Genomic DNA, 72089 nt, shown 5'->3' with positions numbered 1-72089 from the left:
AATCAAGTAAATGGAATGTGAATGGATGTGGGAAGAGAGGTAAGTCTAAATATAAGAATATAAACAGAGGTAACATTTAACTTCTCAAACTTTGTGCAAAACCATGTCTATGTCTTGGGTTCACCATTCATCCAACAGCTGCCATTTTCTCCCCAAAAAATAAACTATATGCCGAAGAAAAAAGATATACAAAACCAAAGACTAAATACTCATTATCAGTGCCTATACATTGGATGGTGTCATAGAAACATAGAAAATAGGTGCAGGAGTAGGCCATTCGCCCCCTCGAGTCAGCACCACCATTCAATACGATCATGGTTGATCATCCTAAATCAGTTCCCCATTGCTGCTTTCTCCCCATATCCTTTGATTCTGTACTTTGATTCTCTTCATTCATATTTTGTAGTGTTCACACCTATCTTTAAACAAAATACCCTTGTGGCCATGAGGGGATATCCCTGCTCTTGTTTGAGGGGGGTTTCCACTAGACTCTGCCCCTCAATGTTCAGCAGCGGAAGGACCTTAGACAGTGCTACCATCATTCTTTTCCCCAAAATAAGCATTATTCAGAATAATAAAAATATATACACAAAACAAGAATAGTGCAAAAACTCTTCTGATATTCTCAGTGTTTATACATTTATTAGTGTTCTATGGTATTGTTCACAAATTATCCTTATTCCACGCACCCTTGCCACTCATGTGGCTCCTTTCCCTTGTTTGAGGGGTGTCTCCACCATGTGCTGCCTGCCATCTTATTTAAAGAAGATAAACACAAAATGCTGGAGTAACTCAGTGGACAGGCTCTCGAGAGAGAGAGAAGGAATGGGTGACGTTTTGGATCGAGACCCTACTTCAGAGCTGCCATTTTATTTAACTTGTTCCACTTCTTCCTTAAAGTTTGACTGTTGCTGCTGCAGCCCCTTCCCCTGGTGTGTGTTCATAAGTGTTAAGAGCAGAATTTGGCCATTCGGCCCATCATGCCTCGTGGGTCGACGGTCAATGGCCCAAATAGCCTAATTCTGCTCCAATCACATGGTGTGGCTGACAGACCAAAGGTAATGTATCCAAGTGTGCTGACAACATGAAACTAAGTGGAAGAGGTGGTACAGAGGCTTCAAAAGGATACAGACAAGTTGAGTTAGTGGGTAGTAGCATAGCAGATAAGCTGTTGTGCAAAACAAAAACATCAGTAGGAAAAAAAAATAGAAGTGCTGTGTATTGTTTAAAGGAAACAGACACTGGTGTTCAAAGGGATCATAAGACATAGGAGCAGATTTGGGCCATTGAGTCTGCTCTTATCAATGATTTGGCTGACCAAGGTGACTGCTCACTGAAAACTAACATGCAGGTGAGGCAGGCAGCTAGGAAGCCTAGTTAAATGTTGGCCTTTATTGCGAGAGTTGTATTATAAGAGTAAAGTTATTTTACTCCAACTATCTAAGGCTGTGGTGAGATCCCACCCTAGTTATTTTTTCTTCACCCCGTTCCCGAAGGGCAGAAGCTACAGAAACTTGAAGGCTTGTACCACCAGACTCAGAAACAGCTTCTTCCCCTTTGTTATCAGACTTCTCAATGGTCCTAGCATAAGCTAGGGTTCAGTCCAAATTTTTCAATCCAGATCATCAAAAGACATTGGACTTTTTCTGTAGAACTCTTAAGGGTACAATGCTGAGAATCTATATTCTGCACTTTCTTTCTTGTCATTCAAACTTTTGCACCACTGTTTGGCTTGATTGTATTCATGTATAGTATTATCTGATTTGATTGGACAGCACACAAACACAAGTTTATTGCTGTTCCTCGGTACACTCAATAATAATAACAATAATAGCACCAAATAAAAACTAAATGGTGATCTTTTCATCCAGAAAAATTATGGACGTTATTGGGAAAGTGCAATGAAGATTCACCAGACCGAATCCTGGCATGGCGGGTTTATTGTAAGAGAGGAGATGGAGTGAGCTAAACTTCTAATCTTCAGTATTTAGAAGGAGAGGTGACCTCATTGAAACATACAACATTTTTTAAGGGTTATTAGGATGAATATGGGGAAATGATTTTCCTGAGAAGTTTAGAAATAGGGGTGACTCTCAGAATGAAGGGTAGGCCATTTAACCTGACTGAAATAATGGATATCTCCACAGCTTTTAAGCAATGTTCAATAGGGGCGGCCACAGCATTTTCTGTAGTTGAGTTGTGAATAGAAATTAGGCGGCAGGCAGTGGTGCACCGCATTTAATATGATCATGGCTTATCCTGCAGTGACCCCTTACCTGGACTTCCCTACCCTGGAGCATCACCGGGTTTAATCTAAATTTCTATAGTGCTGTCCTAAATTGTGGAGAGAGTTTAGTATACAAATCTCTCCTGAGAAGTGAAAAAAGTTCCTATGAAGGATTTCCCATTTAAGACTGAAATAAGGACAACTTTTAAGCAATGTTTATCTCACAGCATTTTCTGAGGAGTTGTGAATAGGGGCGGCACAGTGGTGCAGCAGTAGAGTTGCTGCCTTACAATGCTGGAGACCGGGTTTAATCTACGGGTGCTGTCTGTGTGGAGTTTGTATACATTCTCCCTATGACCATGTGGGTTTTCTTCAGGTGACCCACATTCCAAAGAGATGCAGGTTTGTAGGTTAATTGACCTCTGTAAATTGTCCCTGGTGTATAGAATAGAACGTGCAGATAATTGTGTTTGGCACGGAATTACTGGGCCAAAGGGCCTGTTTCCACACTGTATCTCTGAACTAAACTAAGCTAAGGTGAACATTATGTGATCATGCTGATGCATGGAAAATAACTGATGACGCAGCTGAAAATGTGTGGGCCAACGCAATGGAATAAAAAATGTTTAAACATGCAGAGAATTAAATAAAAAAATGTCTCAACACTGGAACATAAAGGCAACCTATACGTGTCCCATGAATCTCTCCTTGGTATCAAAACAGAAAATGCTGGAAGAACTCAGCTGGTCAGGCAGCTATTGTGGAAAGAGAAGCAGTTAATGTTTTAGGTGTGGGTCTCTTCCAGAATGGTCAATAAGTTGGGTTCTGCCCAAGCATCTCAGACCTGAAATGTTGACTCTGCCAGACCTGCCGGTGTTTCCAGCACCATAGATAGACTCAAAATGCTGGAGTAACTCACTGGGTCAGGCAGCATCTCTGGAGAGAAGGAATGGGTGGCATTATGGGTCAAGACCCAGCTTTAGACTGGGAGTCCTTCTCTCTTGATATGCTGCCTGTCCCGCTGAGTTACTCCACCATTTTTGTATCTATCTGTCGGAAGGAACTGCAGATGCTGATTTCCACTGAAGATAGACACAAAACGCTGGAGAGTCAGCGGGACAGGCAGCATCTCGGGATAGAAGGAATGGGCGATGATTCGGGTCGATACCCGATTCGGGTCGATACTGTCCTTCCTACACGTCCCGCGCTGAGTTACTCCAGTATTTTGTGTCTATCTGCAGTTCCTTCCAACACACGGGTGTTTCAAGCACTTTCCATTTTGTTAACGCTGAGAAGGGTCCATGAGGCACATGCCCAACTCACGCTGCTGACTAAGATACCTTTCTAAGGTCGTCCTGCATTTGACTCACATCCCTCTGAACCTTTTCCATCTATGTACCTGTCCAAATATCTTTCAAATGTTGCTATTGCCTCAACCACTTGTTCAACATACGTAGCACTCTCTGTGAGACAAAGTTGCTCAGGTTCTTATTACATCTTTCTCCCACTCACCCTCAACCAATGCCCTCTAGCTCTTGATTTCCCAACCCTGAGAAAAAAACTCTGTGCATTCACCTTATTTATTCCCCTCATGAGGTATTCAGATCCAGGCTTTTGGAATGTATTCTAGTAACTTGATTATTCTGCTACTGTACCAAGAATAGTAAACTTCATCAGCCAGTCTAGGACCACTTCATCCCCTGGTAATACAAGAACTTTGTATGTGAAAATTCCTTTGACTGTTCTTTTATTGCTCATTAAGTACATTTCCCAGTAACCTTGTAGCATCTCATAGTGTTTGCTGTGCAAAGGTTAACTTGCATTGGTCCAATCTGCAATTTAAATGATACCGTTGGCTGAAACAAAAGATCTCTGTTTCTTCCAAACAGGGCAGGAGGAAACAGACATCCAAGAAAAGTAATTGAAACTGAGACAGTAAAGTGTTTTAAAAAATAAAAAGTTGGATAAGTATCTAGCTGGAAATAGGAATGTTGGCAAAAGGATGTGTGTAGACTGAAAAGATCACAATAGTCTCTGTGTTAAAGAGGGGAGCCACTTGCACAGCAGGAGAGAGAAAAATAATCATTAGGTGAATTGTTCTCATCCTCTTCCAAACTTAGCATGGATGGCAGCATGAAAGGCTCACAAAGAATTGAAATATAGTCATGAATTTGTATAGTAACTTTACCTGACCTTATGACCTCACATTTTAAAATTGAAGCGTGGGATATTCGTGAGCATTAGCTGTGTTCTACAAATGGATAATGGAATAACTTTACCAGATGAATGTGTGTTGTGCTGATTCTATGGTCAAGTACATTGCCACAGTTAGTGCTACAGTTCCTTGCAACTGAACAAATTAATAATTTGTCCAGTTCTGTGCGTATTGGGCAGGGGTGGCTTTCCAGATCAGGGAATAATAATTGTCTTTCTGCTGACTGGTTAGCATGCAACATAAGCTTTTCACTGTACCTCAGTACACCTGACAATAAACTAAACAAATCTACAATGGCAGCAACATAACTTTTAATGTTAAACGTAAAAAATGTATTATGAGCACTTTTATGTAGGATGGAAAACAGACAATGTTTAATGTGTGTGCAGAACTTGTCACTGTACTAGTCAGAGATTGAAAGATGACTGCGTGCAAGTGTGAAGTGACTGAGACGTGGGGGAACGGCGAATGTTTAATTGTGGGAATGGGGCAAAGGTGGCTGAAGATTCTGTGAAAAGGTCAATGTCAGATTGTAATAATAAAGGAAATTGCAGTGGTTCAGCTGGTAGAGCCACTTCCTCACAGTGCCAGAAAGCCATCTTAACCTCAGTTGCTATCTTTGTATAGTTTGCACGTTCTCTCTGAGACCGTGTGGATTTCCTCTTGGTGCTCCGGTTTCCTCCCACATCCCAAAGTCATGAGCGTTTGTCCCTAATGTGTTAGGGAGTGGATGAGAAAGTGGGATAATGTAGAACTACTATGAATGGGAGATCGATGGTCGGTGTGGACTCGATGAGTTGAAGGTCATGTTTCAATGCTATATTTCTGAACTAAACTAAGATATAGAGGGGCAAGGCCACAAATACAAAACTTAAAATTTGAGAGGGATTGAATACTATTCAGTCCAAGGCAAAGCACTGCACTTACTTCACTCATCTGCCAATCACCTCCCTCAAGTGTGTCCACTTATCTTACTTGCCTGGGCTTTTCCTGCCCCACCTCTCTTTCTCAGCTTTCTCTGTCCTACACCTATCTGTCTGAACAATAGTCCCATCCCAAAGCATCATCTGTCCATTTCCTTCCACAGATGCTGCCAGACTTGCTGATTTCCTCCAGCATGTCGTGTTTTGCTAAATCACTGTAGTTTATGCTGAAAATTGTATCTAAATGGCATCAAGTTGGGAAAAGGGGAAGTACAACGGGATCTGGGGGTCCTTGTACATCAGTCTATGAAATTAAGCATGTAAATACAGCAGGCAATGAAGAAAGTGAATGGCATGTTGGCCTTTAAAACAAGAGGAATCGAATATAGGAGCAAAGAGGTCCTTCTGCAGTTGTAGAGATCCCTAGTGAGACCACACCTGTGTGCAGTATTGTGTGCAGTTTTGGTCCCCTAATTTGTGGAAGGTCATTCTTGCTATTGAGGGAGTGCAGCAGCGTAGGTTTACAAGGTTAATTCCCGGCATGGCAGGACTGTCATATGCTGAGAGAATGGAGCAGCTGGGCTTGTACAATCTGGGGTTTAGAAGGATGAGAGGGGATCTCATTGAAACATATAAGATTGTTAAGAGTTTGGACATGTTTGAGGCCGGAAACATGATCCCGATGTTGGGGGAGTCCAGAACCAGCGGCCACAGTTTAAGAATAAGGAGTAAGCCATTTAGAACGGAGACGAGAAAACACTTTTTCTCACAGAGAGTGGTGAGTCTGTGGAATTCTCTGCCTCAGAGGGTGGTGGAGGCAGGTTCTCTGGATGCTTTCAAGAGAGAGCTAAATAGCGCTCTTAAAAATAGCGGAGTCAGGGGATATGGGGAGAAGGCAGGAACGGGGTACTGATTGGGGAAGGTCAGCCATGATCACATTGAATGGCGAAGGGTCAAATGGCCTACTCCTGCACCTATTGCCTATTGTACCTTTTGTGTTCCTGATGTTCGGTTGTAAGGTCTTTGATATCATCCATAATTTATTGTCAAACAAGCAATGTGACAGAACCTTGTCTTTTACAAGTTATAGGCAATGCTGGAGAAGGAGAACTCTGAGTTGCAACATGCACACAGGTGTTGATCCTGAGCTTTCAGAACATACCACAAGAACCAACATAAAATGTGGCATGGTGGCGCAGTGGTAGAGTTGCTGCCTTGCAGCACCAGAGACCCAAGTTCGATCCTAACTATGGGTAAATGTATGGTGACCACACATTTCACTGTACCAACTGGTACATGTGACAAATAAATGTATCTTGATCTTGTCTGTACAGAGTTTGTATGTTCTTCCTGTAACCTGTGCTCATTTTCTTCAGGAAACTCCGGTTTCCTCACACACCAATTATTTGTAAATAATTTGTAGTGTGTGCTAGTGTGCAGGGATTACTGGTCGATGCGTACTCGATGGGCTGAAGGGCCTGTTTCTACGCAGTATCTCTAAACTAAACCAAACAACTAAAAAAAATATAAGAAACTTTGGTCTTCGAGAGCTCCAGACAACTAGAGGTATTGGAGCAGGGTAGAAGAAGAATACTTTACAGCTCACAGGCTGGTTTAAATTAATGAAGTATAGTTATTCCTACTGTAGACAGCAATCTCAAGTGGAACATATTGATATATCAAAAATGGTGCACTGTAAATGAATGCACAGATCTTCACACATTATGATTCTGATACAAACTAGTCATTCAAAATGAATTTTGAATCAATAGCTTAATGCTATTGAATTTCTGTGTCAAACATGAGTAACTCATGAAAGGGCAATGAAGAACTGCCATTTCCATAGCTCTTGTTATGAACTTAGGATGTCTACAGCCCATAAAATCATTATTGCAAGGTAGATCTATCTGTAGTTACTTTCTGTATAGTAAGGCCCTGCAAACAGCAAGATGATAATGGCATGAAAACTGAAAGATTAAAGATGGTATGTCCAATGGTGCAAACTTCTCCAGTGTGTACAGAAGGATTCGGCAGACTTTGTGATTCAACTTTCTGGAAGAAGCTGTGACCCATAAACTTCTTACTCAGAGATGACTAGGTTACCAGCTGAGTCACACATGACATTATACAGTCTATTCTCTGCACCAAAAGCTCCAAAGAATGAATCGTAAGTACAGATATCCTCCAAGCATGACTCAGACACCCTTTATGGGGCCAAACTTCGTTCAGCAGGAGATACCTTACTTGAAGCCTATTGCTTGAATTCAATGTGGAATTATTCACAGACCATTTCAAAACAAGTGGAAGATTGGGTGTAAAGTTTCTACGTCTGCACATTTAGTGAGCTTTTATTTTAACATTACGAGGGCACTTAAGAAAATCAATAGGCCACTTTCTCCATTGTGTTTGGCAGGCAAAATATTGCAAAGGGTGGAGTGTGTTCTTTCCCAAGCCACTCTCTTTCAATGCTGTCATTCGTGAGTTCAGAGAAGCCAAGCCTTGGGAATTGAAAGATGATAAACCACATGCATCATATTTAACCTTCCCATTGTAGCATTAGCTGTATAGTGGTGGATAAAGATCAGTCCCTGCTGTCTCCAGTGTCTGCCTGGTAGATTATTCAAAACGGTTTCCATTTTCAGGTTGAAGATATTTAGATTATTTTCGCTTGGTGCACTTTAAAGTAATAACTTGGAGTATTCTTTATCATTACTAATATTTTATGAACCTTGAGGTATGTTGCCCACCATTTTCTGACTGAAGGCTCCATTTGTAGCTCATCCATTTTATGGTTGGAATCATTTTAATACATTTTTCTGTATCCTTTTTCAGACACTGATATTGAAGAAATTCAAAAGGGATTTGTTCACCTGGTGCATTGTCTCTTGGTCTCTGCTCAATGTCATCATATTAAATTCTTGTCTTCACCACTTAAAACATAATTATTAACCCATTTATTTTAGACAGGTTAACAGCTGTATTAAAGTAATGAAGGAAGTTTAATGCAAATATTTAACCAATGTGCTAATAATAATACGCTGAGAAAATTAAACCCTTGTGTGCACACTAACTCATGCATTGTAAACCTGTAATATAACTTTTGTGGATACAAGGTCGGATTTTCCAAAGATGACCCTGATGCATTGCCTCAGCTGTTGAGTGCCTATATCATTGAATCCTGAAAATGTTTCTCAGAATTTTCCATCAGATCTTCATTTTGCACAAATGATCATAAACTACAGATAGAATATAGTAGGATTTCCCCATTACTTTTCTGTTAAGATCTACAGACTGCATTATTAAATTAGGATACATCTCCAAAGCTAGAGACACTTTTAAAAATAAGCAGAGGAGGTTCCAATAATGTCTCTGGTGCTAGTCCACTGTTTTATCTGACACCGAGGCAGTCAAGCAGGTGTATCTTCCCTCTTAGGTTAAAGATATAAGGCTTTAGTTGGAGGATCTGATGGAGATGCCCCATCTGTTTCCCCAACCCCTGGCCCTAGCTCTTTCCACTAGCCCGACTTCCTTTGCCAATCCCTACCGGTTTCCATTGGTCTCTAATGCTTCACCTCTGAAAAATTCCAATGTATTTCTGAATGTAGTCTGAAGAAGGGTCTTGACCCAAAACATCACCTATTCCTTTTCTCCAGAAATGCTCTCTGACCCGCTGAGTTACTCCAGCTTTTTGTATCTGTTATACCTTAGCCACCAGTCATACCTTAGAGCTGTCTTAAATTGACTGGTCTCTGAGAAATTCCAAAAGATTAAAAACATCCTGTGCAATTGAAAATGGATTAATCCAGAGTATAGTAGATTCACATAATGTTTACAGCACAGAGAAAGGCTATTTAATCCATCAAGTCTGTCTGAGAAATTCTGCAAGTCACAGCCCCAACCATCTATAGACCTTCAAAACTTTCCCCTTCAAATTCATATCGAGTTTCCATTGGAACATCACAATTGAATTGCTCTCCACTACTAATCTGGCGTGGCTTTGTAGACCCTAACTGCTTATTATTTTCCCCCAGCTCTTTTTCTTGCATGACCATTTGACCAAAGGGAACAGTTTCCCTTTATCTCCTCAATCTATAATCTCCATGATTTAAAATATCTCTATTGGATCCTTCACAACCTGGTCTGTTTCAGGAAGAGAAAAGTCAGCCTCTCCGGTCTATGAATAAGAACATGAATTCTTCATCCCTGGCTTCAGTTTAGTAAATCTCATCTGCAATTGCCAAAGCTCTCACATTTTTCTTAAAGAGTGGTGACCAGAACTGGAGACAATACTCTATTGCGGCCAACTCACGTCTTAAAAAAGTTAGATAATCTCTTATTCAGCCTTGCACAGCTACATCTCTTTGTATAAAGCCCAAGATCCCATATACTTTCTCAATGTGCTGTGCTACTTCAAGAAGCAATGCACTTATTGTTCAGATCTCTATGTATCCATTTTCAACTTGTGCCTCAAGTTTACATTGTTTCCTTCCTCCTGTCAAAATGTAACGCTTCACATTCCTTCAATTTAAACTGTCACTTTTCTGCCCGTTCCAACAACCTATCTACATCCCGCTTGAAATTTAGAATTCTGATTTTCATCCTTCATAATTTAATAGGAAGCCAGTAATACGTTTCCATGGGGACTATGGACTCAAAATTTAGCATCATCTTCAAAGTTAAAAAGTACATGCCGTAATCATATACAAATAATATATTTTGAGGAACACTACATTTTTTAAAAACATTTTCTACATTTTCTTTAAAAAACTTTTTTTTACAGTGGGGCGACACAGTGGCATAGGTAGCAGAGCTGCTGCAGTTCCAAAAACATGGGTCCAATTTTGACACTGAGGTTGGGTTGGGTTTCCTGAAATTGGTATGCATTTATACCATTAGTTTGCATACTACACAGCAGAATATGAGGTGTTGTTCTTCAAGTTTGCACTTGACCAAACCCTCGAAGTGAAGAAGGCTAAGGATGGACTTGTCGTTGTGGCAATGGAATGTGTTGAAATGGCATGCAACAGGGAGCTCATGGTGGCCTTTGCAATCAGAGCATGTGTTCTGCCAAACAATTGGATTTGGATTTGGATTCCCTGATGCAGAGAAGGTCACATCGATAGCACCATACCTAGTAGGCAAGGTTGGTGGAGGTGGACATGTATTGCCACTGGAGGTCCCAGAGGGTCTCCATACCTCTTTTACACAAGGAACAGGTCTTGTTCGAATCTTGTTCTTCATCAACCTTTGTAGGTTCTTGGGAGCACCATTTTGCTTTCTCTAATTGTAGCAGCCATTCTGGTAGCAGCAGCACTCACCAATAATTGGAAGTGTGCTTTTGATAATGTATATAATTTCCTTTAAAATCAGTCTGAAGAACGGTCCCAACTGAAAACATCATCTGTCAATTACCTCCAGAGATGTTGCATGACTCACCAAGTTCCTCCAGTACTTTGTTTTGCTCTATTATCCATTAAGGGCTGGCTGCCAAATCAGAACTGTGAAGCTAAATTCTGGCAGTTGCAAGATACTGTGCTAGTTCAATGTTCATAGCATTTGCTGAAACGGACACAATGAGAGTTTACAAGGAAACAAAATGATACTATTCTGAGAACTCATAACCAATGATCTCTGGCTTCATGTAACTGTTTAAAAACAGCCCAGTGCTGTTTCAACACCTTTAGAAAACAGTCCATTAATTTAAGCCTCACGCAGAGACTGGGCTGGATGTGCATCAATAGTCAGAGCATTTATAATTTTGGTCACAGACCTGTTAGTTTGTGTTAACGTGTGTGTTCTACACTTCTCTAATAGATGGAGAGTGAATGATAATAGGTTAATAATATAAGTAATTGGTGATTCTTTAACTGGTGATTGGACCATTGGACCATTGCTAAGAAACCCTATTGTGGAGAAATGACTGATATTTGTGGAGAAATGAATATTTAAATACATTATATAATTCAACTCTAAATATACAATGCAGTGCGTGGAGCACCTCATCAAACCTGAACAGCAAAGACATAACATTCATCAGAGTAATAAATGTTTCCTGGAAAACAAATGGTTAATCAGTTTAGTGATGATGAACCATGTCAAGCAGTGTAGCACGGAATCATGAAGATATGGCCATGGAGCAACTTTATGTTATAGTTCATATATATTAAATGAAAGACTTCAATGGCTATATCTATAAATATTTCTACTTTAAGTTTTTTAAAACCTTTAAAAGTCTTTAAATTTGTAATGTGAACATTTTAATCTGTCAATTTCATATTTTAGATCTGAAAAACGAATGAGGATTCCAAACTCACAGGAATAAGGGAAAAAGATCTCCCATGTGTTGCTTCTGGATCGTTGTTTGGAAGGAAAAAGTGTGTAATATTTTTTGATGAATGTTTCACATTTTTCCTTATGACTTCATTATATCTAACTAGTTATAAACTATATACTTAAAGTATAATGATGTTAATTAACACAGCATACAATTTGAATTCGTATTTTTTAAATGGGAATTGCACTGAAGTCTGTGGAATGAATCAAGTTGAGGTGAATACAAATTGATATTGATGGTGTTGGCTGCATTTAGCTTTAGCGACCAGGGACAAATTCCTCCTCCCTTCTCTTGGCGTAAAAGTTTCCAGTGTGCGCCTTGGTTTGTCATGAGGTAATTCCAAAATTAACTTCTGTGAGCAGGATGAAATGATCGTTTCATGCTTTTTTTTTTATCAAGTGTTTGTAATCTCTGTTGGATACTATTTACAAACCGGACCTGAGACCTCCCTGGACCAAAGTGAACTGTTAAAGGCTTTGTAGAAATGAAGAGTTGTTATTGTAGCTGCTGCTTAATATGGCTGTATGCAAGAGCACTATTTACTCCCGTACATCATTTTGGTTTCTTCAATTTACTTCATTTTCTTTGCCAGACACTAGGTTTCCATTGTCTTCCCAGGCAGCTTTAGCTAGAAAGCCTACAAACAGCATTACTACTAAACTGGGGTCAAGTAACAAGCGTTCATGTCGCAGCCCTGTTTCCACCAATCTTTCCACCACCACGCACTAGAAGCGGCAAGACAGACACCATTGTATGCAAATGCCGAGAAGTGTGTTCAGCTCTGGCTGAACAACTTCTAATCTTGTTTGTGGACTCGATATGGAGAAAACTACTAAACTCACCTAAACCTCAAACAACTGCTTACGGGCATGCTGGCCCTTTGTTTGACTGTGCTGTGCCAAGGTTTAATGATTGACGGCACCGATAAGGTGCACTTGGAGCACTTTTGCTGCACTGTGCTGTGCCACAATGCTGAAAACTGAACTATAAACTTCGTAAGTTCCATTTTTTGTACTTGAGTGTGACTTGATTGTATTTATGTATCTGTTTGGATAGCAGACCACATAAAGTTTTTCACTGTACATGTGGCAATAGTAAACTTAAACCTGAACCTAAACCTTTCAGAAAATCAACTCTCTCTACTTTATATTATGACACTTCCCAATAGGGTGACAAGTTGGCAGTGGTAGAGTTGCTTCTTTACAACGCCAGAGACCCTGGTTTGATCCCGCCTACGGGTGCTATCTGTATGGATTTTGTATGTTCTCTCCGTGACCTCATGGATGCTCCAGGTTCCTCCCACACTCCAAAGGCATACAGGTTTGTAGGTTAATTGGCTTCGGTAAAGATTGTAAATTGTCCTTAGTATGTAGGATAGTTCTAGCGTAAGGAAATTGTTGGTCGGCGCTGACTTGGTGGGCCGAAGGACCTGTTTCCGCACTGCATCTTCAAACTAAACTAAATGTTCTACTGATGCTTTGAATTGCTGAGCCCCAGTGTGGTAACATAAGTGTTAGGGTCTCCTAGAAGTAGAATGCAAATAACAAAGGCTAAATTGCATTGATCATCGTGTGAAAAATAACTGAACGGCAATTCAGCAACACAACATAGTGGTTCTCCACTGTGTGCCAGACTGACACAATGTGAGTTAATGTTCATTAATCTATTTTCAGCTGATGTTGGACATCAGTGAACATTAACACAGTCACCCCACAGACAGCAGGAAAGAAAATGAATGACAATTTTCTGCACGCAGCTCTCAGTTTCTGGATTTCAGAACAAAAGACTGAAAGCCAGCCCCCACCTTCCCTTCAGAAAGTGATGTGCCACGGTTTGAATAAAAACAACTAAGTACTTTAAAAATGAGAGGAAATGAAAACAAGAGTGTTCAGCAGATAAATACCACAGGTTGATATGCCAAACATCCGTGATCCCGTGCCCCCATGGTCATTCACCTTAGGGACTTTACTGGATTGTTTTCTTGTGGTATTTACAGGAGGATGACCCTTTGCCATGGTCATGCACCTCTTCTCTTCTCAGTCTGAATCTGACCTGTCGGAAAGGGACTGCTGATTTAATGTTGTCCCAAATCAAGGCTTAGACTGTGGTAACAGCTAAGATTTGAAATGATGATTCAATCAAGTTGGACTTCTTCCAAAGAAAACAAATCTTCAGCACAGTCTGAAAGGAAATCATGTGCATTTTAAGTAGAGTGTCCAAGACTTACAGAAAGGAATTTGCTGAAAGATTTACAGATAATTTAACCATTTGCCCTCTTCATGACAGTGGATTTTCACTCTCACTAAAAATCTTAAGTGAACAAAAGGAAAAGCTGTTTGAAAATTATTCTTATTCTCTCCAAGTGAATAAATAAAGACATGTTTTCATTATAATAATTCAGTTTTCTGGATATTGGTTTATTATTGTCACATGTACCAAGGTACAGGGAAACATTTTGTTTTGTGTGCTATCCAGGCAAATCATACCATATACTGTATAAGTAACTTGGGTAGTTAAAAGAGAAAGTAAACAGAGTGCAGGGTATAAGGTGCAGGTCTGAAGAAGGGTCTCGACCTGAAACGTCATCTATTCCTTGTATCCAGAGATGCTGTCTGACCCCTTGAGTTACCCAAGGTTTTTGTGTCTATCTGCAGAATATAAGGTTACAGCCACTGAGAAAATGCAGATTAAAAAAAGGTGCAAGGCTACAAGATGTAGATTTAAAGATCAAGAATTCATCCTTGGCATATTACTTGCAGAGAGAAGCTGTTGTTGAGTCTGATGAACCTGATGTCAAACCTTTCGTTCTGCTGCCTGATAAGAAGGGGCCAGGAGAGAGAAGATCCAGGTGCGAATGGGTCTTGATGATGTTGACTGCTCTCTCAAGGTAGCATGAAGCGCAGTTGGATTTGATGGGCCAGGGAGCCTGGTTTACATGATGTATTTGGGCAGTGGCGAAACGAAGCCGTGATGTGTCCAAATAGGATGCATTCTATGATGTATCTGTCAAAGTTGGTAAGAGTGATTGGAGAGAGTTCATGGGCCTTCTGCAGAAGTAGAGAAATTAATGTGATTTCTTAGCCTTAGTGTGAATGCAGTTGGTCCAGCAATAATTGTTGGTGATACTTTTTCCCTGTCGGGTCTCCGATGTCGTTGGGCCTAACATTGTGGAGCCGGCGGCGACCTCCGGCCGGAACCAACCTGAGGGCTCCAGTTGTGGAGCCTGCGGACCTGCCATCGCGGAGCTGGCCGACTTCGGAGCGGGAGGAGCTGTGGTGGCACTGCTGCGACCCGACTTCGGAGCTTCGGAGGCTCCGGCCGCAGGCCCTGTGGACGGGAACATCGGGAGCATGCAGGTCCCTGGTGGGAGACCGCTTTTCGGAGCGCCCGCAAAGGCAACTTCTCCCGCCGGAATCGTGGGGCGAAATGACTTGGAGCGGGGCCTAACATCGCCCAACATCGGCAGGGACTTTAACATCAGGAGCCCCAGTTCGCCTCGATGTCGCAGTTGGACTGCTGGACAGAGAAGAACAAGGGAAAATATATGACGTTTGCCTTCCATCACAGTGAGGAGGTTTTGGAGATTCACTGTGATGGATGTTTGTGTAAAGCATGTTAAGTTTGGGTCTTGGTTTTTTTTGTTATTGTTAAGACTGTAGAAAATGCAATTTTGTTCAAACCAAGCTGTTTGAATGGTAATAAAAGGCATTCTATTCTACCTAGGTACATGAAGCACTCCACCATCTACACCAGCATTAATGACGTAGACTGGAGGGGTGGGAGATTGCAACCTTCACATGGTCCACCCTATTTCAATGAATGCAATCAACCTGGCGTGCACAATCAAATAAGATCAAATAGAACAAGTTGTCCTACAACTTTAGGCTGTGCACACCATATGCAAGAAGAAGAAGACGTGGACTGGGGTGTGTACTGCTTCCTGAAGTCAATGACCAACTCTTTCCTTTGGCTGGCATTGATGGAGAGGTTGTTGTTTGACACCATGCTATTAAGCTCTCTGTCTCTTTCATGTACATCTCATTATTGGAGAAAAGGAATAGGTGACATTTCTGGTCGAGACCCTTCTTCTGATGAAACTTCACCTATTGCTTTTCTTCAGAGATGCTACCTGACCTGCTATGTTACTCCAGCTTTCTGTGTCTTCAGTTTGAGCATCTGCAGTTCCACCCTACACACTCCATCTCATTATTGTTTTGTACTCATCCCTTTATAGTGGTGTAATCTAAAAAGCTGGAGTTAGAGCAGAATTTGCCCACACAGTCATCACTGTATTGGAGCATAGTAAGGGTCTGAGAACACAGCCATGTCGGACACCAAGTTAAGAATAATCATGGGCGATGATTTGTCACATATACCTATGAATTGCAGTCTTTGGGTCAGGAATTCAAGGATCCAGTTTTAGTGGAGGGAGGTGGCTGATTCCTAGGTCTAAGAATTTGCATTTGAATTTGGTTAGAATGTTAGTGTTGAAGGTGAAGTTAAGGTTAATAAATAAGAGTTTGAAGATAGACACAAAACCCTTTGGAACCCTTCTTCGTTTCCAACCGGAAATGTCACCCAGCTTTTTTCTCCAGAGATGCTGCCTGACCCGTTGAGTTACTCCAGCACTTTGTGTCAATGTTCAGTATTAACCAGCATCTGCAGTTCCTTTATCCACAAAGTGGAGCCTGACATAGGTATATTTGTTATCCAGCAGTAGGTAGATTGTAGTGGATCAAGGTTAGATTAGATTAGATACAGGAGAGTAAGAACTGAAGAATCTATAAATAAATTTAGAAATGTATTACTGACCCAAAATTGGAAACAAGTGTTTAAAGAGACTGATACCAACAAAGCGTATGAAACATTCCTGATAATATTTAAATCATTATATGATGAACACTGTCCTTTGAAACAACACAACAAGAAGCAAAAATATATAGATAGGCCATGGATGACAAAAGGACTACAAAATGCATGCAAAAAAAAGAATATCTTGTATAAAGAATTCAAAAAATTCAGAACTATAGAAGCAGAAAGTAAATACAAAAGATACAAAAACAAATTGACTAGTATTATGAGGATATGTAAGAAAGATTATTATGTAAGAAAAACGATAATATAAATATAATATCAAAATATTAAACGATAATAATAAAAATACATATTGTCATTTGGCCCCTTGAAAACGAAATGCCGTTTCTGCAGCCATATTATCAGGAATGGATCAATGAATGGATAAATAAACCCTCAGTATTTTAAAGACAATGAATATAAACAACTGTAAAAGCAATGATACAACTGTAAGCGATATGAATGATGTGGTTAATGGGTTTAACAAATTTTTTGTAAGTGTGGGACCAAAACTGGCAGAAGAAATCGATAATCCACAGTCAGAAGAAGGAGAGGGGAAGGTTGTGGATTTGTTAGACAGCAACCCAAACTCAATGTTTTTGAAAGCAGCTGATGAAAAGGAGATTATTGACATTGTTAGTAATTGTAAGAATAAAAGGTCTACAGACTGGAATGACATTGATATGGCTTTAATCAAGGTAGTCATTGGTGTAATTGTAAAACCCTTAACTTATATTTGCAATTTATCTTTCAAAACTGCCAAAGTCATCCCACTATACAAAGCTGGAGACAGAAATCAATTTACAAATTACAGGCCGGTGTCGTTACTCTCTCAGTTCTCAAAAATATTAGAAAAACTGTATGTAAGTAGATTAGATAACTTTATCGAGAAGCACGAATTGCTAGTTGATAGTCAATATGGATTCAGGTCAAACAGATCGACATCCATGGCATTAATGGAGTTAATTGAAGACATTACCAGTTCTATAGATAACAAGAAATATGCAGTGGGTGTATTTATAGATTTGAAAAAAGCATTCGATACAATTGATCAGCATTTGCTAATCAAAAAACTGGAAAAGTATGGAATCAGAGGGGTTGTACTAGAGTGGATGAGAAGCTACATAAGTAAAATACATCAGTTTGTGCAAATAGGGGACTGCAAATCAACATGCTTAGAAATAACTTGTGGAGTCCCACAGGGGTCGGTTTTGGGCCCCAAATTATTTATTTTGTATATTAATGATATATGTAGGGTGTCAAACCTCTTGAAATTTGTGTTATTTGCAGATGACACTAATATTTTCTGTGATGGGGACAATTTGCAGCAGCTTTTGGAGGTGGTCACAGCAGAAATGAGTAAACTAAAAACATGGTTTGATTTGAATAAATTATCATTAAATTTAAACAAAACCAAACTTATGCTGTTTGGAAAACGCAAAATAAATACACAAGTAAAAGTAATGATAAATAATGTTGAAATAGAAAGAGTGTATGAAAATAAATTTCTGGGTGTGATTCTTGATCACAAAATCTGCTGGAAACCCCATATAAAACATGTGAGAGCAAAAGTAGCACGGAGTATTGGAGTGATGGGGGAAAGCAAGGCATGTTTTGAATGAGAGAGCACTGTATATTCTGTACAGCTCACTTGTGTTACCGTATTTAAATTACTGTGTGGAAGTATGGGGCAACACCTACAAAACCACCTTACAATCACTAAGCACACTACAAAAAAGAGCTATTCGTATAGTAAACAATGTAGGATATCATGAACACACCAATATACTGTATTTAAAATTACACACCTTAAAGATTAAGGATCTGGTAGAATTTAAGACTGCACAAATAATTTATAAAGCAAAAAATAAACTGCTACCTGTAAACATACAAAAACTGTTCAAAGACAGAGAGGGGGGTTATAACTTTAGAGGGAAACTAAACTTGAAACAGCATTATGCTCGGACCAATTTAAAAAGTATGTGTATTTCCATTTGTGGGGTGGTTTTGTGGAATGGTCTTGACGAAACGATTAAACAAAGTATGAATATAATGCAATTTAAAAAAATGTACAAAAGATATATCTTTGAAAAGTACAGTAATGAGGAAGGAGAATGTAAATCTCACAGATGTTAATGGTGCTTGTTCTTCTTTTTGTTCTTTTCTTTTTTGTTCTTTTTTTCTTAATAGCTTGATTGGAGTAGTTTTATTTGAATTGTCTGTTTAGTTTATTTTATTGAATTTTGCATTTGTTAATGGTGAAGAATGGGGGTAGGACTTGACAAGCATAGGCTTCTTCCTATCCCTTTTCGAACGAGTCTAATGTGTATTATGTTGAAATTGGCTTTTGATTTTTTAATTTATGTATGTACATATATGTTGTGTATATGTATATGTATGTATGTACATGTACATGTATGTATGTGTGTATGTATTTATGTGTATATATATGTGTATATATATAATTTTCCTTTTATTTATTCATTTTCAATTTTTCTTTTTTTTTTTTAATCATTCGAAATAAAATATATCATTCATCATTCATTCATTCATTCATGCATTCATTCATCTGAGACGCTGGAATTGCTATGCGGCATAAGTAGCCACAGGAAGCACTTCATGACGTTGGCTGTCAGAGCTACTGGATGCTAGTCATTACAGCAGGCTACCATGTTTTTATTTGGCACCAGGATGATAGCGGTCTTCTTAAATCAGATGAGAATCACAGATTGAAGTAGGGAGAAGTTAAAGATGTCAGGGAATAGTCCTGAGGACATGGCAGAGGACGTCATCCAAGCCAGTCACTCACTGTGGGTTAATTCTCAGGAAGACTGATCGTACCTCTGCAAAACTGACCCTATGTACAGGTGTACCTGAGGAACTCGCGGCAGGTGACGTCATTCTGCTGACCTTCTGTTCAAAGTGAGCACAGGAAGCACTGAATGCATTGGGAACGGATGTGTTGTTAACAGCGAATCTGTCTGTATACATCTTATAACACATTGTAGCAGGCAAACCTTATATGATATTCAAAATTATATATGAACTAAATTTCCACCTTCATTAATCTCAGGGCAGATCCTTACAGGATAAACATTGGGAATTTATTGCATAGCTGGAGTGAAAAGGTTCAAGCTGCAGTATGCAAAGCTGTACACAGTATTTGGTGATGGGGGTGCTCACACAAGGGACTAGGTGCACAGTTCACCTGAACTGAAGTAGGTCCTTGCACTCCAGCTATCGCCTTCCTTGGATGTGTTGATTGACCAGCCAACCGACATCCCTTTTCTCGCCCGCCGTCCACCTTTGTTCCCGGGGGACGCCTCCTGCAGCCGACCTTGCAGGTGCAGTAAATCGGACCCCAGTTCACTCTCCTCATCCATTGCGTCTGTCATTGTCACCAGATCCATCCTCCTGGTCTCTGGTTTTCGGGGAACGAGCAGGGGGTGGGCTCGGAAGCCTGATGTGAACGTCACTCATCAAATATTATCCTATGCCTGAATGATTTCATGTCTTTGCTGCCTGCAGACATTCCTTCTTCATTTGCAGAGAAGTTGCAAATGGAATTGAACACCATGAAAACATGCGTTTGGGAGCATGTTGTAAATAACATACATGTCAGGCATTGTGAGCTGATGGTGAAAGCAATTGGTGTTTAGGGTTCTGGTTGGGGTGCTAATCAAATGGGCTCTTTTGGCCTGATGCTCTCGAGTTTCTGCAGTGCTGTTGGAGCAGCAGTCATGAAAGTGAAGAGCATTCCAGCACACGACTTTTGCCTTGTAGAGGTAAGAAACACTTTGGGAGTCAATAAGCAAGTCACCAATACACAGGCAGGATACCCAACCTCTAGTCTGGTCTTCAAGCCATAGTATTTACATGCTTGGTCCAGTTCAACATGACCAAAGGTGACCCACATAATGTCGATGGAGGAAGATTCTGCAATGATAATGCCACTGACTAAGATGGACTAGGCATAGGTTTAAGTGAAAGGGAAAAGCTTTTATAGGAATTTGAGGGGTAACCTTTTCACGCTAAGGGGTGGGTGTATGGAATGAGCTGCCAGAGGAAGTAGTTGAGGCAGGACTATCACAATGTTTAAGAAGCAATTAGACAGATACATTAGTTTTTCCTCTACTTGCTAAATTTTTGTAAGGTGTCCTTGAGACTCTTGAAAGGCGCCCATAAATAAAATGTATTATTATTATTATTAATGTAATGTCATCTCCAAGTTTGCGGATGACACAAAGCTGGGCGGCAGTGTGAGCTGTGAGGAGGATGCTATGAGGCTGCAGGGAGACTTGGATAGGTTGGGTGAGTGGGAAGATGCATGGCAGATGCTGTATAATGTGGATAAATGTTAGATTAGGACAAGAAGGCAGATTATTATCTGAATGGTGTCAGATTAGGAAAGGAGAGGTGCAACGAGACAGGGGCGGAAAATCCGGGGGGAGGGGCGGGGGTCAGAGGGGACACGTCCCCTTCATGTTTTGAGATTTTTGTCATCCGGATTTTAAAATCTTCGCTTTCCGTGAGACAGTGGAGGTGGGACTGCTGATCAAGGGCGCTGATTGGACGAGAGAGACGTCGGTCAGCAGGCAATGGCGGCGGGACATGATGATTCAGCGCAATGATTGGAGGAGGGAGGAGTGGGGAGGGGTGAAACTGAGATAGTGCAGTGATTGGAGGGGGGAGACTTGGCACAGACTTGCGCCTCATCTGCAGCCAGGATCGATCCCTGCTCTCCGGCCCTGTCCTGTCCCGTCCCCACCCGAGTGCCCCCCCCGCCCCCTATGGGTGGCCAGAGAGGTCGGGTGTCAGACGGGAGCTGTGCCCCCAGGCCCACATCCAGCGCAGAGCAGCAGCGCTAAACCCAGCTCAACTCTGCCTGTCCCACCAGGTTAATCTTCCTGGGCTTGCGGGAAATATGGCCAGCGCGGCGGAGAAGCAGCGCTGGTGTCCCATCAGGCCATGCACGGCTGTAGTTAACCCGGCGAGACAGGCAGTTGAGCTGCATTTAGCGCTGGATTGAGCATCCGAAGCCTCGCCCATGTGAGTGTGCGCATGCACACGCAGCCGCCAAAAAATTGTGTCCCCCCTGTCCCCCGGTCTCCTCTATGTTTTGATAGCGAGTTCCGTGCAACGAGACCTGGGTGTTTTTGTACATCAGTCACTGAAAGTAAGCATGCAGGTACAGCAGGCAGTGAAGAAAGCGAATGGCACGTTGGCCTTCATAGCAAGAGGATTTGAGTATAGGAGCAAGGAGGTCCTACTGCAGTTGTACAAGGCCCTGGTGAGCCAACACCTACAGTATTGTGTGCAGTTTTGGTCTACTAATTTGAGGAAGGACATTCTTGCTATTGAGGGAGTGCAGCGTAGGCTCACTAGGTTAATTCCTGGGATGGCAGGACTGACATTTGATGAAAGAATGGATTGACTGGGCTTATACTGTATTCACTGGAATTTAGAAGGATGAGTGGAGATCTTATAGTAACATATAAATTTCTTAAGGGATTGGGCAGGCTAGATTCAGGAAAAATGTTCCCGCTGTTGGGGGAGTCCAGAACCAGGGGTCACAGTTTAAGAATAAGGGGTAGGCCATTTAGGACTGAGATGAGAAAAAAACATTTTCACCCAGTGAGTGGTGAATCTGTGGAATTCTCTGCCACAGAAGGCAGTGGAGGCCAATGCACTGGATGTTTTTAAGAGAGAGTTAGATATAGCTAGTAGGGCTAATGGAATCAAGGGAAATGGGAAGCAAGCAGGAACGGGGTACTAATTTAGGATGATAGGCCATGATCATATTGAATGGTGGTGCTAGTTCAAAGGGCCAAATGGCCTACTCCTGCACCCATTTTCTATGTTTCTATATTTCTGTAGGACAGGTTTAAATGGATATGGGCTAATCGTAGGCAACTGGGACTAGTGTAGATGGGATATGTTAGCCGGTGTGGGCAAGTTGGGCTGAAGGGCCTGTTTCCACACTGTATAGATCTATGACATTATGACTGTCAAGGGCAGATGATTAGTCTCTCTCTCACTGGAGAATGGCAATGTTGAAAATGATACATGCTACGTATCATCCCAAGCCTGAATGTTTGCTAGGTATTGCTGCGTGCAGAATGGCTATGCCATTTGCTGAGGAGTTGTAAATAGAATTGAACCTAGTGCGATCATCAGCCTCCTTCCTCACGTCGGACCTGATGATGAAAGAAACATCTTTGAAGAAACAGTTGAAGGTGGTTAGATCTAGGACACTGTCCTGTGGAACTCCTGCAATGAGGTTCTGGGGCAAAGAAGTTATCTATAACAACGACGTCTATCTTTCTTTGTACGAAACATGACTTCAGCCACTGAAATGTTTCCCCTTGATGCCCATTGATCTCTGTTTTAATGGGAATCCTCAATGCCATCCTTGATCAAATGCTGATCAAATGTCAGGCAGAATCAAGCAGCCTGAATTTCAGCTCTTAGTCCATATGTAGACAGGCTGTGATGAGGTTTGCAGCTGTGGTCCTAGTGAAATCCAAACTGGTGATGAACAGAATCTTGGAGAATATGTGCTACCTCATAAGCTCGTATGTTATAGAGCAGAATTGGCCCATTAAGTCTACTCCGCCACTCAATCATGGCCAATCTAGCTTTCCCTCTCAAACCCATTTTCCAACCTTCTCCCCATAACCCCTGACACAACATACTAATTAAGGATTTATCCATCTCCACCTTAAAATATCCATTGACCTGGACTCCACAACCTTCTGTGGCAATGAATTCCACAGATTCACCACTCTGACTAAAGAAATTCCTCCTCATCTCCTTTCTAAAGGTACATTCTTTTCTTCTGAGACTATGGCCTCTGGTCCTAGACTCGTCCACTAGTGGAAACACCCTCTCCACATGCACTCCATCCAGGCCTTTCACTATTCGGTAAGTTTCAATGAGGTTTCCCCTCATCCTTCTAAACTCCAGCGAGTCCAGGCCCAGTGCCATCAAAGGCTCATCAAATATCAACCCAATCTGGGGTTAGCTGTCATCAGCATCTTCCAGCACTTGACTGATGATTGAAAGTATATTGTTTTGATGGCAATTGGTCAAAATAGATTTTTCTTGCTTTTTATGAAGTTGTGTTTCATATCTCCCCCAATTGCCAAGATCCCTCTGCTGGTTGTGCTTTTGTACAATTTTAGTTTTATATTGACCTTTACTTCGTTAATTGCCAATTATTGTATTTTCTTCCTGCCAGCGAAGCTCTTGTTCCCTTAATTTACAAACAGTTTATTTAGTGCAGTAAATATTGTACCACAGCATGTTCTTTTTTAAATTGCCTCCCACGGAACCTCTGTCATTTTACCCATTAGCAAAACTGCCCAGTTTTACTGTTGATAACCTCTGCCATATTTCATTAAATTCAAACTTGTCTCAGTCTGGAACTTCAGCAGAATTTTTTCACTCTCACCTTCTTGAACACCACATTGCACTCAAACATAATATGAACATTGTATTAATAGATCATCCAAACTGTAGTAAATATCAAACATAATGAATGAAATTAATACAGTTAAGAGCAAGGAACATCACTGACACCCTCATTGATGAAATAGAAAAGAGGAGAAGAAGGAGGGTTGAATAGGTTTAAAGCAGGGTATCCAAACTATCCTGCATAATGTAGGCACGAGTAGGATCCTAGCAGGTGAAAAGGCATAGTAGGTGACATTGCACAGGAACACCCTTCAGCCCAAGATATCTGTGCAGACCATGAATGCCAATCTAAACAAACCTCATCTGCCTGCACAAGTTCCACATCCCTCGATTCCATGCCTGATCAGAATGTTGCCACACCAATAATGTTTTACCTAGAGCAACAGCAAGAAAAGCACCAGTCTGAAGAAGGGTCTCGACTGAAACGTCACACATTCCTTCTCTCCGGAGATGCTGCCTGTCCCGCTGAGTTACTCCAGCTTTTTGTATCTATCTGCAACAAAAGATTACTTGGTACAAAATCAAAACCATCAAAACAAGGAATGGTGGTTCTGTGTGAGTCATAGAGTCATGGAAATCTTACAGCATGGAAACAGGCCTTTTGGGCCAACTTGCCCACACCAGCCAACATGTCCCATCTACACTAGACCTACCTGCCAATGTTTAAACCACATCCCTCTAAACCTGTCCTATCCATGCACTTGCCTAAATGTTTCTTCAATGTTGCGATGGTGAATGGAATGCTTTCATGCTTTCAGGGGGAAATCACAAACCAAATTGTCATCTCGACAGTGCGTTCTCAGAGAAAAGGAGATGAAGACTCGCGATACAGAACTGACGGAAGAGTGGGTGAAGGAAACTCAGGAATCATCTGAAGGAATTGAAGAAGGAAGGCAATGCAAAGGATAATTTTACCCTCCATGAATTTGACAAACTATATCATTTTTACAGGTCCTACTGACCACTGTTCCATCGACATCTAGATTTAATGGGAGTGGAAAGTCAATCAAACTCCAGCAAGGGTTCATGTGTTTATTTAAATATTAAAGTGATCCTGATAATGATATTAGTTTACTAATTTAATCTTGCTATAGAGTATCCCATACCTCGGGATCCTAGTGTCTAAGGGAAGTGAAGGGAGCATTCTGCTCAAGGTAATGTCCTTTATAACACAGTTTGTGAGTCAGATGACAGGGCCATGGTCTCCCCACCTCCTATCAGCCTAGCTGTTCATTACTGTTAATCAATCAGAGCAGCGCTTGCCCTTCCAATCAACCCGCACCCTTTACAATGGAGGACAAGATCAGAACATGCCTTCTTCTTTCTCCCCATCTCCTCCGTCCACTCCCCACCCAACCCATCTGGAATACACTTCTAGGATCAACCTTATTCCCTCAATGTGAGAGATCGGGCGACTCCAAATTCTGGACCTGGAGTCCACTGAACAAAACCAATCTGCATTTATAAAAGCATCTGTAACGTTCCTTATTTGCTCTTGTGGAGCTTTACTGCTCCTGAAGCTCTTATTACTGACAAGGAGGTGAGAAGTTCAAACTGTTCCTGTCAATAGAGCAAAAGACCAAAACTAGCATCTGAGACGAAAGGACGGAATAACTCAGTGGGTTAGGGGGCATCTCTGGAAAACATTGATAGGCAACATTTCTGGTCAGCAATGCTCTTTAGTCCTGACCTGAAACATTACTTATGCATGTTCCCCAGAGAATAGTGAAAGGCTTGATAGAGTGGATGTGGAGAGGATGTTTCCACTAGTGGGAGAGTCTAGGACTAAAGGTTTTAGCCTCAGAATTAAAGGACGTTCTTTTAGGAAGATGAGAAGATATTTATTTACTCAGAGGGTTGTGAATCTGTGGAATTAGTTGCCACAGAAGGTTGTTGAGGCCAAGTCAGTGGATACTTTTTATGCCCCTGTCCCACTTCGGAAACCTGAACAGAAACCTCTGGAGACTTTGCGCCCCACCCAAGGTTTCTGTGCGGTTCCCGGAGGTTTTTGTCAGTCTCCCTACCTGCTTCCACTACCTGCAACCTCCGGCAACCACCTGATTCTTGATTAGTACAGGTGTCCAAGGTTATGGGGAAAAGGCAGGACAATGGGGTTAGGAGAGATAAATTAGCCATGATTGAATGGCGGAGTAGACTTGATGGGCCAAATGGCCTAATTCTACTCCTATTCTTTATGGCCTTATAATGCCTGACCTGCTGAATTTCTCCAGTACTGTGTGTCTTTTTTGTTGACCAGCATCTGCAGTTCCTTGTCAGTACTAGAATATGAGACCCAACTAAACTTACTCCTGCAGCCCAGTTCAGAAAACCTGGTTCTATCAAAATCGTATAAGATAAACAAGGAATCAGTTTAGCTGCCAGTTAAGCTGAATGTTAAAGATCCCATATCAACTTTTGATGAAGAGCAGGAAAGTCCGCTCGTGCCATCTAACATTTCCACCCTGAACAGCCCCACTGAAACCTGTACTTTGTCTCAGTTGCTTTTCAAGGCTCTTGCAAACATCCCGAAGAAGGGTCCTGCCCTGAAACATCACATCCATTCCTTCCACAAATGCTGCTTGGCCCACAGATTTACTCCAGCACTTTGTGTTTTGCTCTGAATTCTAGCATCTGCAGTTCCTTGTGTCTCCTTGGTGTTCATAACTTGGCTGTCTCAGCATTGCCCAGCTGACATAATTCACAGAAATTAAATAATCATTAGATCTTCATCAGAAACATATTTAGGTGACTTATAGTCAATCGTGCCATTTCTCCCTTCGATTCAATGATTTAATGATACATTATTGTCATGGGTTTTCCCAGGGTGCTCTAGTTTCCTCCCACACTCCAAAGACTTACAGGTTTGTAGGTCAATTGATTTTGGTAAGATTTGTAAAATTGTCCCTACTGTGTAGGTTAGTGCTAGTGTATGGGTCGATGCAGTTTCGGTGGCTGAAGGGCCTGTTTCCACGCTGTATCTTTAAACTAAACTAAACCCGGTAAAATCGTATAGCGGACCTCACCTAGGCAGGACACAGGAGTCACCTTTGTGTTTGAAGGTATAAAATACTGTCTCGAAACCTGTTATGATGTGCACTTTATCATTGTTGGGTTTCCAGCTTTTTATGGATACTCCTAAAATGGAAGACGGTGGTTATTGATTTTCTCTGGTGTAGCTTCCACAACAGGCACAGTGCTCAGATTGTGGTTGAGAGATCCTTTGGGAGTACTGTGGACATGGTGGCAAGTGCAGTTCAAACGACTGCAGATCAAAAACGTGTCACTTCCCATGTGGCAGCCACATGCTGCGCACTTCACATCTGTCGGCAACAATGGAATAATTTAAACCCAACGAGACAGGAAACTGAAGGTGCCTATCGAGATCTCTTTTGGATGCCTGAATGTGATCAAAGTGAAGCAACTGACTGGCATTAGTATGAGAATAGCGTGCCAAGATTCCTTTATTTAATAAGCAGCCTTGTTATCTTTGAGATCAGAGGCCTAAATAATCTCGTATATTGTGAAATTGTTTCTCTAATGTATAATCACTGCAGAATGTATTTTTCTCTTTCCCTCCACCCTCCCCACCCCACCCAACCCAAAGAATATTCTTAATTTATACTTTGGAGAAGGGAAACTTATGAAGCCATATGGAAGCATTGTAGGACTGCTAAGTTTTCTAAATATAGCCAACTACAATATATAGACCTAGAAAGTCACTCCTCCATCTATGAAAGCAATTTGACGTCACCTTTATGCTATGGGATATGTACAAAACACAATTAAAAAAAATATCATAATAGATTTTATTCAGGTAATAAATATATACAATACATGTACCATGCAAAAAACTCCATCCGACATTCTCGGAGGCTATACATACATTCAATTTATTGATGTCACTCCCCAAATCGCAATTTTACCCAACCTGCTCAGCCCTCATGGGTCACCCTTTTCTGATAACTTACAAAGAATGACAATGCATTCTGCCTATCCAAGCCAACCAGCACCACCTTTGGAGAAGTTGCTGCCCTAACTTGGACTTTTCCTGTGCCAACCTTCACAGATGTTTCTTACCTCCCACGTGGATTGTGCCAATTGATTCCGGCAGAGTGATGTATATAAGCGCTGAATAGTGGGCCATGTAATGGGGATAGCTTTAGCCAGATGGACAGGGAGAGAGCCATATGCACCAAGCAATCTTCTGATTTGAAACCGCAGAGCAACATAGCAACATATGATTGTATGCAAACAGCACAGCGGTCTCATTAAACTGAAATTGTTTGGCACGTCAGCCTTTGTATTGACGTGACCTGACACCAAAATTAAATAAGCCACTTTGTCTTGGCACAAACACATTGTTCCTTAAACAAAATTGTACTGTATTAATGAAGAGTTTGATGTTTATTTGGGCAACAGCAATAAAAGCACTCTACTTTCCTGATTAAGAAAACAAAAAATTATAATGTATACAGCTGTCCAGCTAGAAAAAATAAACTGCTTCTATTTGAACAAAAAGTCACAGGCTCTGTCCGTGCAAAGAATATAATTATTGAGACTGTTCAAATGATTCCAAGTTACGTTAAGTTCCCATCCTAGTGATGGTCCAGGCAAGTTTAATGATGTCCTCTAGGGAAGGATCTAATACTCTCACCTCACCATATCTATAATATGATCTTAATTTCTCCCTAATAATGCACTCCTGCATCCAGGTCTAGGCAATAAGTCTTGTCAGTGTTGTCTACATCACTCGGGAAAAACAGGAAGTAATCAAGGCTTCAGTCCGAAGAAGGATCCCGACCCAAAGTGTCATCTGCTATTACCCTCCATAGATGCTGTCTGACTCACTGAGTTCTGCCAGCAGCTTGTTCTTTTAATCAAATAATTGTTTTATGGAATTGTTCACCTTCTCTGATTCAGTTTTGTTGGTTATGGTGGAAATACAAGCTGCTTAACATGGGCGGCACAGTGGCACAGCGGTAGAGTTGCTGCCTTAAAGCGTTTTCAGCACCAGAGATGCGGGTTCAATCCCAACCACAGGTGCTGTCTGTATGGAGTTTGTACATTCTCCCCTTGACCATGTGGGTTTTCGCTGAGATCTTCGGTTTCTTCCCACACTCCAAAGATGTAAAGGTTTGTAGGTTAATTGGCTTGGTATGGATGTAAATTGGCCCTACTGTGTGTACGGCAGTGTTAAAATGCGGGGATTGCTGGACAGCGCGGCCTCGGTGGGCCAAAGGGCCTGTTTCCGCGCTGTATCTCTAAACATAAACTAACTAATCCAGTGGGTCAGGCAGCATCCATGGAGACAAATATTTGTTTAACATATCAGATCTGGCATTGATAGCATTGATAACAAGTAAATAGGTAAACAGCAAAAAGTAGAATAAGGGCCACAACTTGAATACTTACCAGTATATGAGCTTTGTAGGGAGACAATGCACAACCTTTGGCCAGATCCTGCTAAAAGTGGCAGTCTGAGTTCTACTTAGATCACCAAAGCAATCCAATTTGTATTTTAAAATAGGCCTGCTGTGCTTTGGACACCTGATGGTCAGATCATTTGAGAAAAGAACCAACTGCAGTGCCAGTTTTAATGAGGCAGTAAGGGCATTGACCCCATGTTGATGTCACTACATCCTGTTAACTCCAAATGAAGGAAGTTAATAGTGATCCAAACAAATGGAAATAATTTTCCCTGGATAATGAATAGCATTGCCTTGGAATGGTAGATGCTTTATTGTACTAAAACATCCCTGTAATGGTGGACTGATATTATTCACCAATATATTTCTCAACAATTTGTTAAATTTGTCACAGCTGTTAATTGAGGCAATCAATTAACCAATTATTATCAAGTATATTTTCCAAGATATTAAATAAATTGAATAAGTATTCAATTCTGGTCTGTAATTATATATATTTTCAGTTGGCTGCCTCAACAATTTAGTGATGTGTATAAATCTACATTGATTTGCGATGGACTTTTGAGTTTTTTTGCATGATAAATGATTTTCTCCATAATCCTGACATTATTTTTAGTTATGCTCACTTCAAAAGATGTTGTTTTCCAGCAGATTTTACACAGTTTAATATGTTGAGTGTGCCCTGAGGCAAATGGTCTCTTCTTTAATTAGTGATTTATAGAAGACAGGTCGAATGCTTCTGAAGCAAATTGCAGCAGATGCTGGAAAACAGGAATCAAAAGATGTTGAAAATACTTGTAAGTTCAGGCAGTCTGGGGGGAAAAATATTTCCAGCATTTTCTGTTTTAATTTTCATTTGCTAAAAGACATTTGGACAAGTACATGAATAGGGAAGGTTCAGAGGAATATAGGCCAAACACGGGCATAAGGGGTTAGTGAAATGGACATCTTGGACGGCATGCAAGAGTTGGGCTGAAGGGCCTGTTTCTGTACTGTGCAACTCTACAACTTTATGACTATTTCTGCCCTCCCCTACAGGTGAAAATTAATACACAGACAGATCATTTATCTATAGAAATAACTATTACACAAAAACTGATTAAGTCCAACTGAAGTGACAATCTGGTTTGTCCCCAATGTGAACCTTATTGATTGGCACCATACAAGCCCCATCCATATTCTTTTTTTTTCCCCCTTTTATTAGAAGTTAATACAATACAAAACAATACAGTGGTACCTAATTTTAGGTGCCAACTATGTCATAACGTAATACATTCTATGTACAACCTCTAGTTTTATGTTTTTGAAAAGAAAGTAAGAAAGACAAGAAAAAAAATAGAGAGAAGAAAAAGAGGAAAAATAGATAGTAGAAAATAGAAAAACGTGAAGTGTGTATATAAGAAAAGAAAAAGTAAAAAGTAGAAATAGGAGAGAAAGACCCTTAAAAAAGAAATTTTCAAATCTTTATTCGGAGATGTAAATCTATCCATGACCTGACCTGAAATCAGTAATCTTTACGGTGCCGCTGCATCACATGATTCCAAAAAGTCGATGAAAGGAGACCAACTCCTTAAGAATTGGTCATATTTATCTATTAGTCGGAGTCTCATTTCTTCAAGGTGTGCTATGTCCATCATATTCCTAATCCACATTTTAATAGCCCCATCCATATTCTACACACCTTATTTTCAGACCTTTCATTTGTAATGAAGGCATGTTTACTTGTTTAGTAATGCATCACCAAATTACAACATGTGAAGTCTATTTAACATTTGTTTGTTAGAAATCTGTAAAGTAATAATTTTCTTCAAAGAGTCCACAGTTTGATCCATTTAGAAACATAGAAACATAGAAAATAGGTGCAGAAGGAGGCCATTCGGCCCTTCGAGCCAGCACCGCCATTCATTGTGATCATGGCTGATCATCCCCAATCAATAGAATCACAGGGCTGTGCAGCTGAAACAGGCTGTTTGGCCCACCTTGTCTGTGCTCACCGTCGGCATATTGGCCTAGACCCATTTGAATGCATTTGGCTGTAATTCCTCTGAACCATTCCTATCCATATATCTGACCAAATTACTTTTAAAAGTCTTAATTGTATTTGCTTCTATATGTCCCTCTGGCAGTTAATTCCAGGTACCGACTACCCTCTGAGTGAAAAGGTTGTCTCTGAGGTCCCTCTCCCTCTCACCTTAAACCTGGGGCCTCTAGGTTTAGAATCCTCCATCCTGGGAAAAAGACTATGAGCATTCATTCTATACATGCTCCCATATACTTCAATAAGGACACTACAAAACCACTTGCCCTCTACAGAAAAAAGAACCAGCCAATCCAACCTCTCCTTTACAGCCCAAGCCCGCAAGCCCAGGTAACATCCTGCTGAATGTGTTTTGCCCCCTTTCCAACTTAATAACATTCTTCCTACAGAATATTGTGTTCAGTTCTGGGCACCATGTTATGGGAAGGATATTGTTAACCTTGAAAGAGTTCAGAAAAGATTTACAAGGATGTTGCCAGGACTAGAATGTGTGAGCTATAGGAAGAGGTTGAGTAGGCTGGGTCTCTATTCCATGAAGCACAGGAGGATGAGGGGAGATCTTATAGAAAATAATGAGGAATAGATCGGGTAAATGCAGTCATTAGCCAAGAGTAGGGGAATCGAGGACCAGAGGACATAGGCTCAAGGTGAAGGGGAAATATTTTGATAGGAATCCGAGGGGTAACTTTTTTACACAAAGGGTGGTGGGTGTATGGAACAAGTGTATGGAGGAGGTATTTGAGGCTGGGACTATCCCATTGTTTAAGAGACTGTTAGACGGGTACATGGATAGGACAGGTTTGGAGGGATATGGACCAAGCGCAGGCAAGTGGGACTAGTTGGCGGTGTGGGTGAGTTGGGCCAAAGCGCCTGTTTCCACACTCTATGACTCTAGCTAGGTGACCAAATCTGCACACAGTACTTTGAGTGGTCCCACCAACAGCTTGTACAGCTACATCATTTTAGTTTAGTTTAGATACAACATAGAAACAGGCCCTTCAGCCCACGCAGACCAGCGATCCCCGCACACTAACACTACCCTACACACACTCGGGACAATTTACAATTTTACTAAGCCAATTAACCTACAGACCTGAATGTCTTTGGAGTGTGGGAGGAAACCGGAGCTCCCGGAGAAAACCCATGCAGGTCATGGGGAGAACGTACAAATACCACTCCTACGCAGGATCGATCGCGGGTCTCCGGCGCTGTAAGGCAGCAACTCTATCACTGTGCCACCGCATATTATTGTTAAATTTTGTACTCAGTGCACTTCCCAATTAATGCAAATGTGCCAAACACCTTTTTTCATCACACTGTCCACCTGACTCGCCACTTTTACACTCCTGAACTCCCAGATCACGCTATGTTACAACACTCTCCAGGGCTTTACTATTTATAACTTAAGTCCTGCACTTGTTTGACAAACCAAAGTGCAACACCTCACACTTGGCAGAGTTAAATTCCATTTGGCCCACCTTCCCATCTTAATCTAGAACTTGTTGAAAACGTCAATAACCTTCCTCACTGTCCACTATACCACCTCGTCAAGTCAAGTCAAGTCAAGTTTATTCGTCAGATACACGTACGAGATGTGCAGTGAAATGAAAAGCGGCAATGCTTGCGGACTTTGTGCAAAAAACAACAAACCAACAAACAACAAACAACAAACTACAAACAGAATCACATATTCACATATTACATATTGTGGGAGGAAAGAAAAAGGAAAAAAAACAGCAATTGAAAAAGAACAGTAAAATGGTATAGTAAAGTTAGTCCCTGGTGAGATAGGAGTTTACAGTCCTAATGGCCTCTGGGAAGAAACCTCTTCTCATCCTCTCCGTTCTCACAGCATGGCAACTGAGGCATTTGCCAGAACGTAGCAGCTGGAACAGTCTGTTGCAGGGGTGGAAGGGGTCTCCCATGATCTTATTGGCTCTGGAGTTGAACCTTCTGATGTATAGTTTCTGCAGAGGGGGGAGTGAAGTTCCCATAGTGCGTTCGGCCGAACAAACTACTCTCTGCAGAGCCTTCTTGTCCTGGGCAGAGCAGTTCCCAAACCAAATTGTGATATTTCCGGACAAGATGCTTTCCACAGAAGCTGAGTAGAAGCACTGGAGGATCCTCAGAGACACTCTGAATTTCCTCAATTGCCTGAGGTGGTAAAGGCGCTGCCTTGCCTTACTCACGAGTGCTGCAGCATGTGATGTCCATGTCATACCCTCAGAGATGTGAACTCCCAGGTATTTAAAGCAGCTCACCCTATCCACAGTATCCCCATTTATCCTCAATGGAGTGTACGTCCTCGGATGATGTGCCCTCCTAAAGTCCACAATCAGCTCCTTAGTTTTTTTGATATTCAAGAGGAGGCTGTTGTCCTGACACCAGAGTGCCAGATCAGCCACCTCCTCCCGGTAGGCCTTCTCATCGTTATCTGAGATCAGGCCCACCACCACAGTGTCATCAGCAAACTTGATTATCGAGTTGGAGCTGAACCTACCCACACAGTCAGGTGTGTACAGGGAGTACAATAGGGGGCTGAGGACGCAGCCTTGGGGGGATCCTGTGCTCAGGGTGAGGGACTCCGATGTATTTCCCCCCCATCCTGACTACCCGGGGCCTGGTGGAGAGAAAGTCCAGGACCCAGGCACACAGGGGGTTGTTGAGCCCCGATTCCAGCAGCTTCCTTTGGTTGTAATTTGGGAACAAATGACAGTAAACTCCTTTCTCAACACTGCCTCTTGTAGGATACCTGCTGTCCACCAATCCATTCCCACGACTATTTTCCATTTAAGACCAGCCAGTCAGTTACCTATTTGACATTTCCTCATCCAAGACTAATGCCCCTGTCCCACTTAGGAAACCTGTACGGAAACCTCTGGAGACTTTGTGCCCCGCCCAAGGTTTTCGTGCAGTTCCCGGAGGGTTTTGTCAGTCTCCCTACCTGCTTCCACTACCTGCAACCTCCGGCAACCACCTGCAACCTCCGGGAACCGCACGGTAACCTTGGGTGGGGCGCAAATTCTCCAGAGGTTTCCGTTCAGGTTTCCTAAGTGGGACAGGGGCATAAGGGTCTAACTAGATAGTGATCAGGAACTTATGCTAAGTGTTCCCACTTCACACTATGAAGGCAATTGTAACATTCAACTCTATTCCTGTGGAGATCCTGCAGAGGGTCTAAATGCGTTCTATTAGCACCTACCTTACCTCATCTCATCCGAAGAATATATGTTAAACTGCTTGTAATAAGATCATGTTACCATGAGAATAACCAAGAGCAGAAAGCTGACCCTTGCATTACATAAACTCCCATACCAGACTTTGCTTCCCAGCCACAGCACCTATTCAGAGTTTGGAAGCCTGATTTTGGCATGGCATTTCCAGCAATTAATTACCCTTGCGCCCCAATTTCTGCATCAAGAACCAATAGGATGAAATCATTCCCAATACAACTTTCCCTATGGGACATGTCAGAGGTCTTGAGCCACACTGTCCATGGAATGTGCCTTATTGGGAAGATAGATTCATAGAGCATGGAAATAGGACCTTTGACCCAACTTGTCCAAGCAGATCAACATGCCCCATCTACACTAACTTTTGGCCCATATCCCTCTAATCCTACCCTATCCATGTACCTGTCAAAATGTCTCTTACAAGTTGCCTCTATCACCTGCCTCAACTACCTCCTGCAGCAGCTTGTTCCATGCACCCACCGCCCTTTCTGTAAGAAAGTACCCCCCAGGTTCCCATCAAATCTTTCACCCCATGTTTAAGCCAACCTTATGTTGGGATACCTGCCAGGTGAATTAATGTTTAATGTTCATCCTTTGTCTTGCTCTCCGCTAATCTGGCTCCTCATGATCCCTACACCACCATTATTCACACATAACTGTCACATCTCCCTTTTTCTTACTACAGGTACTTATTTCCCTCTTTTCTTGCCCTATATGCCCTAATATGCGCTTAATAACCCCCCCCCCCCCCCCCCCCCCCCCCCCCCTTGGAATGAATACAGGGCAGGTTAAACATATGCATTATCTGGTCGGTTGTGCACCCTGCTGGTATCCCCCTGAGATGCACCTGAATTTCTAAAAATAATTAATTTTTCATTGGGATATTCCCACCCGAGTCAAAATGCAGTGCGCCTCACTGCACTCTTGACACCACAGTCTCTGTGATTACCACAACTGGTTTAATTTTTATCATTTTAAATCCTATTTAAGTTCCACATTAAACAATAAATCCAGGAGCCTTCGTGGGGCAACGTCTCTCTGCCAACATCATTTTGTGGCCAACCATAGTTTCCACCAAAGATAGACACAAAATGCTGGAGTAACTCTGTGGGTTAGAAAAGGAATAGGTAACATTTTAGGTCAAGACCTTCTTTCCATCAGAATCTCAGTGAAGCAACAACATAGCAACTCCATGCAATGTCCAACCTATGTCAAATAGTTTTTGTTTCAAAGGAAGTGAAGGTTCAATTGTATCATGGACAATATCATCATAAGGAATAGAAGTAGAATTAGGCTATTCGGCCCATCAAGTCTACTCTGCCATTCAATCATGGTTGATCTATCTCCTAACCCCATTCTCCTGCCTCATCCCCATAACCTCTGACACCTGTACTAATCAAGAATCTATCTATCTCTACCTTAAAAATATCCCCTGACAGATTCACCACCCTCTAAATAAATTTATCCTCAATATTTACATTGTCAATTTCTGACTGCTATAATCTCTTTAGTGATTCACCAGTTTTGTTTCTAAAGCATAAGCATTTGCTCAGTTCTGTACAGCCAAAGCACTGACTTTTAATGTGTCCAGATTTCTGCTAAAGGTAGAAACGTCAACTTTATTTTGTACCCTGTTAAGGACAGCAACAGTTCAAATGCTCCCCACCTTCAAATAGTTACCCAGGATAAGCAATAAATGCTCGCATGTACCTAGATATGTTTTAAATGCACAACAATGTCCCCACCATCCTGGCAACAAATTGCTGCACTTTTTCAACAGAAAAAGCAAGAGGAAATTGATTTTTTGAGCTTAATGCATTTTTCCTGTAATAAATATTTAACAATATGACTGGCTCCATCCACAAGCACAATGTTTATTGAGGATAATCATTGTTTTGGCTAATTTACAAATCTGCATCTTAGTTGCCTAGAACAGGTGGTAAGGAGGAATCAAGTGATACAAGAAACTACAGATGCTGGTTTACAAAAGAAAACACAAAGTGCTGGAGTAATGCGCGGGTCAAGGAGGAATAAATCATTTTATAATCACAGGCTAATTATATACGCTTCCGCCACTACCATTTCCCTCTTGTTGGAAATATTAATAAGGGGATTAAAGAGAGATTGTTACTACAGCTACACAATCAACAGATCAGAGAACAGTGAGTAAACAGTTGTTCTCCACATGAGATGAAAGCATAAAATGGTTTTACAATGCTTTATGTTATTTTTCTCACAGTTTGCAGATGACAGTAAATAATGAGAAGGATGGGTGAGGATTTTTTTTTAGTTTTCTATCTCGGCTCATAATTTTCATGCCTCTAACGGCAAATTCCCAAACAATAATTTTTGAAGAGAGATGTTTTCAATCTGCTGTGATCTCAATACTGACAGCATGGAAACAGGCCCTATACCCCATCTCATGCTAATCGAGGTGCATACCTGAACTCGTCCCATTTGCCTGCATTTGGCCCATAGTCCTCGGTCAATCCTATCCTTGTGCCTATTCAAATGCCTTTTAAATATTGTAATTATACCCACCACTACCACTTCCCCAGCAGTTTGTTCCACACACCCACCACCGTCTGTATGAAAAACCTGACCATCAGTTGCTCATTCAATTTTTACCCTCTCACGTTAAATCTTGTCCTCTGGTTTTAGACTCCCATTCTCTGGGAAATTAACCACATCTATCCATCCATTTTATGTCTGAAGAAGGGTTTAGACCCAAAACGTTGCCTATTTACTTTGCTCCATAGATGCTGCCTCACCCACTGAGTTTCTCCAGCGTTTTTGTCTACCTTCGATTTTCCAGCATCTGCAGTTCCTTCTTAAACTATTTATGCCCCTCATGTTTTTAAAAGCCTCTATAACATCACTGTCAGCCTCTTTGCTCCAGGAAAAACAATCCCATAACCATTTTCTCCTTGTAACTTAAGCCCTCTTACAACCCAGTGGAATGAACACTGAATTGTCCAATTTCAAATAACTTCTACTTACATTCTCCTCCCCCTCCCCTGCATGTCCCCTTCCTCCACCCTTGTCATATTACCAATTCCACAGTTCTCTACATTGTTTTTCTCTTGAGATCACACCTTTCCTAGCCAACAATGGGTTTAGTAAACATTGCCCACTTTCAGTGTGAAGAAGAGTCCTGGTCCAAAACATCACCCATTCATTGTCTCCAGAGATTCTGCATCACCTGCTGAATTACTCCAGCACTTTGTATCCATCTTTGGTATAAACCAGCATCTGCAGTTCCTTGTTTCATCATTTTTATGAATACCTTTAGCACCATCTCCATTTTCATCTCATCATTCCATGGCAATAGAAGTGCACAGATCACTGTGTACACAGTGTTGTCTAATTAATGTTTTGTACAACCTTAATATGATGTCCCAACTCGGGCCATAAAACTTCCTTCTTCAGCATATATACCTGTGCTGCAAATTTTTGGGAACGATGTAGTTGTCGCACTAAGTTTTTATTCATCAGCATTCCTCGAGACTATCCCATTCACTGTGTAGAACAAGAAGTATAGTTTACTCACAGACATTTGCCTATATGCTGGTCAAGAATAAATAGTTTTTGTTGGAAGACATTGGCACCAGACACAAGGAACCAATCTCAATGTGAAAATACACTACTTTGAGCATCAGAAACTTACCCCTACCAGCTGGATAATCAAAACTTATTGATTTTTGAAAATACACGTACTTTTGTGACTTTTCCTGACATTGAATGATGCACGCCATCCCATCTTTGATTCCTCCCTATACCTCCCATAAACTTGTCAATGTTTCCCAAATTCCCACAAATCATTGATCTTCCCTCATCCCAACATTCTCTAATAACCCCATCTCCATCATTGATCTCTAATCTCCCTTTTCTTGATGATATCCCTTCCCCTCTAATCTTCCATAAATAACTTCCCCAATCTATCTCTCCAAGATGTTCCCACCATGTAGACAACCTATCTGGTTCTGGTCGTAAATGTGTCATATGAAACTACTACTGGTACTACTTTTATGAATTCGATCATGCAACCAACATGATCAACTTCTTACAACATTTTTTGGTGTGGAATAAAAGCTGAAAAAGTTAGTGTAAATAAGCCAATTACACAGTCTGGAGTTCAAAGTCATCTTTAATCAATACATATAGTATAGCAGTACAGCAGGTTGTTAGTTGTTAGTTCATTGTTACCGCTTCCAAGACTGCCTAGTGTAGGAAGTGGGTGTTAGTATAAAGCATACGGTAAGGTGGGGTGCGTGATGCTAGATCTACTATGATTGGTTCACATGCAATAACCAATCTACAGTTAGCATCTGAGGAAAGAGAAACAGTTAACGTTTCAGGTCCAGGAACCTTCATCAGGAGCACACCTGAGTGATTGTGTCCCTCAAACATTAAAAATAGAAATCCTGCTAGTCAATTTCAAATTCTCAGATCAGTTCAGATATTTCAGAAGTCACCAAGTTCAAAAATTTGTGAGAACGGGTTTGTCACTCCTGCTTTTCCTTACTCCATGTAATGTTAAATGGGAAATCAAAGGATCAATTTGATACTGTTCATCATCTAGGCAGCAGCCAAGCCACAAAAACCTGAATGTATATAACACAACCAATATGGGTGCAATTTTGGCAGTTCAATTTAAACACGGACTCCTAAAATAACTTGGAAACAAAAGAGATAGCAAATGCTGGAATCCTGAGCAAAAAAACATAGTGCTAGAGGAACTCTGTGGGTCAAGCAGAATATGTGGAGGGAATGGACAAATGACATTTTGGATTGGGACACTTCTGCAGATTGAGGAAGGCAGGGCTGCCAATGTTGGGTGAGAGTTGGGAGCAAGAAATTGCGAGAGACCAAGCTGAGTGAGCCTAGCGATGGAGGGGAAGGAGGCAGTGGGAGGGGAGTGCCCCCCTTCCATGGTACGGAGTTTTTGCATTTTTCCGCTTTAAATTGTGCAATCTGGTGCATGCTGTAGCAAGTCTTTTAACCTACACTTGAATGCAATATTTATGCTTTAAATTGGATTAGCTATGAATAAGGTTAGGCTAAATTACATTCCTAATTACATTCCACAGAAGAGCCGGGCTCTGATCAACAGGTGCGGCACATGAATGATCTTAGTGTATTCATGTATGGAAATCATATTATAATCAAGCACTTGGCCCATGTTGACCAACCTCGGTCTCACTGCACACCTGATACTACTCCTGACCCTGACTCCAATTGCATACTTTCTCTCATTCCTGACCCTGAGTCCAGCCTTACAGCTGGCCCCCTATTCTACCCTGATCATAGCTGCTTACCTGCTTAGGATCCCTGTGCTGAACACTCCCATTGTCCCAGCTTTGACTACACACCTAGTACTATTCCAGACCTTGACTCTGGATGCACACTTGGCCTTGCTCCTAGCCCCTCTGCACTGACAATATATCTGGCCCACACATAAAGCCCCATATCTGACCCTCTGGACTTAACCTATTACGTTCAAGTCCACAGATGCTTATCTATTGCGGTAATCTTTTATGGGGCACTTCACGGACCAAATTTTGTATAACAAAATGTGCTACATCCATTGGCTTCCTTGTTATCTAACATGTTAGTTACTTTGTCAAAGAAGTCATCAATTGGTTGACCACAATTTTTCATCCTTAAAATTATTCTCACTCAGCTGTATAAGTATTCTGTTACCATTTCCTTCATCTTCCTAACAAACTGTCCTGAAGTCATTTTCACCCCCCAATATTTTCAGCATTTTGCTGTCTTCTTCTCAGCTGGGACTTTTCAGAAATGCAAAGTCCAATAACAATATATGCTTAAGCAATAATATTCTATTTAATGTGATCTTGAGAGTACATAATATTTTCTGTGGTATTCATAACACAACAATGATAAAAAATATCTTTGTTTTGATAACTCCTACCAACATGCATACATTATTATATTAGAGTTAATATGTACCAAAGGAACATTTTTGTTCCAATTCCCAATTCCCTATTCCCAATTACTTTTGCATTGAAGTGGTTGAAACCCAAGTGAGGTTTAAATTGCATCAGAAAAATAAAACCTCCGGAATGGATGATATTCATTACTTGGTTGGTTGGAATCAGTATCAGCACAATTACTATATTAAACTTTGAATCTTCAGATGTCCTGGTTCAAGCTAAAACTAAAGACAAATAATAACCTCCTCACACATTCCCCTGCAAGTATCTGTCACTCCTTTAAAATATGCCCCTTCTTTGAACAAGCTCTTAAACATTGCATATGAATCAGTTTCCTTCTGATTACACTCCTTGAGGATGTTCATCTACATGTTCAATAAATAAAACAACGAGATTGGGGACATTTCTATTCAACCTGTCAAATGAATTTGGTGGTGGGGGGGGGGGGGGGGGGGGGGTGGTTTAGAAATAGTCAATGAGGTAAACAAACATAATAGTTGAGTGGCAAATGACAATGGTGCTTCCTTCCCAATATTTAACTGAAGGAAATAATGGGTTATCGGGGCTGTATGTTGTGACAGACAGCCTGACACCTTGCATGTCATTTTAATATCACACTTATCCCATCCCCCTGGATATTCCGGATTAATAAATTAAGGTTTTGTCAACTAATTACAAATCAGGCTAATTACGAATCAATAACATCAGCCAACTCTGAAACAAGAAGCACTGAGCATTGGGATCCAGACATCACGGACAACTGGCCTCAGTTCCCCGCTCACATCTGGCACATCTTTGTCTGAACCAGGGGCCGCGGAGCGTTTTTGAAAGTGGGGGGACTGAGCGATCACTGATCACTGGCCTTGGTGGTACCCGGCAAGGCAGTGGAATGACCAAGTGGGGGGAGGGTGTGGGATGGGGGTGTCCCCCCCCCCCTCCGACGCTAGGAACTTTTTGAAATTTGATGTATTAAACTCATGTTTTAGTGCATTGTTGAAGTATGAATTCAATGTTTTTTGTTTAAAGTATTTTTAAGAGGTAACCTTTTAAGGGGTAACTTTTTCCACACAAAGGATGGTGGGTGTATGGAACAAGCTGCCAGAGGAGGTAGTTGAGGCAGGGACTATCCCAACATTTAAGAAACAGACTGATACATGGATAGGACAGGTTTGGAGGGATATGGACCAAAAGCAGGTAGTGTAGCTGGGACATGTGGGTGGGTGTGGGCAAGTTGCGCCGAAGGGCCGGTTTTGACACTGTATCACTCTATGACTACATTATACCACCACCATGCATGAATGCTTCAAAATCAAGTGGTCGAGTTTTATTGCCATATACTCAAGCATAGAAACATAGATAATAGGTGCAGGATTAGGCCATTCGGCCCTTCGAGCTAGCACTGCCATTCAATATGATCATAACTGTTCATCTAAAATCAGTACCTCTTTCCTGTTTTTTCCCATATCCCTTGATTTCACTAGCCTCAAGAGCTAAATGCAACTCTCTCCTGAAAACACCCAGTGAATTGGTTTCCACTGCCTTCCGTGCCTGTGAATTCCACAGATTCACAACTCTCTGGGTGAAGAAAGTTTGTTCTCATCTCAGTCCTAACTGGCCTACCCTTTATTCTTAAACTGTGGCCCTGGTTCTGAACTCACACAACATCAGGAACATTTTTTGTGCAGTCACAGTAAGCGAAATTCTAGCAGGCAAGCAGGATGCTTCCTCCATTTGAAGGCCACTATCTTCCACCGCTTCTACCCAGTGCTTGGTACCTACTTCCAGCAGACACTGGTTGTCCTCCAGGATGCACAGAGCCGCAGCCTGGTCCATGCCGATCACCAGGGCGAATTCGGCAGACTCTCACGGCCGCGGCGCAATGATTCCGACGGCCCAGGACTCTTGCAGAGGCTGCTCCATGGCTGGAGCTGTAGCGAGCGACTTGCCAGCCCGGCAAACACTTGCCAGCCCCAGCTCCCCATCCGCATCTGCCCCTGCCGCTGCTTCCATCCCTCCCTCCGCCCCGACTCTTCAACACCCACGACCAGGTTGCTCAGAGCACAGCAATGCCTCGTCCAAAGCTGGAGATATTGAAACATGTCTAGCATAAAATGTGGGGGGACTGCAGGCCTTCTAGTTCCGCGGCCCATGTCCTCTCTCCAGCCGCTCGCCAGCCTCGCTCATGTCAACCGCTTCCCGCAAATCCTTAAATTCCGACTGCCGCTGGGAGCAGGACATGGCCTCACTTGTTGCAATGGATGACACTCATTCACTGCCCGGTCCGTGTCTTTCAATGCATGGGGACATGGTTTGGAAGTGTGTAACAGTTCGGTCAAGTGAGAATAATAGAGAATAAGAATGCTGCTGTCTTGTCAACAAATGTGCACACAAGCAGCTGATAGTAGTTTTGAAATTCTCGTTGTCACAGCATTTCTCATGACAAAGCGTGAGAAATTTGTGATCAGCGTGAGAATTGGGCGAAATGCGTGAATCTCACGCTCAATGCATGAGAGTTGGCAGCTCTGGGAAGGGTCTAACCCTGAAACATTATCTGCTCATTCCCTCCACAGATGTTTCCTGACCCACTGAGTTCCTCTAGCACTGCTTTTCTTCACATAAAACTTATTAACTGCTGCTGTGACAATTGAAATTGATGTGTTTTTATCCTGACTCTAAAATAGGTGTCATGAATCCATTTTCTATTTCTTGGAAAAATTGAGACTAGATAACATTGTCTTCAATGACAGAAAACCCAGCCGCTCCGTTCCCTGCCACCAAACTAAGGGACCACCATGGATCCAAATCTTCACCTTACCAACAGTAACAACAGTTGGTTATCAGAGCAAGGCAGTGACTGAGTGATAATGACAAGTCAGCCAGCTTACCTTTCAAGCCTGTTCACCATTACATTTTGATAAGATGCCTAAAATGCAAGTTTAACTCCAGCACATCTTTTATTGAACAATTGCTCCACCATGTGGCGAAAGGCAGAAATTATTTTAGCATCTATTTCCCCTTAAGGTTCCCATGAATAAAGTGGGTGTTACCTCATTGTGTGCACATCTACATGCAACAGTGAATATCTGTGCAACAGAGCCTGATCTCCAGTGAAACACGTTGGGATGATTTCCTGCATTAAAATCACTTTATAAATGAAAATTGTTTTACTTGGTAATTAGGGCTATTCTCAATTATCTCTGACATTCAGTATCTTTTTGAGGATCTAAGCTTATTATTTCTAGTAGATCCTAAAATCCGCAGAGATCCGCACAACTCCATACGGCTCCGGCGATCGAAGTGGGACCGGCCCGGCGAGGCCGTTCTGCTCAAGCGACCACATTAGGTCGCACTTGCCGCATGATCGTGGGACAGGCCCTTTTGTCTCCAAGCACAAAGTGAACAACTGTGTAGATTAAAAGGTCTTCAAATGAATTGGCAGATCATATGCAATAAACAGGTTCATATCTACCGTGGTATTCTGTGGCTGCATATTGCAGGAGACACAATTCTGTAATGTGAGGCTATCTAAAAGGGGGGGGCAAGATGCACTCTCCAACTTTAGGAAGGCATCCTGGAACACAATCTAATCTGGAAATAATGGAAGAACAAAGATGGAACAACATGGGAAAATCCAGATTTTAGTACACAGAAGTGGAAACAGAAACTAGATAAATGCAGAAATATTTGATGCAAGAGATATGCAACATTTGTTGAGCACTGTGCACTAATATGTATGTAATTTCTTATTAATGATTTATTGATAAATTAATAATGAATTTTCAGTGCAATCAAAATTTAACCTGAACATTAGTCAGTGAAAGATTATGCTACTCCAATAGACGATAATAGGTGCAGTAGGCCATTCAGCCCTACATTCAGCAAACTACACTCCAATTGCTGTCATTTTTCTACAATTAAAGACATTGATCAAACATTGTTGCTCAACAAATCCCAAATGCATATTTTGATTTTCTTTTGGATTCAATTTTCTCAGAGCATGACACACACAAACATTGCAATTAAATGTTGTGCCTAATAAAAAACTAATTGCCTTAGGATTGGAGCAAATTGTGCTGATTCACTTGACTGCATTCTTCCAAATTTGAGTTACATTTGGAGCATTATATTTGGGTGAGGTAGTGGCTAAGGTGTCAATGGATTTAGGATAAATGGAGGTAATTAAAAAGTTGCAATGCACATTTAATACTAGGTAATTGCATTTGCTAGAAAATATTTCCTACAATACATTTTGGCCAAATGAATAAAACAATGAGCAGCAAGGCTACAAATTCTTGGTTTCATTTTTGACATAAAATACAGTACATGTGGATGTAATCAACAGTGAATGTGAAGACCATAAAGTACATAACTCATTGATTTCACTGAACATGAAAGAGCATATGTATAGTGGAAATAACGATGCATAATCTCAACCAGCAGTTAAAAGCACTCTAAAAATAACAAGAAATTCTCACATAAAAGTGGTTCCCATCAGACAATATCTTCTGAGGTGCAATGAAGATTGCTTTGTTGATTATAAAATAACAAATTCCAAAGGAAAGGAGGAACTGGCGCGGGGGGGGCGGGGAGATTTGTAACTTTGTAAGCGCCCTTTATGGGTGACTATTTGAATACCGTGGCATGGTATGTAAGCAAAGAATTTCACTGTGACTTGTCACATGTGACAATAACATATTCAATTCAATTCAAATGGAATGCGCTGTTCCAATGTTAAAAAATCTCTTCCTATTTAATTTTTGGATATAGGAATAAAACAGGATAATTATTAATTAAATACTATCTGCAACAATGCACACCACTGGATAATTTCCCAACCAACAAAAGCATCTCATGACAACTTTAAACAGGTAGCAATAAATTACCTGTTCTTACACAGATCTTAAAATTTATAATTGTATTTAGATACTTTTAAAATATACAAGTTGTTCCAAGACTACAATGTGGAAGTAAAACGAGGATAGTTGTTTTAAGAATTTTATTGCAATTACAACAAAATATCAAATTTTTAACTTTAAAATTGGGAGTCCAAACTAAGCATTCCTTTTTTCTAAGAAAAAACACAGCAGTTAAAAAAATATTTTGCAGGATAATCAGTTTTAGCAGAGCATTTTCACCTCGTACACGTGCATGATACAATAATGGTACATGAAAGATCAAAGCAAAAAACTGCTGGGAATCTGAAATAACACTGTTGTTAGAAATGACATTTCCAGCTTTTTGTAGGAGCAAGTTGCAATGTATAAATGAGGCCCACACAAGTGTTGACAAACAGGCAGGCAGGACAATCCTGCAACTGCAAATCAAACAGAGGATTGCAAATTATATTATGTGGCTACATGACAAACAGCATTCATCAAAACTCCCTGTTCTTCACAACAAAAATAGCCTTCCACCCCACACTTTCATGGAGGCATTCGAGTATTTCTGCAGCAGTCCATTCATTCAGTTTATAGATATTTGTTTCATTAATCTTTTTTTCTCCTTTTGTGTTTTGGTTCTTGTGCACAATCAGTGGTCCCTGATTCATCCCGAATCATTTTTTTCTTCCTTTTACTTGGTTTACTGTTATTAGGATAATCAGCAGTGTTATTTTCATGAAATTCATTGTCTGTGTTTGGTTCCTCAGTCCTTTGCTTTCTCTTTTTGGATTTACGTTCTAAATTCTTTTGAAGGTCTCCCATTTCATGTTTGGAAACACTCTTATCTGAACTCGTGCAGCTCACAGCCTCTTCTATTACCTCTTTACATTTTTCATCTTTTTGTTTTTTCTTTTTCCTCTTCTTTTTTCCAGCAGCATCACCATCTTGTTCAATGCTGTCCTTTTCCAACAATTCTTCAAAATCTGCACCATATGGTCCCTGTACACTAGAATAGAAAGCAACAAATCATTTAAGTATAAACTAAATAAATTGTCAAGAGACCAACATTTTTAGGTTTTGATCACAAGTCAGTCATATGACAAGTAAACTCATCCAAGTTTTTGAAGTCTCTTTGCCTGTGTTCCACAACTAGCACTATTCACTGCAGCAGATGTGGGATATTCCGAATTTAAGTAACATCTAAATATTTTCCATCAACAGTAATAATATCCATATGGGTAAACAGGTAACCAAAGGAGGTACCAACAAATCCGATAAAGAAATGGATTGAATTTTTCTGAGTACTATGTTTACTCTTGTGCTGCTGCAGCTGGGAAATAATTTAACACTCTTGACGATGTCTGTTAACATTCAGCTAAGAATTTCTGTTCTCTCCAGTCCAATACCACTGGTTAGTACAATGAATTTACTCTATTCATATCCTTCAGAAAAAACATTAACTGTAAGTCGGCAACAAAAGCTTGCACTGAGACCGTGGTGGTGGACCTGACCATTGCTTCAAGGGTAGTTTGGCATCAACAACACTCTGGGAGGCAAAGAAACCAGGTGGTTTTATTTGATAGAAATATTTTGATGAATTTCAATGGCTGATGCTTGCTTTTTTGATTTTTTTTTTTAACTGAAAATAAAATTATCAGATATTCATGCTAGGATTTAAACTCATGTTCTCTTGATTATCTGCCTGCCACCAAAACCACTACACCACTGAATTCTGGTTACTAGTGCAATCCTGTCAGTACCTATTGCAATCTGTGGAGGAAATGGACAGACATTTCACGTCAGGGGCCCTTCTTCAGACTTACTTCTGAAGGGTCCCAATCCAAAAGGTTGCTTGTCCACTCCCTCCACAGATGCTGCCTGACCCGCTGAGTGCCTCCAGCACTTTGTGTGTTTGACTCAACATTATAACATTTGCAGTTTCTTGTGTTGATATTTGCAATCTGTTTGCAATCTCACGGAGGCACAAAGGATTGCAGATGCTGGAATTTGAAGCAACAAACAATCTGCTTAAGGAACTCAGCAGATCAAGAGCATCGGTTGTGCCAAAGGAATTGTTGATGTTTTGGGTCGAAACCCAGAATCAGGATTGAGAGTGGAGAGGGAAGAGAGCCAGTATAAAGAGAAGACAGGAGACTGATGAGACCGGGACTAGTGTGTGGAACAAAAAGAGATGACAGAAGGGGGAAGGGTGGAGTTAGGAGAGTTAGTCAGCTCAATGATGAAATACGGCGGACAGATTTATTTTTATCTGGAATCTGATAAGGAAAGTGATTAAGAGGGAACTGCAGATGCTGGAGAATCGAAGGTTACACAAAAAAGCTGGAGAAACTCAGCGGGTGCAGCAGCATCTATGGAGCGAAGGAAAGTGATAATGGGAACCATGAGAAGAAAGATGAAGGCAGATGGTTCCCTTCACCCACTCACTTCATCCACCATCTGCCTTTTTCATTTGCCTCCATCTATCATCTACCTGCCTGTCACCCAACTCCGTCTCCCTCCCTACCTGGTTACATCTGCCCACCATCATTCACCCTTCCTCAGTCCACTAATCACCTGTATTACTATCCCCCTTTCTTCTTTATGCTGGCAATGTTTCGACCCGAAAGGTCGACAAGAGACAATTCCCTTTTCTCCCTCAGGTGTTGCTTGACACACCAGTTAATTCAGCAGAATGTCTGCGGATGTTTATATTCATCCTGGCTTTTTTTGGGGGCATAATGCTGCAACTTCACTGTGTTTATAATCAGATCCAAATTCAATAAGGACCTCACATTTATCTGTAAAATCAAAACAGAAGTCTCAGACTCACCATTAAATATCTGCACTCAAACTAATCACCAAACATTAGCATAGAGAGATTGTTAACTTAACTGATCAATTATGCACAGTCGTAATAGTTCTGGCTTGTTCCCACTTTCCAATTTCAATTTCACTACTTTCTCTCAACAACTAGCTGTGCCTCAGCTAGGCAGTTGCAACTGCCTTTTTTACCCGACGACATGAAAAATCGCCCAGGTACATCCTGTTCACAAAAAAGTACAAATTAAATCTGGCTAATTATCATCCAATCAATAGCAAAGTGCTGAACACCAAAGATCATATAGCGGAGCAAGATAGGCTACTCCTGCAAAATGCAATGGGCTGGCGTGTAGTACGCTACGGAGGGGATCCTGGGCATTTTTCCCCGCCCATTTTAGTAACCGTAACCTACCCGACCCGACCTGACTCCCAGGGTAATCAACGTTGTGGGGGAACAGTTTGTGTGTGTGATAGAGGGTGGATTCATAATTCTGTCAGTTCATACCTGTTAATTCTTGTCAAGAATAAAATGTTTATAAACACATACATGAATGCGATATAAATGTATATAATCATATAACACACACAATTATATTTCTTCTGATTTTTATATCCAATGATGAACTTTATTTCAGACAAGACAAGGGACATTAAATAATAAACATTGTAAACCTCCCCGCAACTTCACGCACACTAGGCACCATCCCACCCCTCAATTCTCTCTCCCCCGCAGGCACTCCCTCGCCTTCCCCCACACTACAATGTCTCCCCCCCCCCCCCCCCCCCCCTCCTATGCTGTGGTACCTTAACCCACCAGTCCCCAAACCCTACATCTCCCCCCATGCTCTCTGCACCCCGGCCCCTACCCCACCTCTCTCTCCCAAAGATCTTATAGCGGAGCTCCGCTATAAGATCTTTGCTCTCTCCCTCCCCCGGCCCTACCCAACGCTCCTGCGCCACCACTACCCCACTTGCACTACTCCCCCTCCTCTCTCCCCCACACACACCTTCTCCCCGGGCCGCGCACCCCTTCTCCCCGCTGCCCCGGGCCCCGCACCCCCTCTCCCCGCTGTCCCGGGCCCCTCACTCTCTCTCCCCGCTGCCCCGGGCCCCGCACCCCTTCTCCCCGCTACCCCGGGCCGCGCATCTCTCCCCGGGCCGCGCTCCCCCTCTCCCCGCCCAAGTCAAAGACTTGCGAAGATATGGGAGCGGAGGCGGAAGCAAAGATCCGATCTTTGGCCCGAAGCAAGATGGCGAAGCAAGATGACGGAACAAGATGGCGGAGGCTGGTTGCTAAAATGGGTCCTATAATCACCCATGAATCTGCTCATGACCGTACTACGTGTTTTGCTTAGGAGTAGACCATCTTGCTCTGCTATAAGATCTTTGCTGAACACTGTCATTGTACTCTGATTAACTTGGCATCATGTTCGGCACAGACATTGTGGCCAGAAGGGCATGTACCTGTGCTATAATGTTCTATATTCATTAAAAATCTATTCACCGATGCCTGGTTTGGGTTTTGCCTGGAATACTCTGCTCCAGATCTTATCACAGCCTTGCCTCAACCATAAAGCAAATAACTAACTTTCAATGGCGAGCTGAAATTCACTGTCATTAATATCACAACAGTATTTGATCAAGTGTGGTAATGATGTGCTCTGGTCAAACACAGATCAATGGGCAAGAAACAGAAAACATTCTGTGGTTGGAACGGACACACACAAAAGTAAGATGGTTGTTTTTGTTGGAAGTAAATCAGCTCCAGAGATTACATTGAAAATGTTGCAAAGATTCAGTAAATCAGGCTGCATATGAAAAGTGAAATTAAAAAGTTAGTTTATCTTCTCATTGTTCCATTCTGATGAAGGCTCTTCACTAGAAACTTCAATCTATTTATCTTTCCACAGATGCTGCCTGACTTACTGAGTGTCTTCGGCAATTCGTTTTTATTTCAGATTTCCAACATCTGCTGTCTTTTGAATCCATTTCAACAAACTTCCTTCTTCCATTTGGCCAGAAGTGGGAATGTTTACTGCTGATTGCATGGTATTTTGATCCAACAATCCAGGATACATTAAGGATCCTAAACCGAGATGAGAAATGACACAGAGACACTCTCTGCAACTCTCTGCCACAGAGGGTAGACCAGACAAGATATATTTAAGGGGAGTTACGGGCCCTTGGTAGGCGAAAGTAATAGAAGCATCACCAAGTGGCTATATCCAACAAGAGCCGAAAACCTGGCTAATTTCTAAATTCAAGGTATTTTGTTTAATTGACCACCATTAAATGAAGCTTACACTTGCATGAGGTTATCAATATTCGACGGGAGCAACTATGACCAGAACCTCAGCCAAAAACCTGTTTTGAAATTGAACCCAGCATCGATAAAAAGGGAGCAACTCTGCTTAAAGCAAGGTAAAAGGTTAAAGCAAGGGGCTGGGTTTCTGCGACAAATGAATTACATAGATACATAGAAAATAGGTGCAGGAGTAGGCCATTCGGCCCTTCGAGTCTGCACCGCCATTCAATATGATCATGGCTGATCATCCAACTCAGTATCCCGTACCTGCTTTCTCTCCATACCCCCTGATCCCTTTAGCCACAAGGACCACATCGAACTCCCTCTTAAATATAGCCAATGAACTGGCCTCAACTCCCCTCTGTGGCAGAGAGTTCCAGAGATTCACCACTCTCTGTGTGAAAAATGTTTTTCTCATCTCGGTCTTAAAGGATTTCCCCTTATCCTTAAGCTGTGACCCCTTGTCCTGGACTTCCCCAACATCGGGAACAATCTTCCTGCATCTAGCCTGTCCAACCCCTTAAGAATTACCTCTTGACATCCCATCAACTGTGCTAATGCCAGACATGTAATGCAATGCTCTCCACTTGCATTGATGAATGAAAGAGCCTACAACTCCATTCATGACCAAGCAACTGCTTGATTGGTGCTCATTACCATTATAAATATTCACCTCCGCATCATCAGCACTTTCGCTACAGTGTGTAATATTGTTCAAAATGCATTGTAATCACCGGGCAAGGATACCCCAACAGCTACGACCTCAAATCAGTCAGCAATTCCTGACACAAAAGTGTGGAATTTTCTTTGCTGAGAGGATTTAGGAACAATTATAATTTTCTACCCATTAGAGTGCTGTGAATGTTTCATGGCTGAGTATGTTCAATGGATTTTAAGGTATAAATATATCTTGGTCAGCATAGACGAGTTGGGCCAAAGGGCTACATAACTGACTAAAAGGAAGATCTGCCGTGATCTTACTGATTGGCTGAGCAGGCACAAGGGGCTGAGTTGTCCACCAGGTTCAATTTCTTATTTCTTTAACTCCAGTTACTTTTGAGTTTTCAATGTTCTAATTTCTATTTGAAGCTGCAACAATTCTGATACTAAATGCAGAGAGAGCAGAAAAATGTTTGTGCTCAAGTTCAATTATCTTACGAGAAAGCCAATTAGGTACAGATTGATTCATTTAACAAATTCTGATGTTGCTGTTCACACTGGTTAGCTATGAAATTCTAGGTAAATTAAGCAATGACAAAGCCATTTCTATATAAGATGAAATTCTACAACAAAAACAGTAAAATAATGCATGTTCAGTGTATATTTTCATGGAATTGGCAAACGTTCTAGTCATTAAAAGTAACTTCTGAGAATACAATTTTAGTTTAGTTTAGTATAGTTTAGAAATTCAGCGTGGAAACAGGCCCTTTGGCCCACATAGATCGCACTGACCAACAATCAACCCCGTACACCAGCTTTATCCCATACTCTAGGGACAATTTACAGAAATCAATCAACCTACAAACCTGCATGTCTTTGGAGTGTGGGAGGAAACTGGAGTACCCGGAAAAAACGCACATGGTGACAGGAAGTGCAAACTCCATACAGACAGCATCAATTATCAGGATCAAACCCGGATTTCTGGTGTTGTAAGGAAGCAACTCTACCGCTGCACCACTGTGCCATCCAATTTTGATAACAAAATTATAATATATCTACATCATGAAAGAGGTGATGCCTGCCTTAAAGGTGAATAAATCCCACAGGTCTGACCAAGGTATCCGAGAACTTTGTCAGAAACAAGGGAGAAAGTGGCTGGGGCCCTTGCCAGAAATGTTTGTATCTTCCTTAACTACAAGAGGATGGGATAGTAGGTAATGTTGGACCTTTATTTATGAAGGGTTGGAGGGACAAGCTGGGAAACGTATCAGGCCAGTGACTCTTACATCAGTGACACTAACAGTCTGACCTAGTTAAATAACATCACATTAATAGTTAAGAGAGCGCAGCAGTGTTTGCACTTTCTGCGCCGGATGAGAAGAGCTCACCTCCCCCATCCTGTCCTCACCACTTTCTACAGGGGCACCATAGAGAGTATTCTGACCAGCTACATCTCTGTCTGGTTTGGGGACTGTAAAGCCTCCGACTGGAAGTCCGTGCAGAGTGGTGAGGACGGCTGAGAAAATCATCGGGACTTCTCTCCCCTCAATCGGGGACATTGCGAGCAAATGTTGCTTGTCTAAGGCCAGCAGTATTATAAAGGACCCCACACATCTCCATCATGGACTGTTCACTCTGCTGCCCTCGAGCAAAATATATTGTAGCATAAGGAACAGAACGTCAAGGTTTTGCAACAGCTTCTTCCCACGAGCCATGAGGCTCTTGAATGCCATGTAATGGGCCGCCACTATTATCTATTTTATCTTTTTAACCATTGTCTTTTTATCCATTTTATCCTTCTGTTTAATTTTGTGTTGCACGGGGAGCCAAATGCAACGGAATTTTATTTAGAATTGCATATATCAATGTATTTCTAAATGACAATAAAGTATTGATTGATTGATTGACTGATTGAGTGATGGTAATGTTACAGGAAGGGATCCTGAGGGATAGGGTCCGTCTGCAAATGGAAAGATAAGGAATTACTTTGAGAATAGGAAATTGTGTATCACAAAATTACGTGACAAAGACAGGACATGGACATCAGCAAGGCTTCTGACATGATCACAATAATAGACTGATCTGGTAGGTGATATAACATGGTAAATGAGTCAGATACAAATTTGACAGTAGTAGAAATCAGAGGGTGGGTAGTGTAGGTTGTTTTCAGAATAAATACCCATAACTAGTGTACTGCAGGAAACAGTGATGTTTATCATCTATATTAATGATTTAGATGAGAATGTTGCTGTCATGATTAAGAACTAACTCTGGACAATTACCTTTTATCCAAACGCCCTCGAATGCACAGGACACCGGCAGCATCAGCATCCAGCTGTTGAACTTCAAACTCCAGGCTGTCTCCTACTTTCACCGCAAAGTCTGGCCAGATTCCATTTGCATGATGTGGCTTGGGAATCGAAGCATTAAAACACCCATGTACGAGGCAACCAAGATGACTTGGAGCAACTTTATTCACAGTGCCCTGTAGAAGTTCAGGAGAGAATTAACATTTTGTTGCTGTGAATGTTAAGAGAGGATAAGTACTATATCTTATTTTAAAATTTGAAAGATGCTACAAACCTTATTATACAAGAAACAATGAACTTGTAATTTTAAGCACCTTCTGCATTCTTAAGTTTGACAATGATTACGAAAGCTCGTGGTCCAGACTACTCATTTTACCTGCCTGAAAGTGGTGGTTTCTGGCTGGCAAGCAACTTATCCTTTTATTTAAAAATTTTCTTCAAGCTGTTTTAAGGCAAATGCATTAATTTTTATAATCGGATAAAAATTAATTAATAGATGAGCTCCATAAAGCAGGAAACCAAAAGAACCTCCCTTGGCCCAGCTGTGAATTCTGTACCATCGGGACTAATTCCACTCTCCTGCCCAGAGTCTCTCAAGCTAAGCAAACTGTTCACAATACTTCATTGTGTTCACACCCGATGGCAACCAACCACATGAACCCATTTGCACCATGACATCAATGCCAACCACACTCTTCCCATTCTTTTTGTACCTGAAACCTTATCCTTATTGTTATTGCTATCAGGATGTCTCTACCATTAACACATTTTCAGAACACTTAACACCTGGTTTCAAAGCAATACTTATTAGGGACCTACATTTTTGTTCATTTCTTGGTTATCCACACTATATCTGCACTTTAAAAGACGTTTGGACAGGTATACGGATGGGATATGGCCCAAACGCTGGCAGTTGGGACTCGTGTAGATGGGACATCTTGGTCAACATTGGCAAGTTGGGCTGAAGGATCTTATTCCATGCTGCATGACTGTATTTCCAAGTCTAAATACATTCTCACTCCTGCATCTATCTAAAGCCTTTCTTAAAAAATGAAACTTACCAGTAGTTTCTGTCCAATTTTGGGCCTGAAGATGACAAAGTCAGCTTCAATGTTGAGGTGTATATATCCTTGGTCATCATAGATGTCACCTAATTCTCCAATTAACCTGATCTTGTCATATGCAACTGGGACACCCTGCAGACTAAAATAAAATGTTGAAGGTTATGAAATTATTCCTACAGAATATGTTAGGATCTGCTTAACATACAACTACTTTGAACTGTATATTTCAGAAAGGTGATTTGCTAAAAATTGTATTTCTGAGCGCAAGCAGCTTACCACACGGAAAGCATCTTATAAAAATAATATGGCTGGAAGTATTTTTCATGTCCAGTATAATAAATCATAAAAGATGAAATGAAGATGTAGCATACATGATGGAATTTATAATATCAACCATTTTCACCCACATTAATACTGAATGTTGAATTGGGCCTGAAATTGAAAGCGCGTTTCCATAAATAGCGAATCCCAGCCTCAGCCTGCGTCTGCCCCAGCTTACCCAACAGACGTTTCACCAGTTTTGGCTAGGCCGTCAAACGCATCTTCTGGGACAAAGGAACAGCACTGATGGGATCTGTGGAAGTAACCACAGGTCATGATGTTGTCTCCAATCGCCTCCCTGCCCTCCCCCAATAAATGCAAGTTTTTGTCTCCCAAGAGAGCAATCCTGGCCCCAAGAGACAAGAGTTAAGAGTGCTTAATTGTCATAGGTACTGAAACTGAATAATGAAGTTCTTAGCAATTAAATTCCCTGGGCAGCAGCAGCACATGCTCCCATCCATGGGTCAGCAGTGGAGTGAGTCAAAAACTTAAAATTCCTGGCAATGCAGAATTTTCGTCAAACTGTTTTAAGGTAAATGTATTAATATTTATAAACTGGATAAAAATGCACTAATTGATGAGCTCCATGACCTCTCTGAAGATCTGTCCTGAGTCCAGGACATTGATGCAATCATAAAGAAACCCCATCAATGCCTCTACTTCCTTAAGATTTGGCATGCTGACAAATAGTCTTTTGAACTTCTATAGCTGCATGGTAGAGACCACATTGACTGGTTGCATCACGACCTAGTTCGGCAACACAAATGTCCAGGAACTAAGAAGATTGCAAAAAGTGGTGAATGATGCCCGGTCCATCACAGGTACTTACCTCCCCTCCATTGAATGGATCTACAGGACGTGCTGCCTCAAAAGGGCAGCCATCATCATCAAGGACTCACACCACCCTGGCTATGCTCTCATTTCATTCCTGCCATCAGGAAAAACGAATGTCCAGGTTCATGGGCAGGTTCTTCCTTACAACCATCAGGCCATTGAACACTACGAACTCCAACTAAACCTCAAACTACAAACAGCCTTATTTGCACTAGGGGTATTTTTTTTAATCTTTGCAATTTATTATTTGTTAGTTGTTATATATTGAATTTATTTTTGTTGTTTACTTCGGTGCTTACTGAGTTTTATGTTTACATATCTGTTGTGCTGCTGCAAGTATGAATTTAATTGTTCCGTTTTGGGACATATGACAATAAAGCACTCATGACTCCATGGGATAAGGGAGACCCAGTGCAGATTGATTATGCTGTAAAACCTACACATTGGCCTTTTCCAGCAATGTCGGCTTCCTCCTCATGCAGAGTACATCTGCGCCCCTAATGCCCCTGCTAAGAGCAGTTAGCTCAATACGGAATGGGAAACAACTGTTTGGTGCAATGCACACCAGGTGGTGCCTTTGTTCACTAAGCCAAATCTAATTAATGGCTAATGTTAATTACGAATAAAATCATCAATCAATGCAATCATTTCAAGGTTCAGACCAGATCAGAAACTGCACTATTGACATTCACGCGACTGTGAGCCCAAGATAATGGCACTGCCTTTTCATTAATGTTACATTATCACCTGGACACTTTTTTTTTGCCTAAATGCTTTCATTTATTTGGCTACAGGCATTCCATTAATAAACTATGGAATGTCTACAACCAAATAAAAAAGTTGCTTATTGCTTTTAAGAGGAAAATCAACAGCCATTTTTCAAAGCTGCAGAGAAACAAACTTCCATTCATATTGTGCATTTAGTGATCTCAACATACTCTATGTCTTCATCAATGAAATTATTTTAAATTGGAGTCAAACTGATGAAACAGAGAATGCAGTTGACTAATGCATAAGATTGCACAAACAATAATTAGATCATCTATACTAACATTGGTTGAAGGCTACCAACATCTAGCCTGCCCGACTCCAAAAGCCAGAACCATGCAGAGAATCCAACAAAACTCCAGTCCCAAAACTAGGCCCCACAATCAGATCGAAGATCATTACATCAAATTCCAGCCTAACCTTAACACATCATCTCAGCACTTGCACCTGGCCATATACTCAAACAAACAGACCCCACAACGTGACTACACTGCAACCCTATATGCAGGTGCTGCATCTAGATATTGCCAACCATTCCTGATTCCTGTCCGCAAGCCATTCACTTCTCAATTTGCATCCCAGATTCAATTCCCTCACCTAACCAATCATGGATCCAAAACTAACCTTACCTCCACACCTCTACCACCCTCTCCTCATTTAGCTTTTACCCCTGTTCAGACTCTCCTCGTCTATGGTCTTGGTCATTCCCCAGGATATTCCTTGGATTGAAGGATTTCAGTTATGGGGAGAGATTGGATAGGCTAGGCTTAATTTTACTTGAGTGGGTGAGGGGGAACTGACACAAATGTAGAAGATAACACGAGGCATGGATAGGATAGGTAGTCAGAATGTTCTTCCTTCTGGTAGGGATAGCAAAAACAAGACCACATACCTTTAAGATTTCAAAGGGGACAGTGGTACATATTTTCCTCACCGCCCTCACAAAGAGTAGTTAATACCTGGAATTCAACATCAGAAAAGGTGGTGGAATCACCTACACTATGACTCAGGCATTTAGACAGGCACTTGAATAGTTAAAGCATAAACAGATACAAATCTATTGCAGGAAATGGCATTAGTAAACGCAGGTAAAAAGGTCAGCGTGGACATGATGGGCTGAAGGGTTCATCATTGTGTTGTACAACTCTTTGACTCAAATCCATGAAATTTTCCCACTGTTCCATTAATACCCTCTTCATCCCCTACCCCTTCTCCAGCCACCATCTTCCACCCCCTCCTTTCCTTTCCTCTTTCCCTTCTTCCATTCCTCCCCCTCATAGAAACATCGCAAATAGGTGCAGGAGTAGGCCATTCGGCCCTTCGAGCCAGCAACGCCCCTGCAATATGCCCACGGCTGATCATCTAAAATCAGTGCCCCGTTCCTGCTTTTATCGCATATCCCTTGATTCCTTGCAAATAGAAAGACCGCAAAACTGGAAGATAACAAGATCAGAGTTTCAATTATGTATAGAAGATAGAATAGAATAGAATAGAATATATAGAATAGAAACATAGAAAAATAGGTGGAGTAGGCCAGCTCCACCATTCAATATGATCATGGCTGATCACCTAAAATCAGTACCCCGTTCCTGCTTTTTCCCCATATTCCTTGATTCCTTTAGCCCTAAGAACTAAAGATCTACTTCTCTCTTGAAAACATCCAGTGAATTGGCCTCCACTGCCTTCTGCGGCAGATAATTCCAGTTTCACAACTTTCTGGGTGAATAAGTTTTTCCTCATCTCAGTCCTAAATGACCTACCCCTGTGACCCCTGGTTCTGGACTCCCCCAACATCAGGAACATTATCCCTGCATCTATCTAGCCTGTCCAATCCTTTAAGAATATTATGTTTCTATGAAATTCCCCTCATCCTTTTACATTCCAGCGAATACAAGCCCAGTCGACCCATTCCATCATCATATGTCAGTCAGTCAGTCCCGCCATCCCGGGAATTAACCCTCAGTAGCAACAATTCCCCGTCTCTCCCTGACTCACGTCTCCGAGAAGCGGAGCAGCTCGGTCTTGAGCTGCCTCTCGATGCCGCTCCTCTTGCGGCTCAGGTAGAGCGGGCAGAGGGCGAGGTGGCGCCGGCAGGTGTCGAGCACCAGGCAGGAGAACGGGCTCTGGATCAGGGCGCGGGCCTGGGTGAAGGAGAGCGGCGGCGCTGGAGGCCGGGGCCGGGGTGGAAGAGAGGGCGAGCGGGGCGCTGGAGGCCCGGGCCCGGGTGGAGACTGGCCGGGCCGGGGGGCCGGGGTAGAGGAATGAGCGGGGCCGGGGTGGAGGAGAGGGCCGGGGCGCCGAGGACTGGGGGCCGGGGCGGGGTGGAGACGGGGGCCTGAGCGGGGCCCGGGTGGGGGAGGCCGGCTGGGGCCTGAGCCGGGGCCGGCCGGGGTGGGTGGCATGCTGCCGTAAACCCTCACCGGCAACGTGCGTGTTGTCGCAGATTTGCGGGTCCGGCCGCAATGCGCGTCAGCGCCGGCAGGTGTCGCTCTGGCGGCACCGGGCAGCGCCAGCAGGGAGGGGGCGGTCCTGCCCTCTCCGCCAGGGGGCGCCGGCTCCACTCAGCAGACAGAGCAAAGTCATGTGTAGGATTTTGAGTCTATTCGGTTTAAACCAGCATCTGCAGTTCTTTCCTACAACTTAGCTTATTAAGTAGGGAAGAACTGTTAGGGTGGAAAGGGACGAGTTAACTTCTCCTTGCTAAAAATGATAACGTTTTCCTTGATCTCCACACCTTACACTTCCTTATTTCTGCATTTCCCCCTCCCCTGACCCTCAGTCTGAAGAAGGGTTTCGGCACGAAACGTCACATATTTCCTTCGCTCCATAGAAGCTGCTGCACCCGCTGAGTTTCTCCAGCATTTATGTGTACCTTCGATTTTCCAGCATCTGCAGTTCCTTCTTGAACACAAAGAATTGTAGATCTTGGTTTAACCAAAGATGATAGAGCGGACTTTCATCTTTGGTTTAAACTGAAGATAGCTACAAAATGCTGGAGTAACTTAACGGGACAGGCAGAATCTCCCGATAGAAGGAATGGGTGATGTTTCGGGTCAAGACCCTTCTTCAGACTGAGAGTCAGGGGAGGGGGAAATGCAGAAATAAGGAAGTGTAAGGTGTGGAGATCAAGGAAAACGTTATCATTTTTAGCAAGGAGAAGTTAACTCGTCCCTTTCCACCCAAACCACCCCCTCCCAGGTACTTTCCCCTGCAACCGCAGGAGATGCAACAACTGTCCCTTTACCTCCCCCCTCGACTCTGCCCATGGACCCCAACAGTGTTTTCAGGTGAGGCAGAGGTTCACTTGCACTTCCTTCAACCTCATCATCTACTGTATCCGCCGTTCCAGGTGTGGACTCCTGTATATCGGTGAGACCAAGGGCAGACTCGGAGATCGTTTCAGTCCGCCTAAGCTTACCTGATCTCCCGGTTGCTAAACACTTTAACTTCCCTTCCCATTCCCACACTGACCTTTCTGTCCTGGGCCTCTTCCATTGTCAGAGTGAAGCCTAGCGCAAATTGGAGGAACAGTACCTCATATTTAGCTTGGGCAGCTTACACGCCAGAGCGGTATGATCATTGACTTCTCTAACTTCAAATAGCCTTTGCTGTCCCTCTCACTTCATCCATGAGTCTGAAGAAGGGTCTCGACCCGAAACGTCACCCATTCCTTCTATCAGGAGATGCTGCCTGTACCGCTGAGTTACTCCACCATTTTGAGTCTATCTTCCATTTAAACCAGCATCTGCAGTTATTTCCTACAACTTAGCTTATTAATGTCCTTTGGGCCTTTTTATACAGTCTTCTCCCTGCTCATATTTAGCAAACTTAGAAATGTGGTCTTTCAACTCCACAGCTAAATCTTCTGATATAAGCTCTGAATAGCTGGGACTCAAGGACTGGATCCAGTGGTCATAGGTTGCAAACTATCAGCATATCCATCTGGCCACTTATGGTTTTCTGTCCAACAACCAGCTCAGCCCTTATCACTGTATCAATTCCAACTCCTTGTGCTGTAATCCTCTACCTCGTCAAAAGTCTTCTGAAAATCCAAAGCCATCACATCTACTCATGAATCGAGGGATACCACAATAGGGCAGGAAAGAGTTGCTGAGGAAGAAGCTCCCTCATGATCTTACTGAATGCCAGGTTGGCTTGAGACAACAAATGATTTGCTACCGTTATTTGTTTTTACCTTAATTAGTTTGCATTTTCTGTCTCTTTTCAAAAGCTTCAGTCTTTGGAATGCATTCAGTACTCAATTGTGTGAAAATATCCAACTTTTTTACATATATAGTTTATACACCCTGCAAATGTTATGACATGGTCTTACCAAAGTAATTCATAAAATGTAGAACAGTTCAGCACAGCACAGGAACAAGCCCTTCAACCCACAATGTCTGTGCCAAACATGATGCCAAGTTTAATTTCCTAAGCCTGCACATCCATTTCATGCAATTCCATCTAAAAGCCTCTTAAACACCACTATATCTGCTTGCAATGTTTCCAGGCACCCACCACTTTCTGAATAATAAATTTGCCCCACGCACCTCCTTGAACTTCCCCCCTCTGACCGTAAAGTTAAGGGCCTGTCCCACTTGGGCATTATTTGCGCGTCATTTACGCGTCATGATGCACGACGCAACATCATTTACGTGTCACGCATGCGTTGCGACGCGTGCATGTTGTGCATTGCGCGTGCATGGTGCGTGGTGTGACATGGTGGCGTAGGCAATGACGCTCTTTATGCCTTCTAGTCTTCGGCATTTCCACCTTGGGGAAAAAGTATCTGACTCTCTACCCTATCTGTGTCATTCAGAATATTCTATACTTATATCACGTTTCCCATCAACCTCTGGTATTTCAGAGAGAATAATCCGTTTGTCTAATCTATATGTAAGATAGAACCCTCTAATCCAGGCAGCATTTGTTAAATTTCTTCTGTACCCTCTCCAAAGCCTCCACATCCTTGGTGTAATGGGGCGACCAAAACTGCACACGATACTCCAAATGCGAAATAACCAAAGTTTTCTAAAGCAGCAATGTGACTTTCTGATTCTTAGACAATACCTCGATGTATGAAGGCAAGCATACCATATGCCATTCTATATCATATGTCTTCTTTATCACTGTCATTCATTTCAATATTATTGAAAAATGCCTCAATTATAGACATATAACTGCAGTCAGATTTTAACTGTCCCTGAATGACCTCTAATTGAAAACTGATAAATTAACTGACATCACAAGAAAAATTGAAGCTTATAAAAGAGACCAGTGGGCCATTCAGTCCTGGGTCTTCCTTCCCATTTAATATGATTATGGGTCACATTAATTCAATGTCTATTCCTGCTTCCTCCCTACACTTCCAAGAAATCAATTGATCTCATTAATAACAGTCAGCAACTTGGCCTGGGCAGAGGTTTATGGTGGTAAATTCCACAGGTCAACACCCTCTGAATGAAAAACCTGGCTCCTCATCTCAGTCCTAGATCTGTTATGGGCCTGTCCCACTTGCCGATTTTTTAGGCAACTGCCGGCGACTGTCATGGTCGTAGCAGGTCTCCGAAAAACTGGCAACAACCTACATAATCCTGGCGACAACCTACGACAGCACCTACATCAGGAGAATTTGGCCTCAAACCCGCTGTCGCCGAAAATGTTCAACATGTAGCGGCGACCAGAAAGACGTTACGACTTTTTACACGACTGAGGAGATTACTCCCGGCGACCACCAGCGAACATGTTGCGACAAACTAGTTGCCTAAAAAAATCAACCAAAGTGGGACAGGCCCATTGCCCTGTAACCCACATCCAAGACACCCCATGTGTAGGAAGGAACTGCAGATGCTGGTTTAAACCGAAGATAAACACAAAATGGTGAAGCAACTCAGCGGGAGAGACGTTTTGGGCAGAGGCTGGAATGTTGAGCAAAAAACAAGCTGCTGGTGGAATTCAATGGGTCAGACAAAACATTTGTGCAGGAATCCCAGCACATCTATTTAAATCCATTATGTGTGCCTATTTAAATCCATTATAAATACCACTTTTGAATTTGTTTCAATGTAGAAATATTTGCCTCGCACATCTCCTTAAATCCCCCCCCCCCTCCCCTTCCTTAAGGTTATGTCCTTTGTTATTTGACATCTATACCCTTGAAAAATTATTCTGGCCATCCCCCTATCCACACCCCTTATCATTTTATATATGACCATCAGGACTCCTCTCAACCTCTGACACTCCAGAGAAACCCAAATAGGTCCTTTTAGCTAATCTCTCCTCGTATCCATCCAGCATCCTGGTAAATGTCTTCTGCACTTTCTTCAAAGCCTCCGCATCTTTATTGTTGCTGTGCAACGAAACTACATTCAATACTCAACACGGCTTGTTTACTCCTAGATTCAACTAAGGAAAGTATACCATATGCCTTATTTACCACTCTATCTACTTGTGTTGCTACTTTCAGGGACCTGTGGGCCTGTGCCCAAGATCCTTCTGTACATCACTGCTGTTAAATGACCTGCCATTACCTGTATATATTTCCACTAACATTTAATTTCCCAAAGTGCAACATCTTTCACTTCCCCAGATAAAAATCCTTCTGCCATTTTTTCCCATTTAATTGTAATTGCCCTCTAATGAGAGTTTAATGTGATGTAAACATGATTTAACAAGTTACTGTACTCTTATCAGCTTTCAGAAATTTGAATATTAAATATATAAATTGCTGTTGAAGAATGTGAATAATTAGGTTTGAGTTTCATTCATAGGAGATGTGAAACTAGTGTTTGGAAAATATGGAATCCTTTTTATGCATAAGACACAAAACAAAATATTATGCAGTTGTCATAAAGAGATACTGCCCATTTAACATGATAGTGTGGATCAGGCACTTTTGACCATGATCACCCTACATTACCAAACCTACATGCATTATGCACTATGATCATTTCTGCCTTCCCAGTAAAACAATGTGCAACCGTTATTTTTTACTTTTAGTAAAGTAAATCTAAAGCCCTGCAGCAGCCATTTTACAACTGGTCGAGTTTTCTTTCTTCTATTAAAATCATTTCTGGAAAATCTTTTGTTGGCTGTAAAATGATTTGAGACTTTGTGAGCTACTGAAATTCAACTCTTTCTTTTAACGTCTAAAGAAAGAATCTGCAGCCGCAAAGAGTCTCTGAGAGAATGAGCTGCACCGGTTCAGTTAATGAACTGGAGAAAGCATGGGACATGTTGAATACCATTCCATTTTGAAGACCAACAAAGCATTAAACAGTGCACGCCAGTAACATTCATTCAACAGCGCACCACAGCACCAATTAATCATCAGTGTACCCGAGCAGCAAAAGATCATCAGTACATCCAGCAACATAAGATTATTAGAGCAGCTCAGTAACAATTAATCAACCATGACCACCAGCAACTGTCATCCCAGTAACAATTGATCAACAGTACAACCCAGCAACAGTCAATCAACAATGTACCAATCAATAGTGCACACAACAAAGTCAGTCAACAGTGTAACCCAGTAGCAATCAAATCAATCTGGTGATGTGCCTCTCAGTGAGACATTCTACACTCAAGGCCATCTTCAATGACTTAAGCACAGACATTCAGTGCTGGGTTATTGTGGCACCATTGTAGATGCTGCCTTTCAACTTGTTATGTTGAACTTAAGCTCAGTTTGCTCTCTCAGCTGAATGCACGAGATTGCAAAGTGTTACATTGAAGAAGTTCTCAATTATCTCCAGTGTCGTGGCCAGTACATATTTACATAATTACATTATTTAAACTGATTGGGTGGCCATTATTACATAGGAAATTTGCTGTGCACATATTGTACTTATTAGCAGTGACTGCAGTCCGGAAGTACATGTGTAGGAAGGAACTGCAGATGCTAGTTGAAACCGAAGATAGACACAAAACTCAACGAGTCTGACAGCATCTCAGGAGAAAAAGAATATTCCTTTTCTCCAGAGATGCTGTCTGACCCGCTGAGTTACTCCATCTTTTTGTGTCCAGAAGTACACCACTGGTTGTAAAATGCTTCATGATAATCTGAAAAGAATGTGACAGTGTTATACAAATGCTTTGTCTGTGAAACATGGTGTATTGAGGGGTGTTCCATAAAAATATTTGCATGAAATCAAGCAGTTACCTCCGAGAGGGCAGTCTTCATAAGATCATAGAAATCACGGAAAATTTGTGAAAAGGAGGTTGTTTTGGTCAGTGAGAGTCCCACCAAGTTAACTCTCACCATTCAGCAGGGCTCAACTCCCCAAGTGCAAATCCAGTTATTGTTTAAATAAACCCAGTGTTTCTGCTTTCACTTCGCTTTCACGCAGTGAGTTGCAGACTTTTACCACCCTCTGGGTGTGAAAGCTTTTCCTTATCTATCATCTAATCTTTCTAATGATTCTTGGTCTTTGACCTCTCTACTAAGGGAAATTATGTTTTCTTGTTTTCCCTAACTTAGGAACCACATAATTTTATACACCCCAATCAGCCTTCTCTATTCCAAAGCAAACAACCTATTCAACCTTTTTTTGGGACTATGATTGTCTAATCCTGGTGGTATCATAAATCTATTTTGCATCCTCCCTATTGAACTAACGTCTTTCCAATAAAGTGATGTCCAGAACTGTGTGCCATGTTCAAATTATACATGATTGCATCTGTAAGATTTCTAATCAACTTAACCACTTGAAATTAGATCTGTATTCTTTGTAGTTTAGAAGAATGAGAAAGTAGCTATTGAAACATGGAGGATCATTGGGGTACATGATAGGACAGCTGTCAAGATGTTTCCATTAGTGGGCGAATCTTGAATGACAGAACATAGTTATAAGGTTAGGGACCATTTGATTAAAACTGAGGTGCATATGAACTTGTAGGAAGGGGTGAATCTCTGGAGCTTTGATTATTGGAGATATTTGGAAAGGAAATAGATAATATTTTTGTAAGATCAGGAAACTGAGAGCTATGTGGAACTGACACAGAAGAGGAGAGGCTTGAGTGAGTGGACTACTCTGCTCCTGTGTTCATGTCCGACTATATTTTTGGACTAATAGATGTGCACTCCTAACCTTCTATACTTTCATGTCATTCAATATTCCCTTGTCTTGTTTTACATTCCCAATAATACTATTTCATATTTTGGATTATATTTGGAACTCCCATTTAACTTTTTTTTTTTGATCAAACTACCATTTGGGACTGTTTCAAAAATCATGCTAATATCCATGTTAAATATTTCAAAGAAACTTATCATTAGGGTAGACAGCCAGAACCTTTTCTTTTCCAGGGTAGAAATGTCAATGTATAAAGGGCATAGTTTTAAGGTGAGAGGGTCAAAATTTAAAGGAGATGTATAAGGAATGTTTATTTTACACAGAGAGTGGTGGGTGCTGGGAACACGCTGATAGGGATCATGGTGGAAGCAGATACGATCATGGCATTTTAAAGGTTTTATAGAAAGGCACATGGGTATTCAGGGAATGGAGGATCACATGCAGGCAGAGATGAGTTTAATCTGGTATCATATTTGGCAGGGACATTGTGACCCAAAGGGCATGTTTCCATGTTGCATGTTCCATGCTATGTTCTAATCACACATCCATCCTTGTTTTCTCCTCAAAAAGCTCAATAATGAATCAGAAATAAACGTCCCTTAGAATGGCCCAGCTTTGAATATCACACAAGAGAGCCCAGGTGCTGGAATCTGGAGCAACAAATAATCTGCTGGTTAACCTGCTAAAGGAAGCCATTCATTGGAAAATAATATTATTCATAAAATAGATTCCAGAATTTGCCAATCATTTCTTGTACAAAACAATGAAATATTGTTTTGCAACACAAAAGGAGGCCGTTCAGTCCATTTAGTCCAGGCTGGGTATCAACGGTGAAATCCCATCAGTCCCATTAATCCTTATTGTCAGGTAACCTATTCTCCCTCTCATTTCCACTCATTCGCCTGTCACCCAACAACACTATGAGTAATTTACAGTGGCCCATTAAGCTACGTTCTATGTTCTTGAGAGTCAAAGAGGATTGAAAAATGATGGCTCTTCCTTTGCTTCACATAGCAGCCTGGAATATGATTCATCCGGTTCAGGTATTTTAATCATTTATGAAAATGCTGAAGTCCTCTATGGTTTTTTTCCTTTACCATGTTAAACAATCCAATATTTCACACAATTTTTCCTTAATCATATCTGTATCTTACTCCTCTTTCATTAAGAACCGAATCCACATTCTTAGTTTCCTGATGCTGATTTCCTTTCTCATGTAATAATCCCAGCTCCATCCTTAGTTATGTGCTTATCTCTTTATGTACATCAAATATCTTTAGTATTTCTTTGACTCTACTTACCAGTAATTTATCATGCCCGCTCTTTAATTTCCTAATTTCCTTTTTAATTTTATTCCTACTCTTCCAGATTTTCTGCTGTGTTAGCTGCATCATGTGGCTTCTCACATGAACATCCCATTTTTGTCCCAAATGTTTACGCAGATTTAGCAGTCTATTCTTTTTTATTTGTGAGTAAATGTCTAACCTGAACCTTTTGAAGCACCTCCCTTGCTTTGACATTGATTTATCTTCAAGTAGCTGTTTTTAAACCACTTTTACTAAATCACTTCTCACTCCATTAAAGTTAACTTTCTTCCAATTTAGAGCTTTTACTCCCAGCATGACAGAGAGGGAGAACTACCCAATTAATCCCATTCAGGCAGCAAACAGTATTGTCATTATGTGCAGTCCCTCCATTTAAAATGATACGAGGAGTAACAATCAATAACACTTCAAATTCAAATGGATTGAAGGTAAATATTTGCTGAAAACCCTGGAGCTTCCCAGGACTCTCACAGAATATCACAATTTAATTTCAATTTTGAATAATGCTTGCTTTATTAGTTAAAGTTCAGGTAAATTATCAACTTGTAATGATTCAATAGTTTTGAATTAGGGAAAAGTTCCATGGTTGCGAAGCATACACATGTGGACAAAGTGGGGAAAGTGGAGTTAAGTAATATAAAGAGGTGGGGTTGTGTAATGTGGATACAAGGAACTGCAGATGCTGGTTTATATAAAAAAGAAACAAAGTGCGGGAGTAACTAATCGGGTCAGGCAGCATCTCTAGAGACATGGATAGGTGGCGTATTGGGTCGGGACTCTTCTTCGGTGACTGTGAGGGAGCTGGGAGAAGGAGTCTGGAAGAAAGAAGAGACAGGACATAGCCTGGCATGTAACAGTTTGTTACAGGCGAGAGGGGGATTGATAGGCAGAAAATGACAAAGGCCAGAGATGTAATAACCGAAGTCAAAAGGATTAAGGAGTTGCAAATTAGGGGGGAAGAAGGGAAAAGGATCTGTAGTTACCTAAAATTGGAGAATTCAATGTTCATACAGTTAGGTTGTAAGCTACTTAAGTGGAATATGATGTGCTGTTCCTGCAGTTTGCATGTGGTCTCACACTGGCAAAAGAGGGGACCCAGGACAGAAGGGTCAGCATGAGAATGGGGAGAGGAGTTAAAATGGTTAGCAACCGGGAGATCATGTGGACTTTGGCGGATTAAGCGCAAGTATTTTGGTGTAACGGTCGCCGAGTCTCATCATTGTATAGGTTTGGCAATTTGCAACTTCAATATCTCACACCTGCCTTTTCATCTCTGGCCTTTGTCCACCATCTGCCTGTCAAAAACATTCTCTGACCTATATCTACCTATAACACCAGGCTTTTTCCTGTCTTCCAAATTTCTTCCCAAACCACACAATCAGTCTGAAGAAGGGTCCCGACCCAAAATGGCACCATGTTCTCCAGAGATGCTCCCCGACTCATTCTGTTACTCTTGAACATAGGGTCTCATTTTGGGGGGGGTGTAATGTTGGCTAAGCTGAGGCACCTGAGGAATTTCCAGAATTCTGTTAGGATTTCCAGAATATGGGGTCTAGATAGCTGACCTAATTATGGGTAGACAAATTGCTGGAGTAACTCAGCGGGAAAGGCAGCATCTCTGGAGAGAAGGAATGGGGGATGTTTCGGGTCAATGCTCACACCCAGGGTGTAAGCTACCCAAGCAAAATATGAGGTGCTGTTCCTCCAATTTGCACTGGGCCTCACTGACAATGGAGGAGGTCCAGGACAGAAAGGTCAGATTGGGAATGGGAGGGGGAGTTAAAGTGCTGAGCAACTGGGAGATCAGGTAGGTTAAGGCGGACTGAGCAGAGGTGTTCAGCGAAACGATCTCCAAACCTGCGCTTGGTCTCGCCGATATACAGTAGTTGACACCTGGAACAGTGGATACAGTAGATGAGGTTGGAGGAGGTGCAATTGAACCTCTGCCTCACCTGTAAATACTGTCAGGGTCCTTGGATGGATTTGAGGGGGAAGGTAAAGGTACAGGTGTTGCATCTCCTGTGGTTGCAGGGGAAAGCACCTGGGGTGGGGGTGGTTTGGGTGGGAAGGGACTAGTTGACCAGGGAGTTGCGGAGGGAACGGTCACTGCGGAAAGCAGAAAGGGGTGGACTCTGCAGAAAGCAGAAAGGGGTCGAATACCAATTATGGGTTTATTGAAATATATATATTTTTGAAAACCGTAGGGAAATTGAATGGCTCAGCAAAAATACTGACAACGGCCAACCACAACTGGGAAGGAATATAACATGGTCAACAGTTTCAGATGAATTAAAGAATGACTATCGGAGATCTGCCAGGATTGTTTTTGTATAATTCTACATTACATTACAAAAAACCTGTTATTGATAATATGATACCAATGCTTCATTTCTTTGTTAGCTATTTCACTATTAGTTGGAAAACAACTAATTTGTTATAAGAATTAAAGAGATCTATCTGCTTGGTTTGAAGAGGGTTATTGATGTCAAACTAAAGCAGGTGGTTCTTAATTTTCTTTAAAATATCTTGAACCCACCAAGTGGATGTAGAATCGTACATCATGGAAACAGGTCCTCCGTCCCAACTTTATCATGCTGGATTTATTAAGTTCATTTTCAGGTTCAAGATGTTACTGGGAAATCCAGCTTTTATTGCCATCACTAATTGCCCCTGAGAAGGTGGTAAGCTGACCTCCCTGAACCATCGAAATAATGACAGGATGGACGAGATAAATAATAATGAGAGGGAGTAGAGAAAGGTGTTTAAGAAACTTGTAAATTGGTGCCAAGACAATAATTTCTCCCCTAATGTCAGCAAGACAAAGGAGGTAGTGATTGACTTTAGGAAGCAGATCAGTATACACACACCTGCCCACATTGATGGTGCCAAAGTGGAGATGGTCAAAAGCTTTGTTCCTAAGATTAACTATCATCAGCAATTTGTCCTCGACTAACCACATCAAAGCTATGGCTAAGAAAGAACACCAGTGTATCTATTTTCTTACAAGGCTTAGGAAGTTTGGCATATCTCCAACAACCTTCACCAACTTCCACAGATGTGGCGTAGAAAGCATCTTATCGGGATGCATTACAGCCTGTTGTGGACGTACACACAGACCATCACACAAACCATTCTCCCTTCAATCGACTCCATCTCCACTTCACACTGCCTCTGCAAGGCTGCCAGTATAATCAAGGACCAGTCTCACCCTGGTCACTCACTTTTCTCTCTTCGCCCCTCAGGCAGGAGACACAGAAGTTTGAAAACACATACCTCCATATTCAGGGATTGTTTCTTCTCAGCTGTTATCAAATAACGGACTGTCCTCTTATCAGCTAGAGTGCAGTTCTGACCTCCCATCTAACCTTTGGAAGCCTTGGAAACCTTTGAACTTCATCCAACTTTAATGTTATAACTTTGCACTAAATGTTCTACCTTTTATCCGTTATCTGCATTGTGAACGGCTTGATTGGATTAATGTACAATCTTTTCTTTGATTGGATAGCACACAAACAAAATATTTTCAAAACAGTGCACGTGGCAATAATAAAGCAAACTAAACTGAACTAAATATTACTGCAGAACGTTCTGTAAGAGCCAGAAGTAAGGCAAGAGCATTAAAGACCCAGGCAGGCAAGTGCAGTCTGATTCACATTGGGACAAACATTTCCCACGATTGCAAAAAATCTGGTTAATTCCCCACAGCGCCCTCCCCCAACTTGGGTAAGTACACATTAGAGCAAATGGTGAACTGGATACCTTGGGGCTTATTATTGGGAGCATTGCATGGAGTTTCACACTTTCATTTTCAAACTGTTTCATTTTAGCAGTGCAGTAATGGGAAAGCTCGATGAAGCTAATTAACGCACTCACAGCAGGGAACATCCTCCACACCTCAAGAAAGCACGGCAGCTGTAAGTCTTAAGGAAAATAATGGTTCAAACAATGTCTCAACTGGCTACATACCAAGTGGTTCCATGGAGCAATGTTAAAAATGTCCATAAATGTGTGTTTTACAGTTTATTCGCTAGGTTTCATGGCTCAGGGTGCTTCCTCTATTTTTTCTACCAATAAAGTCTTAAACAGGAGCTATTTAAAGGAAATGCTTTACCTAATCGACTTCACATTGCCTGAAATTTCTCTGTGGGTTTGCAAATGCTAGACACTGGAAAATTCATTTAGAAAAAAAAATGGAAGTGATCTACGTCTGAAACTTAATGATCGGTGATTCTTCAGCATTTTTGATGTTCAGAGAAACATCACACATCTTAATCTGGAAATCCCATTTAATTTCAGTTGCTCTGTAAGAGTTTTTTTGCAGATCAAAACCCAACAATAAAATAAAAGATGACCAGATAGATCTCTACAGCACAAATGTTGGAATATTTATTTTTTAATTTCGTTTATAGATACAGCACAGAAACAGGCTCTTTGGCCCACTGTGTCCACACTAACCACCAATCCCTATTAACTCTACCCTAAACACACTAGGAACAATTTACATTTACACCAAGCTAATTAACCTACATCTTTGTAGTGTGTGAGGAAACCGAATATCTCGGAGAAAACCCACGCAGTCACGGTGAGAACGTACAAACTCCGTACCACTTATAGTCGGGATTGAACCCGGGTCTCTGGCCACTGTGCTTCACTAAGCATTAGCAAAACACAAATCAATTCCAGACCCATCTCCCTTTGTCAGCGTTCTGCCCCCCAGCTCCCCCACTCCCCCAGTCTGAAGAAGGGTCCATAACTGGACCATGATTCCGGTATCTGACTTTTCTTGCATCTCCAGCTAAAGGCATTAGTGTGGGTTTGCCATTAGTGGCCCGAGGATACACCCGTTGAACAACCGCTCCACCACCAACCAGAACGTCGACTGAAGACCGGAACGTGCCCCAGTAGGCTCAACTCACCCCACAGGCCTCACAAGGGACTGCCGTGAAGCCGGGCAGCGAGGCCTGCCTGGGGCCGAAGGAGCCTCAGCGGTGGCTGCGATGGGAGCCTCGGCAGCGGGAGACTAGGCGGTGGCACCGTGGGACTCGG

The 72089-nt window shown here is 41.7% G+C and overlaps 1 protein-coding gene across 1 annotated transcript; it reads right to left on the bottom strand.

Annotated features, from left to right (window-relative positions):
- Positions 1-45665: 45665 nt before the first annotated feature.
- On the bottom strand, positions 45666-59046 carry polr1f (RNA polymerase I subunit F). Its single transcript, XM_055649850.1, has 5 exons — positions 58640-59046; positions 55221-55295; positions 54719-54860; positions 53631-53833; positions 45666-46569 (listed from the first exon to the last, which is right to left on the bottom strand). The coding sequence occupies exons 1-5, from the start codon at positions 59044-59046 to the stop codon at positions 46170-46172; spliced, it is 1227 nt and encodes a 408-aa protein (XP_055505825.1). The 3' UTR covers positions 45666-46169.
- Between the last annotated feature and the right edge of the window lie 13043 nt (positions 59047-72089).

This window comes from Leucoraja erinacea, chromosome 2, assembly GCF_028641065.1.
Source record: "Leucoraja erinacea ecotype New England chromosome 2, Leri_hhj_1, whole genome shotgun sequence".
Classification (NCBI taxonomy): Eukaryota; Metazoa; Chordata; class Chondrichthyes; order Rajiformes; family Rajidae; genus Leucoraja; species Leucoraja erinaceus.
The sequence above is the reverse complement of the archived record's forward strand: the minus strand, read 5'-3'. Positions and strand labels throughout refer to the sequence as shown.

What these genes read in the sequence shown, in the direction of transcription:
- polr1f (XM_055649850.1), bottom strand. Translation starts at nt 59,046, where the DNA reads ATGCCACCCACCCCGGCCGGCCCCGGCTCAGGCCCCAGCCGGCCTCCC. An exon ending in AAATTGGACAGAAACTACTG is followed by an intron (nt 53,834 to 54,718) that starts GTAAGTTTCATT and finishes GAACTTCTACAG; the next exon opens with GGCACTGTGAATAAAGTTGC. An exon ending in CGAGGGCGTTTGGATAAAAG is followed by an intron (nt 46,570 to 53,630) that starts GTAATTGTCCAG and finishes TTTCTATTCTAG; the next exon opens with TGTACAGGGACCATATGGTG.